Source organism: Simochromis diagramma, unplaced genomic scaffold (genome assembly GCF_900408965.1).
Source record: "Simochromis diagramma unplaced genomic scaffold, fSimDia1.1 OVJJ01000566.1, whole genome shotgun sequence".
Taxonomy (NCBI): Eukaryota; Metazoa; Chordata; class Actinopteri; order Cichliformes; family Cichlidae; genus Simochromis; species Simochromis diagramma.
Window position 1 is genome coordinate 135,942 of NW_024387387.1, and position 59,820 is coordinate 195,761.

A 59,820-nucleotide genomic window follows, 5' to 3' on the forward strand; every position below is an offset into this window, starting at 1 on the left:
CACCGACAGAAGCACAGCATGTTATAGATACAATAAAGGGGAATGAGAGTAAGGATATAGGCATAAATATACCATATATACACATACAGGAAGTGCAGAATTATTAGGCAAATGAGTATTTTGTCCACATCATCCTCTTCATGCATGTTGTCTTACTCCAAGCTGTATAGGCTCGAAAGCCTACTACCAATTAAGCATATTAGGTGATGTGCATCTCTGTAATGAGAAGGGGTGTGGTCTAATGACATCAACACCGTATATCAGGTGTGCGTAATTATTAGGCAACGTCCTTTCCTTTGGCAAAATGGGTCAAAAGAAGGACTTGACATGCTCAGAAAAGTCAAAAATAGTGAGATATCTTGCAGAGGGATGCAGCAGTCTCAAAATTGCAAAGCTTCTGAAGCGTGATCATCGAACAATCAAGCGTTTCATTCAAAATAGTCAACAGGGTCGCAAGAAGCGTGTGGAAAAACCAAGGCGCAAAATAACTGCCCATGAACTGAGAAAAGTCAAGCGTGCAGCTGCCAAGATGCCACTTGCCACCAGTTTGGCCATATTTCAGAGCTGCAACATCACTGGAGTGCCCAAAAGCACAAGGTGTGCAATACTCAGAGACATGGCCAAGGTAAGAAAGGCTGAAAGACAACCACCACTGAACAAGACACACAAGCTGAAACGTCAAGACTGGGCCAAGAAATATCTCAAGACTGGTTTTTCTAAGGTTTTATGGACTGATGAAATGAGAGTGAGTCTTGATGGGCCAGATGGATGGGCCCGTGGCTGGATTGGTAAAGGGCAGAGAGCTCCAGTCCGACTCAGACGCCAGCAAGGTGGAGGTGGAGTACTGGTTTGGGCTGGTATCATCAAAGATGAGCTTGTGGGGCCTTTTCGGGTTGAGGATGGAGTCAAGCTCAACTCCCAGTCCTACTGCCAGTTTCTGGAAGACACCTTCTTCAAGCAGTGGTACAGGAAGAAGTCTGCATCCTTCAAGTAAAACATGATTTCCATGCAGGACAATGCTCCATCACACGCGTCCAAGTACTCCACAGCGTGGCTGGCAAGAAAGGGTATAAAAGAAGAAAAACTAATGACATGGCCACCTTGTTCACCTGATCTGAACCCCATTGAGAACCTGTGGTCCATCATCAAATGTGAGATTTACAAGGAGGGAAAACAGTACACCTCTCTGAACAGTGTCTGGGAGGCTGTGGTTGCTACTGCACGCAATGTTGATGGTGAACAGATCAAAACACTGACAGAATCCATGGATGGCAGGCTTTTGAGTGTCCTTGCAAAGAAAGGTGGCTATATTGGTCGCTGATTTGTTTTTGTTTTGTTTTTGAATGTCAGAAATGTATATTTGTGAATGTGGAGATGTTATATTGGTTTCACTGGTAAAAATAAATAATTGAAATGGGTATATATTTGTTTTTTGTTAAGTTGCCTAATAATTATGCACAGTAATAGTCACCTGCACACACAGATATCCCCCTAAAATAGCTAAAACTAAAAACTACTTCCAAAAACATTCAGCTTTGATATTAATGAGTTTTTTGGGTTCATTGAGAACATGGTTGTTGTTCAATAATAAAATTTTTCCTCAAAAATACAACTTTCCTAATAATTCTGCACTCCCTGTACAAGAAACTTCTATTTAATTAGAAATTATAGAGAGGAATTAAGAGTAAACAGGGAGGTCATTTTATTACATAAAATCTCTGAAAACTGTCTAACAGATTTTTCTTTCTGGACTTCTTCAGCTAAAATTGATAGACTCAGTGAAGAAAGGACAGTAAAGTAGGGGAAAGCATGCGGCAAGGGGCTGCGGGTCAGACTCAAACCCGGGCGGGCCGCTCTCAGCTGTATGGCATGTGGTCACCCGCTCAACGCACTGATGTAAATTTGGCTTCTTATGAAGTTACTTTTCACCCTAACCCCCTAACACAATCTTTTGATAGATTCTGCACAGGTTGGATTACTGCAGTAAACTCAAACACTGTCACAATATTGATCCAACTAGAATATTTTCCAATAAAATGTTTAATAGAAGAAAACACAATTGTGCACACAGGGTAAAATAATGAAGTGGAAAAATAACAACTTTAATCCAAATTTCAACAACAAACCAACAAGACATTACACATCGAACAAAAGTCAAGACAATCCAAGCAGGACGACATTCACAATGACTAACCCCGAAGAGTTTTAAAATGACTGTGTGCTGATAAAAGTCCCACAGATTGCGGGAGCGGTGCAAGGGTGTTCACAGACTCTGGAAACAATTTGACGTTCCCTGTAGAATATCTGTAGCGAGTATGTCAAACGCACCGCCTGTGGACCAGAACCGGCCTTCTGAAGTGTCCGATCCGGCCCACCGGATGGCTTTGCAGTTAGTAAAAATGTCAAACAACTTTTCACGGCATGTTGCAGCAGCAAGCAGCTTTTGAGTTCTTAAGAGTGAATCACACCATGAGAGTCTGAACTGTTAATCTAATGTGGAGTCAGAGGAATCATCAGTTATATGCCTCCTTACTGTCAAATAATCTGCCATACTTACAAAGTAGTGTTCTCAACCCCCACCTATTCACAGTTTAGTATTATCAGGTTATCTTCATTAGGATGACAGTTTAAGTTATATTTGGTGTTTGAACTATTAAAATAGGCAGTTATAGGTGTTTTTAGAGGGATCTCAGGTATTTGTGGATTTAAACTATTCACATGTGGTTATTGGGGGTCAACTGTAGTTGATGAACTTTTAAATAACACAAATGAAACAATGTTGTTTTTTCATTATTGAATTTTTTTTCACTTCTTTCTTTGCATTTGGGCACTTTGTTCTTGTTCATTGTTAGTACAGCGAACTTTGTGATACAGGCCTCTGAATTAATTCAAAACAACTATAACTAAGACCTCAGTCACACAGGCATACAGACTGGTTGCCAACCAATATATGTAATCCCAAGTCAATTGCTGAGTGGTTCGTGGAGGACGCTGAGAGTTGTCTGCCTAAAACTCATTGGAAAGACTGCACAGTGATGCACCAAAAACCTGCTTGTGATTGCTTTGGTCACTAGCAGATTTCTGCTGTTTCCTTCAGGTTGCATGGAAGATACAGACGGGTCTGCAAACACTTGCTAACTAAGTCCCAAGCTGTACTGAGACAGAGACCATTCATCTTCAAAATAAAAGTTGCACCTTACAGGAGCAGTTAGCTTTTTCTTTCGAGGCAAACTTTTCAGTTTTAAAACAACTCTGCAAGTAGTTTACAACCGTTGTCTCTCATATTAATTGGTGAGACTGTGGCAACCTGAGTGTCACCAAAAGAAATCTCACAAGGAGGTTTTCGGTGCAGCGCTCTCTTTACAAACAATTTCACCCATCAACAGCCAGAAACCTCCAGCAAACTCGGGTTGCACTACTTACCGCTGATTGCCAAAGAGGTGCAGGCCGATCTGTAGGCCTGCTTTACCGAGGTCCAACATAGGAAACAACATTTACTGTAAAATGATCAAATATAAAACTAACCTTCATACAACCGGCGTCAATTAGAGCTGGTCAAAACTTATCAAACATCTCCTGTAAACATAAAAATAGTTTTTGTTCTTGAGACTAGTACGTAAACAGCAAAGAACTCATCCAGCAAAATTATTTTTAACCCCATAAACAAATTACTCTGAAATACTAAAGATAAACAAAGGTTCAGATCTGAAACGGGTAACAACAAACTCACATTTTCTTATAAAAATAAGATGAAATAACATAAACAGGACTTTTAACTTTGAGGGACCTCAAATGAACAGAATCACATTTACTTTGTTAAACTTCCCATAGAAAAGTCTTCTGATGGCATCTGGTGATCATCTGTATTTCTCTTATTGTCAACAACTCTCCCAAATATGAACTAAATGTTTATTTTCAATGAAAACTATGGCCTCAAATTGTGCTCATACATATTTTGCATAGTTGTGAACTGAGTTTTGTAACCTTGTAAACCAAAATATCTGAACATTTTAGGTTGGTGCATCTATAAAATTTCACCGAACTCTGACACGCACAGAATGTTTTCCTTCGTGGTGATGAAGGACATCGTGAAAGGACCATCACCCTTCCAGGACCTGAGGCTCAGTAAGGTACCCCTCCGACAACCACATCCATCTGTTCTCTGATTGGATTGTTAAATTTGTGATTGACATGACATTGACCAATCAGCTGAAAGGAAGAACAATTGGGTGAAAATTCATATTTGTAAGTTGAAACTTACACACAGCAAGGCAACTTGAGCACAAAGTTTTACACTTTGTTTATTGCTGTGTATCTGTAACTAGACCTTAATAACAAGTGTAACTTGTGTCATTTTTTTTTTTTTTTTATACAAACACATATTCTAATCTACAGGGTGGGACATTTATATGGATACACCGTAATAACATGGGAATGGTTGGTGATATTACAGTCCTGTTTGTGACACAGTAGTATATGTGAGGGGGCAAACTCCTCCAGATGGGTGGTGACCATGGTGGCCATTTAGAAGTCGGCCATCTTGGATACAACTTTTGTTTTTTTCAATAGGAAGAGGGCCATGTGACACATCAACTTATTGGTAATGTCGCAAGAAAAACAATGGTGTGCTTTGTTTCAACGTAACTTTATTCTTTCATGAGTTATTTACAAGTTTCTCTTTGTTCACAGCCATTGACATGTCAAAGAGGTTAATACGTGAGGAGCGGATCGAAATTGTGTTGATATCTGGTGAACGCAGTAACCGGGTCATTGCAGCAGATTTCAATGCAAGACATCCTACGAGACCACCCATCTCCCATGCTACAGTCAGCAAATTGCTTGCTAAGTTTCATGAAACTGGTTCAGTGTTGGATTTGCCAAAATGTGGACGCAAGAAAACTGTGACTAATGAAGAAACATCAGTGGCTGTCCTAGCTTCATTCAGCAAGAGCCCACAGCGTAGCACTCGCCACATGTCACTGGAGAGTGGCATTAGTCGAACATCCCTTCGGCGGATATTAGCTACTCACAAATGGCACCCTTACAAACTCCAGCTACTGCAGCATCTCAACGAGGATGACCCAGATCGGCACAGAATTTGCAGAATGGGCAAAACAAAAATTGGAACAGGACCCTCAAGTTCACGCAGACGATTTTGTTCAGTGATGAGGCAAACTTTTATGTGAATGGTGAAGTTAACAAACAAAACCACCGCTATTGGTCTGACACTAACCCACATTGGACAGATCCCTCCAAGACTGTTGGACCAACAAAAGTTATGGTTTGGTGTGGTATATGGGGTACAATGATAGTGGGTCCATTCTTCATCAATGGAAACCTCAAGGCCACTGGCTATTTGAAATTGCTACATGATGATGTGTTTCCCTCTTTATGCACTGAAGCTGGCACGTTCCCTGAGTTTTTCCAGAAAGATGGTGCACCACCACATTATGGGTGCCGGGTCCGAGCATTCCTAGATGAACAGTTTCCTGGAAAGCGGATTGGTCGTCGTGGGCCAGTTGAATGGCCCCCAAGGTCTCCCGATCTGACCCCCTTAGACTTTTATCTTTGGGGTCATCTGAAGGCAATTGTCTATGGTGTGAAGATACAAGATGCGCAGCACCTGAAACTACGGATACTGGATGCCTGTGCTGGCATTTCTCCTGCGGTGTTGCTATCAGTGTGTGAAGAGTGGGAGAAGAGGGTTGCATTGACAATCCAACACAATGGGCAGCACATTGAACACATTTTATAAGTGGTCAGAAACTTGTAAATAACTCATGAAAGAATAAAGTTACGTTGAAACCAAGCACACCATTGTTTTTCTTGTGACATTACCAATAAGTTTGATGTGTCACATGGCCCTCTTCCTATTGAAAAAACAAAAGTTGTATCCAAGATGGCCGACTTCTAAATGGCCACCATGGTCACCACCCATCTTGAGGAGTTTGCCCCCTCACATATACTAATGTGCCACAAACAGGACTTTAATATCACCAACCATTCCCATGTTATTACGGTGTATCCATATAAATGGCCCACCCTGTATAGACGCACAACCATAACATTTTCAGAAATTTTGGTTTACAAGGTTACAAAACTCAGTTCACAACTACGCATTTGATTTACAAGCACAAAATATTTTTGAAAACAACTTGAGTCCATAGAAAATGAGCAGTGGTATAAGGAAATTAAACTTTTGGATTTGGAAAGTATTCAATGCAGCAATGTTTTCTTTACTGGTATCAACAACATGTGTGACATTTAAAAAATGTAATTTTTTATTTTTTTTTAACAAAGCACTCAGAGAGCGCAACTCCTCCCAAAAAGTGAGGACTATATACTACAATGTTTATGTTTGATGTTTTTGTTAAAACACGCTGGTGTCAGTCTGCTATGGCGTCATAATGGAAAAAAGAAAACAAAACATAAATCATACAATCATACTTGGTATGGTTTCTTGAAGAAATTTTTTAAGAAGACTTTGACCTTGAGCGCTAACCATGAAGGTCAAGGTAAAAGGGTTTGCTAACCTTCAAGACCTAGTATATTGTTGCAAGGCTTGAAGACTATCTTAAAAAAAAACAAAAAAAAAACAAAACGTGGGTAACAAAGCGCTTTATTTCTTTTTTTTATTAACTGATTTTCAAGTTTGGTGTGACCTTGATCTGATGTTGAGCTGTTATTGGTATCTACCATCACACAATATTTGAAAACTGTAGACACTAGACTGGCTGAGATGGCTGTAGCTCAAATGGTGTAGGTGACCACAAACCATTACCTGGAAGGTTAATGGAACAAACCATTACCTGGAAGGTTAATGGTTTGATCCCAGTCTTCTCCCATCTGCATGCCAAATATCCTTGGAAATATACTAACCCCACGTTCATATTCCGATGCATCCATCGGAGTATGAATGTTAGATAGAAAGCACTTCGTATACAGCGTTTGAAAGAAAAAAAAAAGTGCTTGGGTGAATGTACAAGTTGTGTAAAGCGCTTTGAGTGCTCAGAATAGAAAAGCGCTACATAAGAACCAGTCCATTTACCAATTAGACTGCTAAGGAACACTATATGGATAGTGCTTTTTGTAAAGTATCATTCCCTAAACTTGTAATCTATTGTGATACTATAGTTATCATTAATCCTGGGGTCTACATGTAGTAAAAACAGGACAGCTAGAGTTACAACTATGATTTTTTTTCAGGGGGGTTGTTGACAATGAGATAATGTAATCTTTAGGGCACAGAGGTACTTTTTTTAAAAGAATATGTAAATCTAAAAAAAAGTGCAAACAGAGAACAAGATCATCTGAATGTGTATGAAAAATATTTAACATTTCCTGCAGATTAGCATCAATCCATTACTTCCCTCCAAAAGTCACAGAAACACTAATTTCCCTGTACCATTACGCTTTGTTTGTAGTACTGAGTTAAATCTGCACCATGTTCATTCTCAAGAAATGTAACTAATAACATTTGGTGGACTACTGATTAGCATGACTTCCGTAAATGCTAGTTATGCTGACACAATAGGTGGAAATGTACCCTTTTTCTCCCATTTTCACAGCTCTGGCAGTTCATGTGTAGATTCAGTCAGTTTTGAAGTCTTTTTGTCCTTCCCCAGTTTCAAAGTAACTGCTGGTCAAGATGTAACAGCTCCAGGTTTATCACAATCAACTCAGTTTCACAAGTGCAGGTAAACGCCAGCGCAGGTTCAGCGCAGTACTGCTAATTAAGCTTCAATGTCCAGGATCTTTCCAAGGACTAAAGGTTCCTCCAGCTCAAATTATATCCCAAAAAAGGGAAGCTAGGCTTTGTTTACCATAGTAACCTTACATTTTAGTTCTTCTAACCTTTGAGTCGCTAACCATTATTTTGTTTTCTTTGATATTCCTTTGCCACATTGCTGCTAGCATATAGCAGCATAAACACGCCTTAATATGCTGAATCTTTGTCAAAATCAAAAAACCATAGTGAAGGAACTTGGAAAATTCGTGGACACTACATGCAAAAAGTTACTTTTAGAACCTGACCAATACTGGAGTTTTAAGAATGATACCGGTAACTGATATTCTAATATCTCAGGTGATATTTTTTACTTTTCCACTTGAAACACGAAACATAACATTTGTTATGTGTACTTACTAATGTACTTATTTCTTTATTTTAAATTTTCATTTACTGGCAAATATCTAATACTGGCCAAAAAAGATAATGCCCTACCTGCTTTAAGAACACTAGTTTTATTGGTAAACACAACAAATACTCAATATTTACTTTGTTTGTAAACTGAATAACCTTTGGGTCTCAGAGTTTTGGTCTGAACAAATCAAGGCATTCGAAGGCCTCAGCTGATCCTGAGAAGTTGCCTTTCTGACATTGTAAAGAACACTGAACGTAACCATTAGTTTAAGTAAGAATAAAAAAAGCAGCCCACTGTTAAAAAGTGAAAGAAAACATTGAATAAATGGATGGTACCCTCTTACATTGGTGACGTTATCAGGAACCACTGTCATCCCTTGAACTTCAGCCGCTACCGTCTGGGCCGTCTTGAACACTCACCTTCTAACTATCTAGAAACCTATAAGCTAACTTTCCCCAGAGATCGGTTGGTATTGAGGGTGAGGCACATCTTTCCCCCTCTGGGTCACTACTGTACACACCCACCACATTTTAGTTTCATTTTTGGGGAGAGGGCATGCTGTCCACCTTAGCATAACTGTCTTCAGTTTCAACCCTACTAAGCTGCTCTGTTTGTTGGTGGTACTTCTTCTGGTGGATCAGGAGGTGTCTTCTCACACAGTGGCCCTGGCTGAAACCTTTCCCACAGTGTGTGCACTTGTAAGGCTTCTCTCCAGTATGGATTCTCATGTGAGTCACCACGTTTGACTTGTGAAAGAACTTCTTGTTGCATTTATCGCAAGCGAACAACCTCTCCCTGCTGTGGTTCTTTGTATGGATCCGTCTGTCTGTGGCTGCCGTGCTACCCGAGTGAAGTGCCACATGTTGAGACAAAGTATCCAGGTGGCGGAAGCGCTTCCCACACACATTGCAGCTGTGTGGCTTCCCCCCCGCATGATTGGTCGGCCGGTGAAGTTTGAGCTTCAACTTGGAAAAGTTTTTTCTGTGTGGCTTATCCACTGCATGGACCCGGGACTCATGGTTCTTCAGCACCCACTTCTCAGGGAACGCTTTGTGGCAGGTTCTACATTTGTACGGCGTGTTTCCCTTGTGTCGAGCTAGGTGACCCCTATAGCCGACGACGGTGAGGAAGGACTTCCCGCAGATGTTGCAGGTGTGCGTTTTCTGGTGAGTCTGAAGATGACTCCTGAGCTGCTCTGCAGACACTGACTGCTCTCCACACACTCCACAGAGCCTTTCTCGCTCGTCCACATGACTCCAGGCGTGTTTGATCAGCATGTTTGTCGACCCACGTAAAATCTGGCAGACTTTACAGGACAGAAGAGCCTCGCTGTTATGAATCAACATTTTCTGCTTTGCCTTCTTTATTCGGATGACTGAATGTTTGACTCGTCGATTCCCTTTCGTCTTCTCGGGTTCACCGTTCACCAGATGATCATTGGTTATGTTTGGTTTCTCATTGGGAAGCCCATCACTCAACTCGTTGTGTTCATAAAGTATTAAAGATTGCAAGGTCGAGAGACCAGTGTACTCCAAACCACCCTCAGATTCCTTCAGCTCCACATCTTTGTGACGTGATGTTGAGCTGTTGGAGAAAATATTCACTGGATTTTCTTCCGGTTGATGAGGGCTTCTGTGGGAACAGAAATTTAAAGTTTAGGGCTTATTGTTGTTATTAATGACAAACAGTTGACTGGTGAGTTGAGATATTCAAAGTAGTGTCTGTGTAGCATCTTCTAACACCACAGAGCATGAATTGATTGGGAGTGAATGTTTCATAAAAAGCCATCTGTCCAGTTAGACTCTTTCAGCAAACCTCAGACTTTTTAACAATTGGATCTAACAGGTGGTGCTTACCCCATGTGCAGCCCAGTTTGCTCGGTAAAGGACGGAGACTCTTCAGTGCCGTCAACTTTTCTCTGTAGGTCAAGCTTTTTCGCACTAGTCTGGACTCCCTCAGGTGCCTGCATGAATATCCAAAACATAAAGTCGAATTAGAAAACATTAACCTCTGGTACGTGAGTATACATCAAAATAACTTTTAACCCTCTGGGGTCACCGGATGCGCCGGCGCGTCAAAATCACATGACCAATTTAAGACGACACAGCTACAAGATGCAGCACGTCGGAGTCTCCATTTCAACTTGGCTCAAAAGTGCAGACTTCAAACTACATACCAGTCTTTGAATTGTGTCGATGGGCCACGTAAAACCAGAGTTATGATAAAAAAATACACGCGATGTTTTTTTTTTTAATAAAACAGTGGCGTTTACAGCGGGAAGAACGGTAAAAACTGCATTTTCTACAGATATCGCTAGTATATCTCCCTTTGCGAGTGAAAAAAGAAAAAGAAAAAACACCCCTTCCCTATTGGTGTTAGAGTTTACCATGTCAGCCAATCAAAAAAATGACAAGGCAACCTGTGACACTTGGTTGTTTAGGGAGTAGGGGAAGTTTTTAGGAGTGACACCCGCGACGGAAAGTGGGCGAGCGAAAGACAGAGTGAGAGAGTTTTCATATGTGAGACATTAGTGACGTTTAGCGTGTTTGGAGGCTGTAGTTAGTGTGTTGTGCAGTTATTGTTTTGTATTGTGTGTCAGTTAGACTGCTGAATTTCATATTTGCTCTAAAAAAGCCGTCAAAGGCAGATTCCAGTGTAAACACTGTTCCCACATGGAAAACTAGACTGATGCACCTCCTGCTGTCAGACCTGCAGGGTTTAGGCCTGTGCTGTTCTCCTCTGTCTTATACTGAACACAAATTACATTTTTTGGACTGGCACAAATAATTTGTGTGCCTTCTTATTTGATGCAGCACACCTGATTGTTCTGTAAATAGATTTAAATGGTTATATAAAAAACGCCTGAGGCCTTGGCTGCATTTTTGGTAAATAGTACCATATAACTTTGTTGTTTGCAAAACTTGCGCATAATTTTTAGAAATGTACAATTTCTATTTGCATTTCAAGTTATGAAAATGATTCGTTAAACATGTTTGTGGGTTTTACAGTAAAAAATATAACTTTTTTCTACTCAGATTTAGAATTTTTTTCTCTGAATTTAGATCAACTGTGCTAATATAGTATACCAAAATGAAAAAATAACTCAAATTTCAGATATTTGAGGTTGTGCTGAAAATAATGATACCAAACAAGGTAAGAAAAACATATTTTAAAGGTGAAATATAGAGGTAAAATCAAAAGTAGTCAAAAACGGCCAATTATACCCTGGACGCCAGAGGGTTAAGGCCCCGTGATTATTTCCATTTGAACCTAGAAGTAAGAATTTTAGAGCTCCCAGTCGGAATTTTCAACTGGAATGTACATCTCAAGTTGAACTAGCCCTGACTTCACAGTCCAAGACATCCGACTTCTGAGGCAAATATAAAACGCATCAGTCACAGAGGCGTAGAGACTAGTAATCACTGGTTGCTAGGGAAAAGTGTACTTTACCTCAGTTGGTTGGTTAGTGGTTGCTAGAGGGTACTTGCTGTTGAGCGGGCGACATTTGCGAAATGAATACTGGAACAAAAATGTCCTACGATTGATTTGGTTGCCAGTAGACCTCACAGAAGGAGCCAACTTGTCTGCAAACACTTGCCAAATATTTGCTAAGTGGTAGTAAAATAGTGAAAGATGTGATGCAAAGAACTGGAGAACATGTGCCTTCAAAGTTGCACCTTATGAAATTTTTTGCCGACTGCAGCATTAAGATGGAAACTTTCCTTTGAAGGTGAATGTTATTAATTTACAGTTTGCATCTTGATTTGCACTACCTTTGTAGAATGAAGGACACACATTTAAAGCAGAGAGCAGTGTTACTTCACAGTTTTTGTTGGACTTATTAGACTTTTGGTCAATTAATCTATCTAGATCTTTCACAGACATTCTGAAGGACAACACAAATATCTACCCAGTCAGATGCAGTACCTTGAGTCGAACGAAGAGGACAATGCTCCCACTCGCCTTGATGGCTCTGTACAGCTCCTCTGGAGTCAATAGCTCTACTTTTAGAGGCTGCAGTCTTCTGTTCCTGTCAGCTGTGAGGACGTCAAAAGGTTTATCAGCAGCCAGCTGAGGGAAAGTGGACTTCAGCAGTTCCACAAAGTCGGCCTCCTGCAGGCCTCGAGGACACTTCAGGTAATGAAGCGGGTACTTATTATACACTGAGAAAAAACAGAGAAGCTCCAATAGTCAGGCAGGTAGTTATCCATGAGACAAACACAACAAACAGTATGCTGACTGTACTAACATTAACAAGAAAAAAAGAGACAGCTCACCTTACAAGCTACTGCTGCATTAGGCCTACAGATCTTTCTTTTTTTTAAATAAATTTGATATAAAACCCTAGTGACAGCAATCCTAAAGGCAACTTTGTCCAACTTTGCCTAATTTTCCAAATCCTGACACTGAAAGTTGAAAACCTAAACAAACACATATCTAAATAATCTAATTTTTAGGTATGGCCCTAAAAATACATACCAGTGCACATTTGTTACCAATCTGAACACAGAATGAGCAGTTTTAAATTTACCTTTAGGTGAAATCACATTGACATCCCAGTCCTGCACAAAGCGGATCCTGAGATCTACATGGGAGCTTGATTGGCTAATCCGAGGCCTACCAGGCTTCCTCCTGTCGGACTGATCCCTGGGAAACAATAACATTAGAGACAGACACCACAGCGTTACACTGGCCCCTTTGCAGGTATTACCTTTATTTATTTTAATAAGTTGAACAAATGTGAAAAATATTTCCGGAAGCAGTAAAGATTAGCTTCAAATTTAAGTCCTGTCACTGCAGCAGAGTAAGACAATGTTCAGTACGTTTTTTTAATCTGCAAAATAATACTTTTTTCTTAGACCGGAAAAGTTGGAAAAGCGAGTGTCTCTGAAGGTTCTCAGTCATCCAGGTCATCGATCCCCAGCAGCAGGTCCTTGAGCTCCTGAACTGGGCCCATTGTTGAACCACCTTGGAACAGTCTTCGTATCTACCAACCACTCCACACCAAGAACAACCCACAAAAAAGCTGGATAGAGCACGTTTTAATTTTCATCCACACCACCTTCAGCAACTGACTGGCTCAATGAACCCCCCACATTATTTAGTCCATTTTGGCCGGTGTGGTGGAGGACACCAAGGAACAAGGTCGTGTTGACTGGAGCATTAAAGTACCCCAACAAAGTTGATGCACAGGAATACTGACAATATTTTTCCAACTCACTGTCAGTGATTGTACATCAGTGAACACCACAACTTTTCTAAACTTGACAGAACTGGAGACTATAAAGTGCACCCTTCCACAGGTATGTTTTCTATGGCCTGCTGGGTAACACCAAGGTCCAGGGAACCTCCATGTGAAGATACCACCTCAACTTTGAAATCTAGGGGCCTTTTTATACCTGCTGTGTGGTAGACCGGAATCAGGATATGTTATTAATCCCTAAGGAATTTATGTAAAATTATGACAAAGCTGACATCAAATTGATATACCAGCTGCTGTCACTAGGTCTAGCTGTACTGCTGCCGCTCCAGGGTTGAAATGTTGGTTTTTACTTTTGTTTTAATGATAAATCAATAGTGAAGCTCAAAGTCACAGATTATACAGAGCGAGATCCTGCAACACAGTGCTGACATTATCTGAGTGAGGACACCAAAACAAAACAGCCGCCTCCTGTGCCGTAACAGTGAGCATAAATGGATTCGGCTGGGTGACGACATCACTGGCGGCACTTGCAGCGACCAACCTGGCAGTATGCTGGTGCCATGAAGTGCAGCAGCTTTCAGTGACAGTCTTGTTTCTTCAGTTACTACCTAACACTCACGACCACATGCGAGTTTGAAGGTTCAAGCATCATCACACGTATGTTCCTGTCTCTTTATAGATTTCTATTGAACGGCTAAGACTGATAGTTTGACCGACTCACCTCCCATGCATCACAGTTTGTTCAGGTAAAAATGACGACTCTGTAGCTGTGTCCACTTTTTTCTGCAGGTGTTCAAGCTTCCTCGCACCAACCTGGACTTTCTCTGGTGCCTGAAAGAGTTTCGTATTAAAAAAATAAAAAGAAAAGAAAAGAAATTTTTAAAAAAAGAGAAAAAAAAAAATCACAAAATGTCTTTGCTTCAGCAGAAAACAGTCTTCGATGCATGATAAGGGCATCCACATTTAGTTTCACTTTTGTACCAGAGAGCAATGTTGTACTTGCTGTACATGTTGTTTGTGTAGTTTCTTTAAAGGTTTCCGGATAATGTCGAGTAGGAGTATTTTAAAATGTAGTGAGTCACAGTACCTTCAGTCGAATGAAGAGGGTATTGATCCTTGATGAATCAATGGCCTTGTAGACCTGCTCTGGAGTCAGTGACTCCACATTCAGAGGTTGCAGTTTCCTGTTTTTGTCAACCGTGAGGATGTCAAAAGGTACGTTAGCAGCCAGCTGAGGGAAGGTGGACCTCAGCAGTTCCAGAAAGTCGTCCTCCTGCAGGCTGCGGTGACACCGCAGTTTGTGAAGTGGGTAGTTCTGAAATACTAAGAGGAAAGAGAAAAATGAATCCACTCAGTCACAGCTTGTTCAGTTATCCATGACGTATACAACACATAACTAAAAACAGTAAAGATGCTGGGAAGCTTTTTGGCTGATTTATTGTTAGTTAACTGAAGCAAACAACCATAGTCAGGGCTCTTATGAGAATGTAAAATCAGACTTTTTTATTTCTCATTCATGTTTTACAGGTTCAACCCACTCTGCTGGTCTCTAAAGACTGTTTCATTTCCAAAGACTAGACAAGTCAAGACCACGGTAATTCCTGCCCCGCAGGGAAGGAGTATGTAATCGGCTCAGTTCGTCTGCCTGTCTGTTAGCAGTCTAGCATCCACAGTAGACCCATGAGTACCTAGGGTGGCTAACCATTAGACCTTCATGGTTACTGCCCAAAGTCAGAGTTGACATTGAAAGAAAATTTCACAAAACCATTTCGAATAATATACAATATGCAGTACTTGTCATAGACCACACCATGCCGTGTCACCACAGCACAAGGAATAAAGTTAATTATTTACATTTACATTTTTAAGGACGGGCAGAGGACAATAGCTCTGTTGTCTGCTAGCATCCACAAGCTTGCTGTGTATGGATGGCAGCTGAAGCCGTTTCTGGACACACAAGTAGCAGCTGTGCATTTACCTTGGGGTGCGACCACCTCCACCTGAGAGTCCTCCAGGATGCGGATCTTCAGATCTACGTGGGAGTCTGATCGACTGAGCTGAGGCTTGCCCAGGTTCTTCTTGTCAGACTGAACTCTGGGACACAATAAGGTTAGTGATGGAGATCAGGCGATAAAACGAGAGATTAAATTGCTTAATGAGCAGCTGAGGCTTAACATTAACTCACCTGGTGTCCAGTCTGGTTGGATTTGGGGTGGACGGACCGTCTCCCTGTTCCCCCAGAAGGTAAAAGCAAAAAAGGTTTGTATCTTAAGTGTTTCCACCAAAAACAGCAACACTGTCCTTATTTTTATGACCGACAGATCAAATACTTGGTCTCAAGTTTACACGGTACCTTCAGTCGGACGAAGAGAGTAGTGTTTCTCCTTAAGGTGATGGCTCTGTGGATCTCCGCCGGCGTCAGCGTGTCCACACTCAGCGGCTGCAGTACCCGGCTTTTGTCAGCAGTGAGGATGTCAAAAGGTTTACCTGCAGCAAGCTGAGGGATGGAAGACCTCAGCTGGTCCAGGAAATCAGCCTCCTGTAGATCATAAGGACACCGCAGCTCCTGAATGCGGCTTTTCAGAAACACTGGGAACACAAAAGCCAAGTAGGTAAGAGTCTGAACTAATAACACGAGTTACAGAGGATATACTGCTGCTGTAGCTTGTGCTGGTCACAGTCACAGCCGGCGATTACCGAGAACAATCTAAAAGGTTCACAGTTATATATCAGTTACAGTCATTTGGTTTAAAATGACCCAATGTTATTTGAGGCGAAATTTCTTTAAATATGATTAATACGTTAACATGACTCAGACCCGTGTGTTGATTTTGTACAAGCCTGCAGGCACTCACAGAGCCTCTTTATAGACAGACTGTTAACATTTCAGAGTCTCAGCAGAAAAGCTTCCACAGAGACACAAACTATCTCACCTCATACAGGAACTGGAGATGTGACCTCAGAGCTAAAAGCTTTAAATTTACCTTGGGGTGTGAGCACTTCCATCAGAGGGTCCTCCAGGATCCGGACCCTGAAATCCACATGTGTGAATGGTTCACTGAGCTCAGATTTGGTAGGTTTCCTCCTAGCAGACTGTACTCTGAGACACAACACAAAAAAGGAATATAAATTAAAGGTGAAAATCAGGAGATGAAAGAGAAGCTTAAACTGAAAAGTTTTCACATGTGGCAGCTGATGATTACTGGATACTTGTGTCTAATTATGAAGAGGAAATGACGAGGTCGTTATGGTTTAACAACCTGAGATGAACTACTAGACATGACATATCACACTGTCTCGTAGGGCTGTTCGATATAACGATATATATCGGATGACGATATAAAAACGTCTATCGTTTCATTTTACGCTATCGTTTGTTTCGAGGTGTCGCAAAATAAACTGTTTACGGCAATATTTTTTCACCGTTTTGATGGTCACTGTAGTAGCTATATTAATTTCTTAAAGTTCTCTCTTTCTCTTATATTTAATATAACCACACTACGGACGGACAAGCGCCTGTTTTTATGCGTTGTCATTAGCAACAACGACAATAAAACCATCGCATGTCCGCATGTTTATTTTTCCCCATAAACCTTTCACAATAAAGCTCAAGATCCTGTTGAGACTTTTCAAAATAAACTGAATCACGTGAAAGATGCAGAGTGTTTACGGATGAGAAGCAAAAAAGAGCCGCCAGGTGCTAAAAAATAAACCTTAGACTCAAATGTCAGAACAGGCTTTTCCCCGCAGCACGCCGTGTAATAAAAACGGCGCCCGTTACAACTTATGACTAAAAATGTATCGTTTCATGCATCAGTTAAAACACTCGACTCCAGCTACACGACGCCCAGCTGGAAACCCTTCACTCAAGTCGAGCTGCCCGAGATTCACAGAATTTACAGAAAATGTAAAATTTTTGTGATTTATATCGTTATCGGGACGATGGATGTCTTATATGAGATTTTGGTCATATCGCACAGCCCTACTGTCTCGTTATGCATTTTACTTAAAGGAAAGCAGAGGTTTTGGCAGTTTGATGGTTCGCAGCATTCAGGTGTGTGTTAACAGAATGCTGAGGAGGAAAAACATCAGCAACGATCTTAAAGAAGAAACTGTATCTGCGAGAAAAAAATAGTTACCAAAGAATCTAACATCCATCATTCTGCTTCATTTTCTACAGTGGAAACATTCAAAGCAGCTGCCGATCTTCTCAGGAGTAAATGCCCCAGCACATTCACCACAAGGTCAGACTGTGCAATGCTCGGAGAAACTACAGGAAACCAAAAAGCTCCATCTCAGACTCCAAGGGCCTCAGTCAGCATGTTAAAGTTCACACACACCTCATACCAAGAGTCGGCACAGTGGGGTGATGATTTGGCCACTTTGCAGTCACCAGAGTCAAGTGCAGACCACAGCCTGACTGAGTTTGTTTTTCATCCTGTCTTGATATGCAAAACCTTAAAATTAGGCTTTTACAGATCTGTTTGCTGACTAGCCAATATTTATTATAGTCAGGTTTTGACTTACCCGGGTTTCTTTCTGGTTGGTTTTAGGGTCAGTGGAAGAGTTTCAGCTAAAACATCTCCTACACTCAGGAACTGTTTCGCTGAGGCTTGAAGCTCCTCCGACGGCTACAGAAGAAAGAAAAGATTTAGTGGTGTACTGTTGGTCTGTGTAGTTAAATGCATATGTACGGTGCCCCTGAGAGGACAAACGGACTTCAAGTTAAGAAAACACCAGCAATAAGAAAAACGCTGCAAAAGCACACAAAACACACAGAAATAGAAAAAACTAAAACAGAAATAGGAAAAATCAAATTTCCAAAAGCACAAGGGAAGTGTTTCTGGGGAGACAATAACCCGACGGACCAGTTGCAGGAACCCAAAACACGCTAGGTGTGTTTTATCATGATTCATTTAATACTGATGATGGATTTTTAGGCTAATAGTTAGGCTAACACACTTAACTCTGATCTTTTCTTTCCGATAGATCCTCCACTTCTTTTAAGTGTCTCCCAGTGCAGTTCTTAGCATATTTTGGTTCCTGCAACTGGTCCGTCAGGTTATTGTCTCCCCAGAAACACTTCCCTTGTGCTTTTGGAAATTTGATTTTTCCTATTTCTGTTTTAGTTTTTTCTATTTCTGTGTGTTTTGTGTGCTTTTGCAGCGTTTTTCTTATTGCTGGTGTTTTCTTAAGTTGCAGTCCGTTTGGCCTCTCAGGGGCACCGTACAAATGGCACTCCTGACTGGTCACACGTGGAGTTTTACAACCTATTTAAATGCTCAAGATTCTCAGAAAACACAAAGACAGACAATAAACCAGATTATTTCTTTGTCTGCTAAGATTTTTTAGTAGCAGACAAAGGTCTTTGTGAATCAGCACCTTCAGTCGGATGTAGAGCGTAGAAGTCCTCGTAGCCCTCTCCACCTCCTCTGTCGTCAGTGACCGTACTTTCAGAGGCTTCAGTTTTCTGCTTTTGTCACTCACAAAGAGGTCAAAAGGTTCATCGGCAGTCAGCTGAGGGAAGGTGGACCTCAGCAGGTCCACAAAGTCATCCTCCTGTAGACCCCGAGGGCACATTAGCTCATGAAGCGGGCACATCTGATACACTGAAAAACAATGAACACACATGGACAGGCTTTTATTATTTAACTTCACAGTCACAAAGAGACACAGTTTGTCCAAAGAGACACCAAACTGGAGGTTTTATTGGGCGCACCTCTGGCTGAGAGCACGTCAGACTTCATTTTACCCAGGATGCGGATTCTGATCATTATATGCGTCTGTGTTTTCCTGAACCCAGGTCTGCCCACCCTCTTCCTGAAAGAGTAAAGAAGTCAAAAACAACATTATAACAAATAATTTAGCCTTTTATATACGATGTATCTGTTTGTTTTTGTCCTCTATATTTACTGGTTATTTACAGCAGCGTTTGAATACTTGAGGTACCTCATGTGCTCAGCAGCAGCTTTATTTCCGTGCAATGGCTGAAGCTCCTCTTCAGCTTCTAAACTCTGCTGATTCTGAAATAAAGATGTTTTGACAATTTTTTTTTAGAAAAATGGCACAAAAACAAGTCAGACTGCAGGACTGTTCACGATTCTTTCCTTATGAGAAGATCCCAACTAGACTGGCTGGACTGCAGCCCCACATCATGACAGAGCCTCCACTGTGTTCTACAGATGGCTGTGGATGCTCACTGTTGTATCTCACTGCACACCATGCTGAGATATGACACTTTTCTACCATAATAGCTCTTCAGGAATCACCTTGTTGGCGCAAAAATGCTTTACTTTTGGCATTTTTCATAGATTCATTTAATAAAACTAAAGAAATGAAAACAAACTGCCTACAGATCCATTTTAAAACTGATTCTACGCCAAGTCCTCTGTTCTGTGTAGACACAACACTGGTTCATCCCTTGAGTTTGAGCCTTTTTAGGCTTGAATGATTCATTCTCCAAAAGACACCATCAGAGCAATGAGCAAAGTCAAGAACATAGTTTACAGGAAGTTAACTCCAGCGAGGCAGTCAACATTAGGCACCTTACCTTCAGGCGGATGTAGAGGGCAGAATTCCCATTTGCCCTGATGGTCCTCTCGATCGCCTCCGGAGTCCACAAGTCTATTTTCAGAGGCTGCAGCTTTCTGGTGTTGTCAGTTATAAAAACGTCAAAAGGTTCATCAGCAGCCAGCTGGGGGAAGGTTGACCTAAGCAGATGCAGGAAGTCGGCCTCCTGAAGGCCACGACGACACTGCAGCTCATGAAGTGGGTACTTCTGAAACACTGTGATGCAGAGGGATAGACAAGTTTTTATCTAGACTGCAGGAAAAGCTTCACCCACAGACTACAGGCTTTGATTAAAAACACAAAAAGTGACTTTTTATTCATTCCTGTGCTTTAGCTGTATTTTACAAATGCTCCAAATAAGCTGAAATACATTATGAGGTATCTGCAGCAGTCACATTGCCCATAAAACTCCATGTCCTCAGTTTAAAATCATATGGGAAAAAAACATCCAGAGTAAAATCCAAACCCTTAAAGATGCAACAGTAATGGTTTATTTATTTACATTTTTCTCACACTCACCCCTCTTTGAAAGCACGTCGATCATCGAGTCCAGGATGCGGATCCTGAGGTCCACGAAACTCTGCGTTTCACTGATCCAAGGTCTGTCTGCTCTCCGTCTGTCAGTCTGAACCGTGGAAGGCACGAGCCTAAAAAAGGAAAAGAACAAAATAACCTCAAGATCAGCAGATGAGTCACAAATGTTACAACAGCACACGCACACATAGAGCGGTGTCTGTACACTTACAATGTGTCTGTATCTTGTAACCGTGGTGCTGCTTCATAACACTGCTGTGCCATCTCCTCCTCCTCCTCCTCATCCTCATCTTCATGTTCGTCTTCCTCTATTTGTTCCTCACTGTAGCCTGAGAATCCCAGGCTTTGGCTGTCCTCCACCCCTGGAAACAAATTCAAAGTTTATTTATTTAGTTTTCCCACATGACAGCATTAATCATACAAATGTGCAACCACGAATAAACAACAGTTAACATGCCGCGTCAGGAAGAGGAAGAAACGCTATTACTTAAATTCTCGTCTTCAAATTTTGTTTGCTGTTAAAAAAACAATAATTATATGAGGCTCCAACGAACACTTCTATCACTACTTAGTCTGCCAATCTTTCTGATATTTAACGTTTTCAAGCTGTACTTAAGATAATGTCCACATTTGTCTGAGTTTATCAGCAACACTTCGTTTTGGGATTTTGGTGGAGAGCTTCAGTTTTTTTCTCGTGTGTTTTTTTTTTTTTTTTTATTTTCATACGTTGCACGCCGGTTGCCTAGGCCGGGGTGTAACATATGGGGGCTCGTCCGGGATTCGCTGGAGGGTCCGAGGGACCGCTCCAGCCTTCCGTCTGTCTCCGCTGGAGGGTCCGAGGACCGCTTCAGCCGTTCGCCTGTCTTCGCTGGAGGGTCCGAGGACCGCTTCAGTTTTCGTCCGTCTTCGCTGGACGGTCCGAGGACCGCTCCAGCCTTCGTCCGTCTTCGCTGGAGGGTCCGAGGGACCGCTCCAGCCTTCCGTTTCCACTGGAGGATCCAAGGGGCCCGTCCAGCCATCAGCGTCGCCTGCAGAACAGCAGCCGGTGCCGTATGCGCTGGGCATGAATCAAACATTTTCTTTGGGGTTACATGTTTTAAATGTTTGATTTTTGGGTGGGGGGAACTGTTATGATTCGGTGTTGTCAGTGTTTTGTTTTACAGCAACACTTCTCAAAAAAAAAGAAAAACCTACAAGGGTCACAGAACAGCAGTTTTAAGAGCTTTGAACCAACCATTATCTGAACATTAAAGCAGTTCTGTAGGACGGTTAATTACACTCTCCCCTTCAGTGCGTGAACATGTGATTACAACTGAAACTGTCCGTTGACTGGGGTCAAATTGCAGTCAAATATTTTTCACCTGAACGCTAAAAAAAACTCCAAATGTTTGACTCTATCAGTCTTTTATGTCTCAAATTTGGGAAGTTTTGTTGTTTCTGAAATTCAGCTTCAAATTCAGCTTAGTTAATTCAACTTATTACTAAGAGAAAAATACTGGGAGGTTATAATGCCCAACAAACTGTTCATTACAGCAATGCATTTGACAAAGTCAAATAAAAAGTACCAAATGACATAAACAGAAACAACAGGGGTCCCAGAGAGGATCCCTGCAGTACACCACATCTAATTTGAACTGCATTTATACAAACGAACATCAGTGTTTTTAAAGAATGAAAGAAAGAAAGAAAATAACATCTCTTATGTTTCTGTGCATCTTGATCCATTACAAATATAAATATGACGACTTTGTTTACATATATCAAAGTAGGTTAAAAGTCATACTCTGCTCATATTTGTGCTGCTCCTGATCTTCTGGTAGTCGACCTCCTCCAGCCTCACAAAGGGAAAACTGCTGCTGGTCATCTGCACCATATAAGCATTTTAGTGTTATTAAGTAATAAAACAAAACAATCAAAAAAAAGATTTCACGTCAGAATTATTCTTATTCTTATGAGCGCAGATGATACTGCTGATTAACGAGCAACCTGTTTCATTCTCTTGAGTCACAGCAGTAGATGAGTTAAGCTTTAGATTCACCTGATTTACATGTAAACAAACTGCAGACTCCAGGATTCCCACATTCAAATAGCTCTCACATATGGCAGCTATTTGGTGTCCATACAGGCTTTTGCGTGCCTGCAGGTGTTTCCAGGGGAAAGTCCTTTGTGTAGTGGTGTCTACATCGGCCTAATACGCCAAAGATTCCCAGTATGATCCCAGGAGGAGACAAAAGTCTCTTTATATTTGTGTCAAATCTGCTAAATCAAAGCACATGGAGCTACCTGTTGCTTCAACCCCAGAATGGTCAGGTCCAACTTACATACATTTTATTGTCAGAGGGTAAGTGGAACTGTTTTTAGCAAATGCGTGGACAAAACTTATTACACTATTACACAAACTACATACACGGAACAACCCATGGACACAGGCCAGCTGACAACCACTTAGCAACAACTGGTTCCTAGGGAAACATGACTGTTCCTCGGCAGGTTGCTAGAGGTTCTTGAGTGACAAGAGTCCTTTTTAACCAAGTTGTTTCTTATTGGCTGCCCCTCGCAGAGACTTGAAGGCTAGAGAGCACATATAAGGATATCCCGTTTCATGACATAGGCCAGATCCAACCATAGACAGCTGTAAAAAAAAAATTAAATATATAAGGGATATGTTGTAAAAAAAATGGGTGTCTACAAAAAAAATAAAGGACGGTGATTATTAGCAAGAGAAGTCAATGCTTATTTGAAGGTTTGCAAAGACATTAATGTGAAGATGAACGACGAAGTCAAAAGAAACACCCCCGCCCCCCCCAAAGAAGGTTACGGGTAATATCTAAACATTATATACGTTGGGAGCTTAAAACCGCTGGTTTCACAGCACAGCTGTGTGTTAACTATAGCACAGTATTTTTTATAGTTGATTTAAATAAATTTCAATAGAAACAGTCATGGCAAGCGCTGTAAAATCGCACCACAGCGCTTGAACAAACACCGTTGTGTCCATGTAGCCGGCAGGCCGCCATCTTTGTTTTGATTCGGGAACAGCGGCGCAACTTGGGAAACGATTTAAAATGTTTATTTAAATCAGTCACTAGGATGGGTTTTTTAAGTCCAGATGACTCTGTCATGATTCTAGAGAGGGTTTTATAGCAGCTGTAGCTGACTTTAAACGACATTTCAAGGTTTTAAAAGCCCATCGGGTTTCACTTAAAGAGAAAGCAAAGGCTAGCTTTGTGACATTACCACGAGCCAATAAAAACTTAAAATTCTGAAATATGACATGGCTCAGGGGTGTTACATGTATACCAAATTAAGGAGTGTTATAATCAGGTTTTGAGATGAATACTCGAATGTCAATGGGCTTCACGTCAAGCAAAGAAATATTAAATTAGTGTTTTGTAAACGGGGTTCGTCATTACGCGAGCTCTCGCTCTCTCCGCAGGAAACAACACACTGTTCTGTTATCCACACACACAGACCTAAAGCCTCTAACTTGACTTCAGGCTGCAGGAGCTCCAGCAGTCTCCTCTGCCGGTCAATCTCCTGCCTGAAACCCACAGCCTCCTCCTCGTAGTCGGCTACAGTCTTCTCCACCACCGCTAAGATCTCCCGGGCGGCCAAGGTGAGCTTCTCGGCGATGACTCCTCTCAGCATGTCGGTTTTGGACGTATTGGGGTCGGATGAGTCCGGCTCCATGGTGGGGCTCCGTGGGTCCCGCTCACTTCTTTACCGGAGATGAAACAATTAACGCGCGTGGGGGAACGTGCGGTACGGATGTTACACTACAGGCGACGTACAACAGCAAATGCTGCCCGGCTGGAAACATAAACCACAAACGAGAAAAAGACCATACTAAATTTTTTTAATTTTTAAAAAAATATTTTATAAATAATATTCCTGCATACTCTACAGAAAGTGGAGCAATATAATTACAATAAAGTTACAATTAGGCTACAGGAAAACACAGGGGCGACACATTTTAAGTAACCCTCGGAGCTCAATCTACATGTATCATGATTTCTCCCTATTATATGTATTAAAACCTGCTGTTATTGTGATGGAAATGCAGTTAGTGCCAAATAAACCTAAATGTTTTTTTTGGGCGGCGGCGGCGGCGCGGGGGTTCTTCTTTTTTAATAAATACTGATATAATTATAAGTGTGATAGTCTATTACTGTGCTATGTCTGTGCTATGTGTCATTTTCTCCTAGGATGGTGTTTCCTTTTATGTTTCCAGCCGGACAACATTTGCGCGTTCACTAGCTCGGTAAAAAACTTCTAGGGTTAAACATCCGACAGAAACATTTTCCCACGCGGGAAAAAAGAAATTATTTCATGAGCGACTCGATGATGATGACGATGGTGCAGAGCTGGGACAGCGAGCCAGACATCGCTAACATGTCCAAGAGCGACATACTGAGAGGAATCATCACCGACAAACTGAGCACAGCCGCTCGGGAGATCTTATCGGTGGTGGAGCGGACTGTAGCCGACTATGAGGAGGAGGCTGCGGGCTTCAGGCAGGAGCTCGACCGGCAGAGGAGACTGCTGGAGCTCCTGCAGCCCGAGATCAAGCAGGAGGCAGGTCGGTGTTTTAGCCCCTGAAACATTTATTGAAGTGCTTTGAAACACTCAGCGTCCACTATATTAGGTACACTCTTTCATCTTCTCGTTAATGCAAACAACAAATGAGCCAATCACATAGCAGCAACTTGATGTCTTCAAATGGCCAAGACAACCTACAGTAGCTCAAAATGAGAATCCGAGTGAGAAAGAAAGGTCTTTGGTGCTAGACGGGCCTGTCTGCTGGGATTTTCCCACGCAACCATATCTAGGGTTTACAGAGATTGGCCTGAAACTGACGATACGTCGTTTTTTTTTTTTGTACCTATCGTTTGTTTCGTAGGGTCGCAAAATAAACTGTGTACGCCAATATTTTTTCATGGTTTTGATGGTTACTGTAGTGGCTATATTAATTCCTTAGAGTTCTCTCTTTCTCTTATGATTAATATGATCACACACCGGACCGACAACCGACTGTTTGTGCGTACTTTCGTTAGCAACAACGACGGTAAAACCATTGTGTGGCTCCGCCGTCCGCTTGTTTATATTCCACATAAAACTTTCACAATAAAGCTCAATATTCTGTCGAGACTCAAAAATAAACTCAAATGATATACATTATTGTCAAACATCAAATTTCAGATAATACATTAAACAAATTGGCTCAAATAAAAACATGAACTACTTATAAATGGCACTTACAGTCAAAGGAATAGAGGATCCAGACAAAGAGAATGCCAGGATGGCCAGTGAAGATGAGCCAAAACCAGGTAGCTCCAAACACAAGGACCAGTCAAAACACATTGAGCACCTTATTCCTAAACGAGGGACTACATCTGTAGCATTAACATGGTTGGTTATGAACAGTCTGACACGGACCAGAAAATTGTACTATGCAAATTATAATGCAAACCGGTCCCCACCACGGACTCAAACATGGAAAACCACTTTTACCACCTATGCAACAACTTATGTCTAAAAATGTATAGCTTCATGCATCGGTGACTCCGCAACTAGTGTAGTCTGGCTCCAGCAGATCCCAGGAAAAACGTTGGAGATCTCTGTCCAGAAGACTGCAGTCCTAGAAACAGCTAAGATACTGCTTAGGACCCTCAATGCTCCAAAGCGTCTGGTATAGGACCCAAGCTCAAAGGATATGTGCCACAAAGAATTAAAGCAATTAGGTACTAGCAAGGTGTACCTAATAAAGTGTCTGGTCAGTGTATAAAACGTACAGGATACTCATCAACTTGATGCAGATCTTAACATTGCTAGAAACTTTTTTTTCATTTATCTTCTATCATGTCACATTTGTTTTTTCTAAAATTGAACATTAAACATACTTTTGCAGACGACCAGCAGCTGTTTTCCGTCTGTGAAGATGGAGGTGGTCCATTACTGGATGATCAGGAGCAGCACAAATATGAGCTGAGTAAGAAGCTACTTTGACATACATGAATAAAGTTCAGTTCTAGACTGCTGCTGTTTCATGTCTCTGATGTATTATCAGTGGACAAGTCTAATAAAAACATTTCATTGATAATTATGTGATAAACCAGGGGTGGGCAACTGCAGTCCTCAATGTGTGTGTGTGTGTGTGTGTGTGTGTGTGTGTGTGTGTGTGTGTGTATATACGAAATATATATGAAAAACAATTTAACTGAGTTTCGTCGAGCCGAGAAGGTTGTAATGGAAAAGATACATTAGCTCATGTCCTCTTAAAGCACAAACAGTAGATAGTAGCAGCATGCTCCCTTTCGGTTATGTAAATGGTCAAGTTCTTGTTGAGCTGGACAACACATAATTGTGACTAACATGAGAATTTATTTGTTCCTAGGGGTGGACGACAGTATGAGCCTGGGATTTCAGGCACCGATAGAGGATGAAGAGTATGAATATTTAGAGCAGGAGGAAGGATACACGACAGAGCTGGATTATGTAACAACATCAAGGTTAAAAGACAAGTGCATAAATGTCTACTATGTACAAAAGTATATGTGTTATCTTTTGTATCCCAGCTCCCGTTTTTCCGTGTTTTCCTTAGATTCTTGACTCAAACAGTTCCGTCTAAGAGGAGAAAAAAACATGGCAAACGTCGAATCAGTAAATCACAAAATTGCATAGATCTCAAAATCCGCATATTGGAAAACCCAAACATTGAAGTGCTTTCAAATACTGGTAAGTCTAAAGCAAACGTGATGTGAAATTTAAATGTTAAAAACAGAATGAAAACACCTCAGTACACATGAAACTCTGGAGCAGATGTGGAAGATTTCACTGTGATTGATTCAGTGTTCCTCTGTGTTCTAGTGTTTCGGATGTACCGGCTTCACAAGCTGAAGGTTCGTCGTGGTTTGAAGGAAGCTGACTTCCTGAAACTACTCAGGTCTACCTTTCCTCAGCTGGCTGGAGATGAACCTTTTGACCTTTTCTTATATTGCAACCTCAAGAAACTGAAACCTCTGCAAGTAGACTCTGTGACACCAGAGGAAATCATCAGAGTTTCTCGGGGATCTACCCTCTACATACGACTGCAGGTACTGTGCTGAGAAGATTTAACTGATCTCAACAGCGTTACCAAAGATTACAACACATTGACAACTTGATTTGAGAAAAAAATTCCGACCTTCTGTAAAACAGAAAGAAGATGCTGATGAAGATCATGAAGATCTTCCATCCACTGAGACAGACACCCATATAAACCTCAGAATCCGCATCCTGGAAAAGCGAAAGATTAATGTTTTGTCAAACCAAGGTAAGTCTAAAGCAAACATGATGTGAAATTTAGATGTTTCTGCTATAAAAATGCAGCACATGTAAGCCGTATATCACCTTGTTACCTACTAGGTAAGTTCTGAAGTGCTTTTCACCCTTTTACCTGCTCGGAGATCGGTCTATTAAACACAGGTGAAGCTGATGGTCTCCACCACACCTCTATACCAAAAAACAGTCATTTGCACCTTGTAAATCACAATTGTTGATGCCGGTAATGCTCGAGAGCAGCTGAAACCCTGGTCAGGACCAATGTTCCCTCTAAGCTGCGTACTGCGCACAGAAAATCTATGTTGCGCGCAAAAAAAAAAAAAAAAATCTAACCTGAATTTAAATTAAAGTAAATATTTTAACAATTCTGTTTTTTGCAGTGTTAGTAAGTGACTGGCTGCTCCCGTATGGGGTTAGAACGATGCCACCTTATCCCATAGTCCAGCCAATAATGCGATTCACATTCGTATATAAGCAGCTAATCAACGTCGCTGACAGGCTATGACAGCGTCCTTATGTGCCGACACCGGTGTTTTAGCTAGCAAAGCGGCGTGACTGATGTGGCGTGAAGCCACGTTAGTGTATAACCATTGGAGATGTGAGCAGGACAGACAGAACAATTGACGGAACAAGTGTGGACTTTATACCAGTTTTTAAATTGTGTTGATAGGCCACGTAAAACCAGAGTTATGACAAAAATATATGCAATGTTTGGTTTTCTTCCTGAATATTATCATTGTTTATATTTACTGCGGGAAGAAATGGTAAAAACTGCGTTTTATAAGGAAAACGCTCGAAAGCACTCTCCACCTGTGAGCAAAGACAAAACCAAAAAGCCCCCACCCTTTCCTATTCGTCGAAAAATGTACCATGTCGACCAATCAAAACATAATATGGCATTTAGTGGTTTAGGAATGGGGGGGGCATCAAATTTGATGCAGAACAGCTGACTGTTCCGTAAATAGTTTGAAATGTTTTTTAAAAAAAAAAATGCCTTAGTTGCATTTTTAGGTAAACAGCTGCAAAAAACTTTGTTTGCAAAACTCAGTAACTTTTTTGAAGAAGTAACTATATAATTAACTGCCCGACATCAACTGTATTTTGCAGACAGAGAGTTACAGGACTATCTCCCAGACCAGACTCATACCCATAATACAAGTCAGAACTTGTATGTTAATGTAAATGCTGTAATTTGATTATTTTAATAAACCATGTAACTTGGATGGATTCGATGCTGGCATGACCACAGTGCACACGTCTGATGTCGCTCACAGTGGTCCAAGGGATCGCTCAGGGAGTTTGTGTGTTCGCTCAGACACATGAAAAATTAGAGGGAACATTGGTCAGGACACATATACCGTTTGTGCTGCCTCCCTGCACTCTACATGGACATCTTCATCTTTCTGCACTCCTCCCTGGTCTAAGAATTGTAACATATTAATAAAGAAATATGTACTATAATACCAAGAATATTTTCATTATAAAACACAATGAAAACACCTCAGTGCACATGAAACTCTGGAGCAGATGTGGAAGATTTCACTGTGATGATTGGAACATTAGGAGCCCATGTCACCACTGGTACCTCCAAACTGTGAAAGCAGATTCCAGATTCAATTGGAAAGTAGTATCAGACGAACATTTAGTGAAAGCACAACAGGAAAGTGATGATTTCTTTCTCCTAATACTGGAAAAATTGAACTGATCTCTCAGCGTTCCTCTGTGTTCTAGTGTTTCAGACGTGCCCGCTTCACAAGCTGAAGGTTCATCGTGGTTTGCAGGAAGCTGACTTCCTGAAACTACTCAGGTCTACCTTCCCTCAGCTGGCTGGAGATGAACCTTTTGACCTTTTTTTAAGGGCCAAGCACAACAAACTTAAACCTCTGAAAGGAGACTCTGTGACACCAGAGGAAATCATCAGACTTTCTCGGGGATCTACCCTCTACATACAACAGTCACTGTGTCAAGAAGATTTAAGACTTAAGATCCGCATCCTTGAGGACCCTAAGATTGATAAGATCACAAATATAAGTAAGTTTAAAGCTTTTAACCTTCAAAGATCTTTGGAAGGATTTGATGCCGTTAACGTTTTCTACCTCTTATTAGCTCCTTAACTTGATTTAGAGGCTTTGCATGTCTCAAGAGTCCAACGTACTAGTCATCCAGCTCTCTGTGCAGGTTTGCTGAGTTACGTGTTTATTAGTTGATTCAGGAAAACATGTCTTCTAACTTGTCGATGACTGAAACTGCTCTGACTGTAGTCACACTACCTGCTGTCTTAAAAAAAACCTCATAACATTATAAAAGATACCTCACACACTGGCCACTCAAACACAGCTTTTACCAAATCACTAAAATATGTCTTAATGCTGCTACTAAAAAATGTCCATCACGCTACTCCTGAAGTGATCTGACTGAGGCATGTGTGTGGGGATTGATTTTATTTTACAAATTTTATTTAAATTTTACATTTGTATGGATGATGCATTGATCAGAGATCAATTCTAATTTCGTTCTACCTGTGACAATGACAATAAAGACATTCTGATTCTGACTTTGTGAGCTTCTGTTTTCTCTCAGTGTGTCAGAATCACCCGTCTCATGAGCTGAATGTTCCTCGTGGTCTTCAGGAGGCTGACTTCCTGGCTCTGCTGAGGTCCACTTTCCCTCAGCTGGCTGCTGGTGAACCTTTTACCATCTTAATTGGTCGCAACCACAATCTAATTCCTCCAAGAGTGGAGAGTATGACTGCAGAAGAGATCTGCAAGAATGGGACTGGGAATCCTGGTATTTACATCCGACTGAAGGTACTGCAAGAACCAATTTAACATCAGGGTGAAAACATTGTTAATAAATGTGGAGCATGTTGTTCTGAATGAAAAATCAGATAAAATAAACTATTCTTTTACTTTTTGGTGGAAATTTAGGGTCCAGAGAAAAGGTCTCTACAGAGAGAAGATGCTACTGCTGCTGAACTTCCTCCACCCAGCCTGGATCCAACCACACTGACCACTGAGTGAGTCAAAGAAAAGAGTAAGCTGCTGCTGTTAGAGTTTGTTATTTATGTCAACAGTTCAATCCAATTTTGTTCTTTTCCCCCCAGAGTTGAGTCTGAGAAACCTCAGATCAGTCAATCAGACACCCACGTGCATCTCAAGGTCCACATTGTGGAGGACCCTCAGATGGATACCATCTCGCCCAATCGTAAGTTCAAAGCCTTTTAATTTATCTGTCCAGTACAATATTCAGTTATCACCACTGTGATCACATGCTGAGCTGAAATAATAAAGAGTAGCCGAGCATAGCTCCTAGGGTGGTCAGGACACATTTGTGACTATGAGGTCCTTTGTAGAGCTCTTTAGGCATGCTGCTGGATGGTTTGGGAAGCTTGTGATGACCTGAGTTTGGACCAGTTTGTCAAAGCACTTCATGATTACTGGAGCACGAGCCACTACACAGCAGTCATTCAGAATGCTGATGGTGGTCATTTTTTTGGTAGTGGTACCGTGATAGAGGACTTCAAGCAAGGCTGTCAGTGGTAAGGCTTAATGTTGGGGACATGGTCTCTTTGACTGACAGGTGGCTGTAGCTGCTTCCTGAACCTCAGCTGGACCTCTGGATTGTGTTTGTGCTCTTGGAGCAGTCAAAACACATTGAGCACCTTATTCCTAAACGAGGGACTACATCTGTAGCATTAACATGGTTGGTTATGAACAGTCTGACACGGACCAGAAAATTGTACTATGCAAATTATAATGCAAACCGGTCCCCACCATGGACTCAAACATGGAAAACCACTTTTACCACCTATGCAACAACTTATGTCTAAAAATGTATAGCTTCATGTATCGGTGACTCCGCACCTAGCGTAGTCTGGCTCCAGCAGATCCTAGGAAAAACGTTGGAGATCTCTGTCCAGAAGACTGCAGTCCTAGAAACAGCTAAGATACTGCTTAGGACCCTCAATGCTCCAAAGCGTCTGGTATAGGACCCAAGCTCAAAGGATATGTGCCACAAAGAATTTATAAAGTGTCTGGTCAGTAGGGATGGGTATCGTTTAGGTTTTATCCGATACCGGTGCCAAATCGGTACTTTTGAAACGGTGCCGGTGCTCAAACGGTGCTCAAACCGGTGCTTAAAGAATGGAGAACACAAAATTGGTCCAAAAACCTCTTATGTTCAGCTGTTTTTTGTAAAAAGATATCAATGTTAGCCTTTTCTACAGCTATGGGGCATATATGGTATCACTCTTGGCTGGAAGCAGTGCTTAAACAATGGAAAAAACACAAACTTTGTCCAAAAACCTCTCATATTTAGCTGTTTCCCTCTTTTTCTTTGGTCATTTTAGCCATTTTGGCCAGGGTGAAGGGAGTATCTGCCATCAAACAAGAAGACAGCCGCATGTAGCTATGATGATGTTTGCTAGTTCACCTTACATACATTAATGTAATAACGTGGTTAGCCTACTCAATGTAAATTACACACGAACAACATTAAACTACTCACGCAGAGAAGAACGGCTGCTGCTGCCATCATCATCCTCATCATTTCTGCTACACTGGCAGGGCTAGGGGCCAGGACTCTCCTCTTCGGGTTTTTGGGGATGTTGCTAAATCCGGGTCCGATAACAGGCACCACACCTGCAGTAGATGTGCTCGGTGTGAGGTCTCGCAGCAAGCTATCAAATACGGCGCATTTCTCGGCTTTTAAAAAAACCGCTATGCGTCGCCAGGTGTTTCATCGGATTCGAGGTGTTACCTCCTTTGACAGTATCACAGTATCAGCTTAAAGCACTTGTTGCAGGCTGCTGAGTTTGCATCTTTTGCTGTGAAGTACAGCCAGACTTTTGACTGCTTCGCCTTGGGCATTTTTAATCTGTAACTCCACTCTAAAAGAATGTACGTACCTGGACCCGCCTACTATCCTCGGAAACGTAAAATGATTGGCTAGAAGTGTATCACAGCTCAGGAAAAAAAAGCACCGAAATAAAGCACCGAAATGTGCGCTGCTTTAGTACAGGATACTCATCAACTTGATGCAGATCTTAACATTGCTAGAAACTTTTTCTTCATTTATTTTCTATCATGGCACATTTGTTTTTTCTAAAATTGAACATTAAACATACTTTTGCAGACGACCAGCAGCTGTTTTCCTTCTGTGAAGATGGAGGTGGTCCATTACTGGATGATCAGGAGCAGGACAAATATGAGCTGAGTAAGAAGCTACTTTGACATACATTGTCAGGGCTCTGTGTGTGGGCAGGCGGAGAGGAGGATCCAAACGCAGGACTCGAACACTGAATTGTAACTCAACAACCTCAGCTTTATTTGCTTGCAGAAAACAAAACAAACTGAGCAATGGAACTGAACACGAAAATACTGAACACGAAAACACACAGGCATAATCCGAATGTACGACGCAACAACGAGCACAGGAAAACACAGGGCTTATATACACAGGGTAGTAATGGGGAATGGGCAACAGGAGGGAGACACAGCTGGGAGAGATCAGGGCTAACGAGACAGGGGGACAAAGCTGCACACAAACATAAGACAAAGACTTTCACAATAAAACTTTCACAATAAAACAGGAAACATGAAACACTACTCAAAGACACGGACTCAACACAGAGGGGCGGACAGAAAATGATACATGAAACTCAAACAATACATGAGACCACAATTCCTAAAACATGGATAAACAGAAACATGAAACTCTAATAATAAACATCATCATAATCATCATCATCAACACCAGCACAACAAGAGAACAAGAAAACAATCCATGATGAAAAATTAAACCAAAACATAATAAACTCAAAATACTGGGTCCAACGGACCCAGAACCGTGACATACATGAATAAAGTTCAGTTCTAGACAGGGCTGCTGTTTCATGTCTCTGATGTATGATCAGTAGACAAGTCTAATAAAAACATTTCATTCATAATTATGTGATAATTAGGCAACTGCAGTCCTCAAGTTCCGGTGTCCTGCAGGTTTTAGATATCACCCTGGGTCAACACACCCGAATCAGATAATTAGTTTATTACCAGGCCTCTGGAGAACTTGGAGACATGTTGAGGAAGTAATTTAGGAGGTATTGTTTTTTTTTAATGAGCTGTGGTGGATCAAGAACACATCTAAAACCTGCAGGACACTGGCACTTGAGGCTCCTGATATACTGTCTCCTGATAGCATCTCCATGACACCGGACACTAAGCCGACAGACACAGCAAACCTTATCCCCACAGCTTGTATTGACAACACATTCTCACTTCCAGAGCGTAACATTTTACGCTAGGTGACAAATCGTCAACATATTACGTTTTTGGGCACCCAACTCGTTCCTAAATTATGACATTGGAAAAAATGAGGAAATATGAAAACCGTTTGGACTCAATCTACACGTTTGCTCCTTTTCTTATAATCGCTTGGGAAAACACTATTTAACGTCATTAAAGTGCTGGTTAAGGTTGGGAATAAGTTGAGCTGGGCGATAGAACGATAACGATATGTATTGCGAAATAACTTTTTCTTGTTAGAAAAATGAAACTGTTGCGATAGTCCTCGTCTCTCTCTTCCTCTCTTAAAAAAAAGAAAAAAACAACAGCCAATCCAAATTAAGTAGCGCAGAGCTAAACCAATCACAGCCGCAGCGTCAAGTCACGTGACTTGTTACGTACAGCACAAGTGCCAAGCTGCACATGTATTTGTTTGGGAAGCAGCCAGCCACCGTGCCGGCCGGGTAATGGAGAAAATGAGTGTGCCGACTAGAGAAAAATCAACCGAGAGCTTGGGTGACCAGGTTAGAGAAGAGAACACAGATGACGGTTCCAATGCCGGAGAGATTGTCGAAAGGAAGGGCTGGAGAAATTCTGTAGTGAGGAGGTATTTCGGTTATTTGAAGTGTGACAAAAAAGTAGCGCGCAATGTAAATTGTGCCAAAAGCATGTTCCCACAAAGTCTGGTTATACAACATACCTTTTTTTGTCCCCTGAAGCAGTGCCACCCACTAGAGCATGCTCAATCTCTGACTGAAATCGCTAATTCGTCATCGAAAACAACCAGGGGAATCCCTGTGAAGCAGCAACAGTCAATTGAGTCGGCATTCTCCAGCGTCTTACCATATGACAAAAAAGCTGAGAGACATAGCGACATAACGAATGCCATAGCCTACTGCCTTGCTAAAGACATGCTACCAATAAACACGGTTGAAAATGAAGGATTCAAGCAGCCAATTAAGGTAATGGATCCTCGTTACCAACTTAAGTACATCTGCCCTGTTGAACTTATTATGGGAAATAAATATTTAAATCAAAACAAGCTGCTGATTATTTCACATTTTACTTGTGAGCAACAGCACATTTAAATCTTACAAATATAGTTATTTGGCTTTGGCTAACGTGATAGTCTGAAGTGCACGGGCCATCATTGGGGCCAGGTGGTGATGTCCCTGCCCTGTTTCAAAAAATTACCCATCTTGGGTGTATAAGCAATTTACATCATTGGGCCCTCGTGACGTTTCGGCATTTCTTTCTATTTATTTCTGTGCCTCTCTTGGCTTTTATACTCTTTCTTTGCTCCTCCCACTCTTGTGTTTCAAACTTGTTTTTCTTAAAAATTCTTTCTTGCTTTTGTTTCTGTTTTTCTCTTTGCATGACTTTCTTGTCTTACTTTACTTGTTTTCCCCTTACTTGTGACCTATTTGTCTTTATTTGTTTACTACTTTTCTTTCTGTTTGTTTTTCTTGACTTTCTCTTGTCTTTTGTAACTTGTTTTCTCTTATGACCTCTTTAGGGATAAGGTTAGATTTAGGACTGGAATACAGGGCTGGAACGTCTTGTGTGGGTTGTAGACTTCGTCTCATGTTACCACTAGAGTGAAATCACTACCAGGATTGAAAAGTGACCAAAACATCAGCCAGAAAGCATACAGTCTAGCCCATTATTATTTATACCCCTGGCAAATTTTGACTTAAAGTGAGTTTTATTCAACTAGCAAGTTATTTTTTTTGATGGGAAATGGCACAGGTGTTTCCCAAAAGATAATAAGACGATATACAAGAGGCATTTTTGTGGAAAAAAAAATTCTCAGCTTTTTTTTTACATTTGAGCAAAAAGTGTTATGTCCAGAATTATGCATACTCTTCACAAACTGTCAGTCTCTGGGAAAATCCAAAGTTCCATACCATTCCAAAGAATCCAAGCGGTTCTAAAGCATCCTAAATACCCTGATTAATTGGGAACTGTTCATCTGGACAAAGAACAAGACTTCTGGTCTTCTGTGGTTTTGTGTCGCTTAATGCGACTTATAATTCAGTGTGCCTCATGATCTGAAAAATACGGTAACTTCTACCTTTTCACCTTCCTTTCAAAGTCCAAGTTTTTGTGCTATGGTTTAGAGCAGGGCGATATGGCCAAAAATATTTATCACGATATATATTTGAAAATTTGCGATAACGATATAACTGACGATATAATTGATGTGAGACAAAATACAACTCCACAACATTACTAGCGCAAAAAGACAACCTTCCATTTATTTTCTCTTAAACAAGAAGCTGGTTTTTATGTACATTAAAGCTTTATAAAAATGTAACAGTGCAAATGCAAATTCCTTGCTGAAAGTTTAACCAAAAGGCATTTCCAGTAGAAATGGGCTGACATATCCTGAGCATAACCATGTATAATATCCACTGAAGTTAAAACGAGGTGCTTTGCAACATTAAACTGCAGTGTACAGTACGTATTTTTCGGACCATAAGGTGCACGGGATTATAAGGCACATTAAGCGAAACAAAGCAGTCAGATAAATCAAACTTTATTAAACTCATTCTTGTTGCTTCCTCCACTTCTGTACCATTGATTCATTAATGTTGAATTCTCTGCAGCTGCTCTATTCCCATGTTGTTGCAGTATATTAATGACTAACCTTGTATTGTGGATGGATTATCTCAGTTGTTCTCCTGACTTAAGTTTGGTCCGTTTACAGCATCCTGCCATGCAATTGCATTTGTGTCTAACTATCAGGAACTTTAACGTTAACTTTTATAAGTGGAAAAGTGTTAGTGTTCGTCCTCCAGCTTCACTGTTTATGTTATGCTAACATAGCTGTGTCGCTAGCGATCAGGTAGCACATCATTATATAACAGCTAGCCCAACTTCAGTAACCCTACAAACGTCACTGCTGTTTAGTTTCCTGTCTTCATTTATGTTGGAAGTGATAGCAGAGCTGTACCTTTTAATTCTTTCAGAAATCTCTCAGTCAGAACATGCAATATCATGCTTAGGTAACTAGCGAAACTAGCGAGCTAACTCCCGCTAGCTTCCTGCTAACTTCTAACTCCGTTAAATGTAATAAATTTGGTTTTCATGGATGCCTGGAAGTTAAACTTCATAGTTTCACCTGGTTAAGCAGCAATGCTGATCGTTTTATTAAAGATGAAAGAATTTAGACAGTTTTTAACTCTCAGTGATGCTGCAGTGTTCATTTGACCTGAAGCATACGGAGTTTCGGACCCAGATTACTCCCAGATTTAAGAGCATCTTAGTCCGACAAATACAACAATAACGACGGCCGCTTGCATGTTCTGCAAAAAAATGTGCTTTGTCATGTATTTGACGGAGAAACACCAAACCAGTTCCACATCACTGAAGTTGCACCATTTTTACAAACCAATTCTGGTTCATCTGTTTCACTCAACAATCGGCCATGTGCGTATGAAAACAAAGGCACTGCGCATGCGCGTTTTACTCCCATCCTATCGCGATATTTCATTTTCCTATCGTTTCCTAACATTATACCGGTATTACCGTGAACGGTATAATATGGCCCAGCCCCTACTATGGTTAGTATCTTCCTCTGCCTTTTGGGTGCTACTGCAGGTGCCTTTGGTGGTGCAAAACATTTTGTTGACATACACAATGCGCTGTTGAACATTGAACCCCCCGTGCTCCCTCCGCAGGAGGGAGGAGAGTTGGGTACCCGGAGGCGCGCGGGCAGCGGCCAGGGCGAGACCGCCAGTCCGCGCTTTCGGTCGAGGTTCTCGTGGCGGGCCGGTACCGGTAGTTGCCGGACGGGGACCCCGGCGCCCGCCTCCAACGAGCCACAGTCCCGACTCTCCTCCGTCGGCCCTCGGAGGAGGCCGTCGGGGCAGCGGGGCTCGCTTTGGCGCAGAGGCGGGGCGGGGCCGTCGGTTCGTCCGGCCGGCGACCAGGCCCAGACTAAGGCTCGAGCTCCCGGTGGGGGAGGCGCGAGCCGAAGACCTCGGGAGACCCGCACCGGCGACGGTGGCGGGAGACCCTCGGCGGCAAAAGGGAGACAGCGGGCGGGGCCGCTCGCTGTAAGCCAGTAATGATCCTTCCGCAGGTTCACCTACGGAAACCTTGTTACGACTTTTACTTCCTCTAGATAGTCAAGTTTGATCGTCTTCTCGGCGCTCCGCCAGGGCCGTGACCGACCCCGGCGGGGCCGATCCGAGGACCTCACTAAACCATCCAATCGGTAGTAGCGACGGGCGGTGTGTACAAAGGGCAGGGACTTAATCAACGCGAGCTTATGACCCGCGCTTACTGGGAATTCCTCGTTCATGGGAAATAATTGCAATCCCCAATCCCTATCACGAGTGGGGTTCAACGGGTTACCCACGCCTCTCGGCGAAGGGTAGACACACGCTGATCCACTCAGTGTGGCGCGCGTGCAGCCACACTGATGGTCGGAACTACGACGGTATCTGATCGTCTTCAAACCTCCGACTTTCGTTCAGGGGTGGCTGTAGCTCAGGCGGTAGAGCAGGTCATCTACTGATCGGAAGGTTGGTGGTTCGATTCCTGGCTTCCCCCAGTCTGCATGCCAAATATCCTTGGGCAAGATATTAACCCCAAATTGCTCTCCGATGCATCCATCGGAGTATGAATGTGTGTGAATGTTACTTAGAAAGCACCTAGAACAATGTGCTTGTGCAAATGGGTGTGAATGGGTGAATGCACAAGTTGTGTAACGCGCTTTGAGTGCTCAGAAGAGTAGAAAAGCGCTATATAAGAACCAGTCCATTAAAAAAAAAAAAAAAGCATGCAAAATTGGATTAAAAAAATTATCTGTGAAACAGTGAAGCTGTGAAAGGTGAACCACGTTATAGTGAGGGACCACTGTACTGGAAGAGCATATGGGAGAAGGACGCAACCCATAACAGCAAAGCTCAGCGGCTAGTGGGTCAGAGAGGAGATCACAGCACCCTCTCTGAACAAGGTCCAGTAATCATCACAGTGGCAGACATCCAAGAAAGAGTCTCCAATATGAAGAGTTGGATAGCACCAGGCCCAGACATGGTTCATGCCTACTGGCTGACAAAGCTGACCTTCACTCCAAAGGTGTCTGGCAATACAAATTAACCAACTGCTAGTTGACGAGAGACACCCGGAATGGCTAACTTAGGGCCGGGCGGTCCTGATCCTCAAGGACCTCCAGAAGGGACCAGTCCCATCTAACTACTGGCCAATAACCTGCTTCAGAACCATGTGGAAGCTCTTGTTAGGCATCATAGCGGCTAAGATGAACAGGCACATTGGTCAATACATAAGTGGGGCACAGAAAGGGATGGGCAAGAATACGTGAGGGGCAAAACACCAGCTACTGGTAGACCGAACAATCAGCTGAGACTGCAAGGCCAGACTGGATAACGTGTGCACTGCCTGGATCAACAGGACCCTAAGAGCCTTCATCAGGAACTCAATGGAGATGTGGTGTGCAACACTAGAGGCCTAGTTCAAGTACATAACACAAGTCACCATCAAGAACATCTACCAAGGAGATGCTCTGTCCCCACTACTGTTCTGCATAGGCCTTAACCTCCTCAGTGAGATCATTGACAAGACTGGCTACAGATACTGAATACGGAACGGAGCAGTTGTCAGCCACCTCCTGTAGATGGATGACATCAAGCTGTATGCCAATAGTGAACGAGACATCGATTCACTGATCCACACCACCAGGATATACAGCAATGACATCGCAATGTCGTTCGGACTGGAGAAGTGTAGTCTGATGATAACAAAGAGAGGGAAGGTAGTCAGAACTGAGGGGATCAAACTACCAGAAGGCAACATTGCAGACATAGAGAACAGCTACAATTAACTGGGGTACACACAGGCAAATGGGTACCATGAAGAGGCCAGTAGGAAAGTTGCAACCACCAAGTACCTGCAGAGGGTCAGGCAAGTCCTGAGGAGTCAGCTGAATGGTAAGAACAAGATCAGCAGAACAGCAGTGGGGACAGAGCATCTCCTTGGTAGATCCCGCACTTGATGGTGACTTGTGCTATGGGCTTGGAGTTGGCCTCTAATGTTGTACGCCATATATATATATATATATATATATATATATATATATATATATATATATATATATATATATATATATATAGAGAGAGAGAGAGAGAGATAGATATGGTGTAACAAATGCGTGTTACACCACTAGTATGTACTTTGCTCTCCTGGCTCGACTCAGTTTATATGGTTTTCCATTGGGTCCTTTCTCGGGCCAGGTACTTTTTTTAGTACCTACTCAGCCAAAGCAATTCAGCAATTCAGTCAATCTGAAAATGTAACGTCAACAGATTGCATTCCACCGATTGGCTAGTCAGTTTTGTCACTCGATGACTCATAAGAGCATGTCATTCACAAAAATCAAATCCTCAAAGCCTGTCTCCAAATCTGACAAAAAGCTATAGACCACACAGCAGGTCTACCATCGCCTCAAGTTTCTCCAGTGTGATGTTGTGCTTTTTTTGTATGCAAAATGGGACTTTTAGTAGTATTGCTGTAATGACCTTGCACACATAGGCAGTACTTGATTGTAATGAAAAACAATTTAACTGAGTTGGGTCGAGCCGAGAAGGTTGTAATGGAAAAGATACATTAGCTCATGTCCTCTTAAAGCACAAACAGTAGATAGTAGCAGCATGCTCCCTTTCGGTTATGTAAATGGTCAAGTTCTTGTTGAGCTGGACAACACATAATTGTGACTAACATGAGAATTTATTTGTTCCTAGGGGTGGACGACAGTATGAGCCTGGGATTTCAGGCACCGATAGAGGATGAAGAGTATGAATATTTAGAGCAGGAGGAAGGATACACGACAGAGCTGGATTATGTAACAACATCAAGGTTAAAAGACAAGTGCATAAATGTCTACTATGTACAAAAGTATATGTGTTATCTTTTGTATCCCAGCTCCCGTTTTTCCGTGTTTTCCTTAGGTTCTTGACTCAAACAGTTCCGTCTAAGAGGAGAAAAAAACATGGCAAACGTCGAATCAGCAAATCACAAAATTGCATAGATCTCAAAATCCGCATATTGGAAAACCCAAACATTGAAGTGCTTTCAAATACTGGTAAGTCTAAAGCAAACGTGATGTGAAATTTAAATGTTAAAAACAGAATGAAAACACCTCAGTACACATGAAACTCTGGAGCAGATATGGAAGATTTCACTGTGATTGATTCAGTGTTCCTCTGTGTTCTAGTGTTTCGGATGTACCGGCTTCACAAGCTGAAGGTTCGTCGTGGTTTGAAGGAAGCTGACTTCCTGAAACTACTCAGGTCTACCTTCCCTCAGCTGGCTGGAGATGAACCTTTTGACCTTTTCTTACATTGCAACCTCAAGAAACTGAAACCTCTGCAAGTAGACTCTGTGACACCAGAGGAAATCATCAGAGTTTCTCGGGGATCTACCCTCTACATACGACTGCAGGTACTGTGCTGAGAAGATTTAACTGATCTCAACAGCGTTACCAAAGATTACAACACATTGACAACTTGATTTGAGAAAAAAATTCCGACCTTCTGTAAAACAGAAAGAAGATGCTGATGAAGATCATGAAGATCTTCCATCCACTGAGACAGACACCCATATAAATCTCAGAATCCGCATCCTGGAAAAGCGAAAGATTAATGTTTTGTCAAACCAAGGTAAGTCTAAAGCAAACATGATGTGAAATTTAGATGTTTCTGCTATAAAAATGCAGCACATGTAAGCCGTATATCACCTTGTTACCTACTAGGTAAGTTCTGAAGTGCTTTTCACCCTTTTACCTGCTCGGAGATCGGTCTATTAAACACAGGTGAAGCTGATGGTCTCCACCACACCTCTATACCAAAAACAGTCATTTGCACCTTGTAAATCACAATTGTTGATGCCAGTAATGCTCGAGAGCAGCTGAAACCCTGGTCAGGACCAATGTTCCCTCTAAGCTGCATACTGCGCACAGAAAATCTATGTTGCGCGCAAAAAAAAAAAAATCTAACCTGAATTGAAATTAAAGTAAACAACTGAAAATAAAATAAATTCATAATTATAATAAAGGTCAATCAAATGGACCAATATGGCAAGGCCATGACGATCCACTTGGTAAAATAAATCCGCTTGGCATCTTTCTTGGCCTTAAGACAACAATTCTGATGGCTATAGATCCAAACGGGACACAAGTGTTAGTAAGTGACTGGCTGCTCCCGTATGGGGTTAGAACGATGCCACCTTATCCCATAGTCCAGCCAATAATGCGATTCACATTCGTATATACGCAGCTAATCAACATCGCTAACAGGCTATGACAGCGTCCTTATGTGTCGACACCGGTGTTTTAGCTAGCAAAGTGGCGTGACTGATGTGGCGTGAAGCCACGTTAGTGTATAACCATTGGAGATGTGAGCAGGACAGACAGAACAATTGACGGAATAAGTGTGGACTTTATACCAGTTTTTAAATTGTGTTGATAGGCCACGTAAAACCAGAGTTATGACAAAAATATATGCAATGTTTGGTTTTCTTCCTGAATATTATCATTGTTTATATTTACTGCGGGAAGAAATGGTAAAAACTGCGTTTTATAAGGAAAACGCTCGAAAGCACTCTCCACCTGTGAGCAAAGACAAAACCAAAAAGCCCCCACCCTTTCCTATTCGTCGAAAAATGTACCATGTCGACCAATCAAAACATGATATGGCAATATGGCATTTAGTGGTTTAGGAATGGGGGGGCATCAAATTTGATGCAGAACAGCTGACTGTTCCGTAAATAGTTTGAAATGTTTTTTTTAAAAAATGCCTTAGTTGCATTTTTAGGTAAACAGCTGCAAAAAACTTTGTTTGCAAAACTCAGTAACTTTTTTGAAGAAGTAACTATATAATTAACTGCCCGACATCAACTGTATTTTGCAGACAGAGAGTTACAGGACTATCTCCCAGACCAGACTCATACCCATAATACAAGTCAGAACTTGTATGTAAATGTAAATGCTATAATTTGATTATTTTAATAAACCATGTAACTTGGATGGATTCGATGCTGGCATGACCACAGTGCACACATCTATGTCGCTCACAATGGTCCAAGGGATCGCTCAGGGAGTTTGTGTGTTCACTCAGACACATGAAAAATTAGAGGGAACATTGGTCAGGACACATATACCGTTTGTGCTGCCTCCCTGCACTCTACATGGACATCTTCATCTTTCTGCACTCCTCCCTGGTCTAAGAATTGTAACATATTAATAAAGAAATATGTACTATAATACCAAGAATATTTTCATTATAAAACACAATGAAAACACCTCAGTACACATGAAACTCTGGAGCAGATGTGGAAGATTTCACTGTGATAATTGGAACATTAGGAGCCCATGTCACCACTGGTACCTCCAAACTGTGAAAGCAGATTCCAGATTCAATTGGAAAGTAGTATCAGACGAACATTTAGTGAAAGTACAACAGGAAAGTGATGATTTCTTTCTCCTAATACTGGAAAAATTGAACTGATCTCTCAGCGTTCCTCTGTGTTCTAGTGTTTCAGACGTGCCCGCTTCACAAGCTGAAGGTTCATCGTGGTTTGCAGGAAGCTGATTTCCTGAAACTACTCAGGTCTACCTTCCCTCAGCTGGCTGGAGATGAACCTTTTGACCTTTTTTTAAGGGCCAAGCACAACAAACTTAAACCTCTGAAAGGAGACTCTGTGACACCAGAGGAAATCATCAGACTTTCTCGGGGATCTACCCTCTACATACGACAGTCACTGTGTCAAGAAGATTTAAGACTTAAGATCCGCATCCTTGAGGACCCTAAGATTGATAAGATCACAAATATAAGTAAGTTTAAAGCTTTTAACCTTCAAAGATCTTTGGAAGGATTTGATGCCGTTAACGTTTTCTACCTCTTATTAGCTCCTTAACTTGATTTAGAGGCTTTGCATGTCTCAAGAGTCCAACGTACTAGTCATCCAGCTCTCTGTGCAGGTTTGCTGAGTTACGTGTTTATTAGTTGATTCAGGAAAACATGTCTTCTAACTTGTCGATGACTGAAACTGCTCTGACTGTAGTCACACTACCCGCTGTCTTAAAAAACCTCATAACATTATAAAAGATACCTCACACTCTGGCCACTCCCTGTTTGAACTGTTGCCCTCGGGCCGACGGTACAAAGCAATCAGCGTAAGGACAAACAGACTCAAACACAGCTTTTACCAAATCAGAAAAATATGTCTTGATGCTGCTACTAAAAAATGTCCATCACGCTACTCCTGAAGTGATCTATGCACTGACTGAGGCATGTGTGTGGGGATGGATTTTATTTTACAAATTTTACCTAAATTTTACATTTGTATGGATGATGCATTGATCAGAGATCAATTCTAATTTCGTTCTACCTGTGACAATGACAATAAAGACATTCTGATTCTGACTTTGTGAGCTTCTCTGTTTTCTCTCAGTGTGTCAGAATCACCCGTCTCATGAGCTGAATGTTCCTCGTGGTCTTCAGGAGGCTGACTTCCTGGCTCTGCTGAGGTCCACTTTCCCTCAGCTGGCTGCTGGTGAACCTTTTACCATCTTAATTGGTCAAAACCACAATCTAATTCCTCCAAGAGTGGAGAGTATGACTGCAGAAGAGATCTGCAAGAACAGGACTAGGAATCCTGGTATTTACATCCGACTGAAGGTACTGCAAGAACCAATTTAACATCAGGGTGAAAACATTGTTTAAATGTGGAGCATGTTGTTCTGAATGAAAAATCAGAAAAAAACTTTTCTTTTACTTTTTGGTGGAAATTTAGGGTCCAGAGAAAAGGTCTCTACAGAGAGAAGATGCTACTGCTGCTGAACTTCCTCCACCCAGCCTGGATCCAACCACACTGACCACTGAGTGAGTCAAAGAAAAGAGTAAGCTGCTGCTGTTAGAGTTTGTTATTTATGTCAACAGTTCAATCCAATTTTGTTCTTTTCCCCCAGAGTTGAGTCTGAGAAACCTCAGATCAGTCAATCAGACACCCACGTGCATCTCAAGGTCCACATTGTGGAGGACCCTCAGATGGATACCATCTCACCCAATCGTAAGTTCAAAGCCTTTTAATTTATCTGTCCAGTACAATATTCAGTTATCACCACTGTGATCACATGCTGAGCTGAAATAATAAAGAGTAGCCGAGCATAGCTCCTAGGGTGGTCAGGACACATTTGTGACTATGAGGTCCTTTGTAGAGCTCTGTAGGCATGCTGCTGTGTGTGTATCATGGTTTGGGAAGCTTGTGATGACCTGAGTTTGGACCAGTTTGTCAAAGCACTTCATGATTACTGGAGCACAAGCCACTACACAGCAGTCATTCAGAATGCTGATGGTGGTCATTTTTTGGTAGTGGTACCGTGATAGAGGATTTCAAGCAAGGCTGTCAGTGGTAAGGCTTAATGTTGAGGACATGGTCTCTTTGACTGACAGGTGGCTGTAGCTGCTTCCTGAACCTCAGCTGGACCTCTGGATTGTGTTTGTGCTCTTGGAGCCTTTTGGACCATTTTAATGCAAATATCTGATAAATATTGTAGTTGCTTTGCAGCTGATAACAGACTGTCTAAGACGTCTGAGCTCTTGTTTTTTGAATGAAATTGTCAGGTTTTGGTGTGATGCTCCCTGTTAGCTGGCAACTTAGCACTCTTTCCTGTTTTATCTCAGTGTTTCAGAATTACCTGCCTCATGAGCTGCAGGTTCCTCGAGGTCTTCAGGAGGCTGACTTCCTAGCTCAGCTGAGGTCAACCTTCCCTCAGCTGGCTGCTGCTGAACCTCTGGAGCTCCTGATATCTAATGACGACAAGATACTAGAGCTTCTAAATGTGGAGTCACTGACAACTGAGGAGATCAAAGAGGCTGTCCAGTCAACTGGGAGTGCTACCCTCTTTGTTCGATTGAAGGTACTGTGTCAGATTCAGCATTTCTGCCTTTGTAGATTTTTCTTTTGTCCTTCTTAATCCCTCCACATGGCATTGTCAGAAACCATTAATTACAAAACCCATACTAAATAAAAACTATAAAACTTTCCAGGCCTCAGAGGATGTTCAGGATGATGTGAATAAGCTTGATGGTGCTGAAGACTCTTCATCCTTTTCTGAACAAACCACACTGCACAGGAGGTAAGTGATTAATAAAAAACAGTAAAATTGGAGAATGAAAACACAGTTTCATAGCATTTATTATGTTGCATTTTGGAAATGGACAGTGACAAATGGACTGATTCCTATATAGCGCTTTTCTTCTCTCCTGGAGTACTCAAAGCGCTGTTTACAACATTCCTCATTCACCCACTCACACAAGGACTTCTAACCTCAAGTACAATCTAACCAACATTCACACTCCAGTTGACGCATCGGAGGGCAACTTGGGGTTAGTATCTTTCCCAAGGATATTTGGCATACAGACTGGGGAAGCAAAGGTTCGAACCACCAACCTTCCAATCAGTAGCTGATCTGCTCTACCACCACAGCCCCACCTTTCCCCACCCTGCCCTGCCCCGAAGATGGTAGTTTGACCCATCTTCAATCTTATGGGTTAGAAACCGTTTTGAAGATGAAGATGAAAGAAGTTACATCTTGGAGAAAGAATGAAGAGGGCTGCATTGGTGTGGCCAAAAAACATATTCTGCAATGTTCTCCCTTGAGACATTGCTGTAGAAAACCGGCTTACCTCTGGTCTCAAAGGTGTTCAGAAACAGTAAAGATCAAAAAACACAATAAGCTTTCTCCTGGTTGCACTCCTACCTGGTGTGCTGTCTTCTGGCTTTAATATTTTGAGCTGTTTGATATTTCCTGTTGTAGGGGTAGACTAGGGCTGCCAAAACTATTATTTTGATAGTCGACTAGCAACCGATTATTTTTGCAATTAGTCGACCAATCAAATCGTGCATCTATTGGATGTATACCGTACAGCTTATTGCATCAGCATGTGTCTGCTCTTATATAACTATCATTAGCTTACAGTAGAGCTGGGCGATATAAGATTTTTTCATATCACGATATGTTTTTTTCATTTCAGGCGATAACGATATCTATCACGATATAAGCCAAATAACTATATTTGTAAGATTTAAATGTGCCGTTGCTCACAAGTAAAATGTGAAATAATCAGCAGCTTGTTTTTATTTAAATATTTATTTCCCATAATAAGTTCATCCATTAAGCGGACGCGAATGGATGGATGAAGTTCAACAGGGTAGATGTCTGACAAAAGCCGAATGACGAATTAGCGCTTCCAGTCAGAGACTGAGGCTACGTCCACACGTACACGGGTATTTTTGAAAACGGAGATTTTCCGTTTTCGTTTTAAAAAATAATCCCGTCCACACATAAAGGCAGAAATGAAGGAAACATGCCAATGCTATGAACATGCCAAAGCAGCAGGTGGAGCTAGATTCCTAACCGTGCAGAAATGTTGGCCAATCAGAAGTCTAGAAGCCTCGGTGGGAAAAAGTAAACATGCTGGGGCATAGAAGCAGAACCGAGTCGTATGTGTGGAGGGACAGTAACTGTGTGTATATGTAAGCATTTAAACACTGCAGAGAGTAGAATTAACAGTAACAGTATTGTAGAAATTCATTTCACCGAAACAATAACGTGGCGCACAGTGTGACGCATGCACCAGTTTATTGTATTTCCAGACTTGCTTTCGGCACAATTTACAGTGCACGCTACTCTGTTTTTTGTCAGACTTGAAATAGCCGAAATACCTTCACACTACGGAACTTCTATGGCTCTTCCGTTCGACAATCTCTCCGGCATTGGAACCATCATCTGTTTTCTCTTCGGTAACCTTCGGTCACGCTCGGTTGATTTTTCTAGTCGGCGCACACATTTCCTCCATTACCCGGGCGGTACGGTCGCTGGCTGCTTCCCAAACAAATACACATGTGTGGCTTGGCACTTGTGCTGTACGTAACAAGTCACGCGACGTGACGCTGCGGCTGTGATTGGTTCGGCTCTGCGCTACTTAATTTGGATTGGCTGACCTTTTTTTTTTTTTTTTTTTTTTTTTTAAGAGGACAAGAGTGGCGAGGTCTATCGCGATAGTTTAATTTCTCTATCGAGTAAAAGTTATATCGCGATACATATCGTTATCGTTCTATCGCCCAGCTCTAGCTTACAGCTTGAAGTGTTTACGGTATGTGCTAACTTAAAATAAAGACAAGATGATAGTTTATTAAACCTTTAATGAAATTTGCAGATTGTCTCAGTGGAGTTTAATAAACTCAGCCGTCTGCTTCTCGCTCCCTAAAATTTAACAGGACATTGGAGTAAATTCTCGACCATCTCACACTTCTGTTTAATCAGTTTTCTGTTTGACGTTTATTCAGCTGTGTGAAGACTATAACTTTAATCTCAACCAAACTGATTTACTCAGGAACAAATAAAAAACACTGAAAAAATCCAAACAATGACATTTTTAAGTTATCTAAGTGACTTATATATGTTTAACCTGAGTAGCAAAAGACCGCGGGGGAGTCGAAAATGATGTGCCGGGGGTTGACTGTTCTCGCCGGCTCTAGTGAGTCTTGACCTCCTGGTCAGCTATCGAGCTGGTGCGTAACAGGCGTCTCCGAAAACGTCGGAGCACTTTTGCAAATATGTGATGTCTTGGTAAATTGAGCAGATATTTGAAGCTTACACAGCTACATTCTCGCCTGAAAATATCTTAAAAGTTTGTTACTCTTACACTCTTTCTGGGTTGTCTGTGAAGGTTCTCAGTCATCCAGGTCATCGTAGTCAAAGGAACTTGCTAAGAAAAGCGTCTGGACTTCTTTAAGTTGCTTGAAGACGTTTCACCTCTCATCCGAGAAGCTTCTTCAGTTCTAAGATCAAATGGTGGCGAGTCCCAGATTTTCAGGGTTGCAAAATAAACCTTTAAGATATTTTTAGGCGAGAATGTAGTTTTGCGACCCAGAAAGAGTAATATTAAAACTAAGTAGCTGCTGCCGTTGTTGGAAACTGGGCCGCGCTATGAATTCTGGGATAGGTTGGGCCACGAAGGATACACCCGACCCATCAATCAAATCTAGGGAAAAAGAGGGTGGATTTTTTTGGCCATATTTCGAGGAGTCTTCGAATTTGGACACCCTTCGTCGCGTTAAACTACTTACCTACTACTTACTTCTGCGTCTTTCAGAATCTTACAAAACTTCCAACGACGTGTCGACCTTTAAATTACTTGTCGATGATTTTTATAGTCAACATAAGCGTGACTGCTCAGCAGTGGTGATCTGCAACTTAAAGTGATGTACAGAATTAAAAATGAACTATCTGGAAGTTGTTGTTCACTCATATCATATCAAACCTTGAAATACAGGCTTCCTTAAAAAGATTGATTAAATGATTGATTGAAAACTTTGAGCAGCTCCAGTGCTGGATGGCAGATGTTATGTTAGCAGAGTTTTGCTGCTATTGTTTCTTTTCATTGCTATTGAACGCAACCTGATCTTTGCCCAGAGAGTAATGAAACATTATGATTACCGCTCCATTTATCAGGTATGGCATCACTGGCAAGATGTGGCGTCATCACTTCTTTTCCTCTTATACTAGACTATGAGTATATGGATGATAGGTAGCTGTTTAAGATACAAAGGTGTATTATAAGACATGATGGTCTGAACACTGCTGATTAGCATGCCAGCTAGCATGCTAATCAGCAGTGGATGTAAAATGTAGACATGTTTAATATTTCTATTTTTAACATTCTGTTGATATTATTGATTATATTATAAGTTAATTTTTGCGTGTTTTGATCTTAAAGTATGTATTGACAATTGTCAATTGTTTTCAAGCTAATTTGCGAATCTGATTTGAGAAAGGCAGTCAGGTTTGGTTAGTTAACAAAAAATACCAAACTGCACAGCTGCTAATGATAACCTTTATGCAGGAAGCATTAGTTATTCCATTTATTCTTAAATGGAAACAGAGATGCTGGATTGCTAACCCACTATTAAAACTCCTGTTTCTAAACGAGATGCTGAATGTGAACCAAGATTGTTCCAGATTACATTGACTTTTATTCAACACTGACTACCAATTTAGCTACTGAAGAATCATTTCATGGAAATGTGTGTTTAAATGTTCAGTCTATTCTGTCTTGGAGGAAAACATTTTCATGAGTGTCGTGGATCTTTTTTCTCACAGTAATGAAATGAAACCCTTGGATGAAGACCTGAAGGATATCATCCTCAGAGCTTTGCCATTAATTTCTGAAGACACTCAACAGTCATTGATTCATAAGCTGTTAAGTGATGGAGTGGAGTCTACCCAGGACCTAAAATTTGTCATTGAAGATGATATTGCTGACTTGCTGCCTCCCCTTCAATTACAGACACTCCTGGAAGCATTTAAAAATGGTAATGTTGACGTAAATACACTATTTTTTCTATACAATGTTATAGTAGTATATCTGATCATTTCTAACAGCCTTTTTCTTAAAATATATATTCCCTGAACACTAAATCCGTCAGTACAGCGAAATGGTAAAATTGTACTGAAAGTTTTTAAAACTGTTTTTTACTTCTGTTAACTTATTTTGTCATTCTAACACTCTGCTGGTTTCCCCACTGAGTGCTACAGCCAAGTGTCTGTGTTTTTTACCAAAACCTTTTAATATGATGCAGCTCTTGATCCATCCATTATGTGATGTTTATCTGGGTTCACATCAGGGGCAGCAGTCTGAACCGGACCTGCATGAATGGGTCTTTAGTAGTGCTTAGACATTTATCTAACAAGCAAACGATCCTTGATTCAATCCCAGAAAGAGACACAAATCCCTTGGGAGCTCCAGGAATAGGATCAGGATGAAAAATCTGCCAAATAAAACATCAACTACCTGTGTGGTGACCCTCTGTGGCTGAGGGAGCTTTTCACAGCGACTGCCAGCGACTTCCAGAGACTACTGGCAACCACCCTGTTGACTGTTAGATAGATGTCTAGGTCTTTCTGACCAAGGCCTTAGAGATATAATGAGTAACTTGGCTATTCAGAGGGGTATCTATCTGGATGGAGGTGCTACTCCGTTAAAAAAAAAACAGTTAAGGGGGATTCATTATGTCTATGGAGCCTCAGATCCTGGGGAAAATCAGAACCTTCTGGTGAGATTTTTGCTAGTATTTGTATTCTCATGTTCCTGGTTTGGTTGTTGATAAAAGGCTGGTGGGGTATTGTCTTCATTCTGGACAAGTTTGTGAATATGATAACTTGGAAACAGGGTGACATAGGCGCATCTACTAAAAATCCTGGATTAGTTCAATTTCCAGTTAAATTGAACTCACCGTTAGAGGTCAAGTTTTCTGTAAACCTTAAGAATCCATAACTCAAGAACAAGGAGATGTAGGGTTTAGAAAATTATACCATAGGAGGAGGATACTGGGAGGCTCAGGGGTCGCACTGACGGTCGGCAGTATTTAAAAATATATATATATTATTAACTTATTTTAAGCTCACCCTTGTATAAGAGACAATTGAGCTCACTGTGTGTTTTTTTCCCTTTCCTTTTCAGAGACAGACCTGGTTACTTTGGACCTGCCAGTGATTCCTTCCTCTAGCTCACTGCTCAGCAGTCCTGCAGCGTCACCTTGCTCCACTTCATCTGGTGTACTCCCACTCTCGAATCAAGAACATGACAACTCAGAAAGCTGCGGGCAAACCACCCTTTTCAGAAAACAGTGGGCAGAGACGTTCCAGGTGCCCTGGGACCTCATGCCAATGGAAATTCAAGCAGCGGTTGCTGAGGGCAAGAGACCATCCCCTGCAGCAAGGAGACAGATGGTTAGAATTTTAGCAGATGAGATGAGGAAACACGAGCTAAACCCAACACGTGCTCAGTGTGTAACCATCTGCCGAAACATTGTCCGTAAGTACCCTCAGAGCTTTGCTGATCTGTGTGACAACGGTCAGCTGCTGGAAGAGGATTACATCTCGCTTGTGATTCAAATCAAGAACCGAATTGATAACCTGAAACGGACCAGCAACTTTCGCCACAGCCGTTTGTCTGGAATGAAAAGAGGATCCACCAACAATTATGGCTGCGCCAGATTTGAGCCTGGCCTGCTGCCGGAGGAGACAAATGAAACAGTGGAGCGAAAACGCCAGCGACTGGAAGAAATTTACCATCAGGATGGCTCAAGCATGGTAGAAAAAGACGAAGTAAAAGAACTCATGAAAGTAACCTTCTACCTGCAGCGCCGCCAAATAAATGCACTCCCAGTACCGGCTATTAGAGATTTAAGGGGCCGATGGCCTTATCTTTTCACACACAATGGACTTTATACTCATTTTGAGCTGCTCACTGATATCAAAGTGCTTCGCACTCTCGAGGTTGCAATGGAGGAGTGTGGACCAACCATCCTGGAGGTCTTCAGCAAGTCCACTAATCCAGATATCCAATCCATCCTCTCAGTGGGTCCAAAACTTGAACTATCCTTCTGCATCCTGCAACTTCTGATGGCTCACTTCTCTGAACCCCTCGGAGGACTGATTCTTTTTGCAAATGTGAGTTATTTTAGGGTTTTTGATTTCTTCAAAGGTGACACCTGTATCTGTTGTTTCTGTTATTGTGGAAGACAGCAGTTTTATTTGTTTCATGTTTTTGTTAATTAATTTAGTCATAACTCTGTGTCCTAGGCAAATGCCACAGCAGCTGAATTACAGACGACACTCCAACTACCTGCAACTCCTCGACTGATACTCCTCGGTATGACATACATATTTATTTTTTGTTGTTATGATTGCAAAAGCCAACAGCGTTAAGCATTAAGTGCTTCTTGAGAAGAAAAATAGCCTCACTATAATTTCATAACTCAGGACTTATAATGTCATAACAAAGATTTATCTTATTACCCAAGAATCCTGTTACAACAGTGAACTTTCACCCGTTGCCAAATGCTAAAAGTCACAAGAAATTTAGTTCAACTTGAACCGAGATGAGTTAATGAGTCTTCGGTAGACAACATCTCCCTAGAGGAGGTCAAATTTTAATTACCGGTTGCCTTTCCCCCCCATATTTTTCACCCGGCTTCACTGTTGGCTTCTTTCACTTGCCTTGTCTCTTTTGCACATTTTCCATGCAAACTGCAGTAATCGTCATCCAGTTAGGAAGTCACCAACAGGTCTCCAGAGACTGAAGCTTAAAACAAAAGGCAGAGTCATGCTGACGTTTTTTGGCACCTTCACAGATTGCAGGTTGTTCCTGATCTTGAATTAGAAAATGTTACCCTCACCTGTTTGTCTGCTGTAAAGCATAAATGTGGCACAACTCACATTCAATATGATGATCACTGGAAGACACCAGCTCATAATTTTCTCCATAGCTCCTCTGATATTGGAGGACTCTGTCTGGGCAGTAGAAGTTTTAGCACCTTCAAGTGGTGAAGATTCTCCATTTCCATTTTCTATTTTATTATGATGAAAAAAACACAGGAGACTTTGTATAACTTGCATATCAAAAAATTGTCAAAGTCAATAAATTAGAAGAAAATCATGTCTTAAAAAACAGCTTCTGCAACAAGCTACTCTTCAGCACCCCAAAGAAAACAAACACAACACAAAAACAAAGCTTATCTAGCTTGCTTTTGCAAGTTGTATGCCCAAAGTTCCCTGTAAATATATGTTCAGTCAACATGAACAATGTTTTATATATTGCCGAGTCGTATACACTACACAATCATCGGCATATTAAAATTTTATTTTATGGGCGCGACTCCGGAAGCTGAAGTCACGCTGTGTGACTGGAAAATCTACAGCTTTATTTTCATGCCTAACTGCGAAATTCTGGTCAGATACAGATGTTAAATGGTCTTGACAGGGTATGAGTGATGTACTTGATGGTTCTGTGTGTCTATTAACACATTTGCACTGCAGAAGTATATTGAATAAATAAGCTCATTACCATTTCAGTACTAATGGTGGGATTTTATTTGAATTTTAAGCCGAATCACCGGAAAGCTCCATTCGCCGCTGGATGATCAGTCTTGAGGGGCACATCATTTGCGAGGGCATCCAGCCGACTTTTCTGTCCGGCCTCGCTGCTGTCTTTTCTACTTACTACATCTTCAATCTTCAGTATCAAGACGATGCTGCATGCACACTGGAATTCATTCAAAGGTTAGATGAGTACATTTTCCAGCTGTTAATTTGTGATGTGAGGTCTTTGTGCTAAAAGGCTTGCAAGAACCCGTTCCTGTGTCACTTTGGATCTGACCACACATTTGTTTTTTCCAGGCGATTGATTGGGATAAATCCCGACAGAGGCACCAAAGTTCCACAAGGCAAATTCCCGTCAAAGGAGACTGGGAAGTTCACACAGGAAAAGACTTCGCCAGTCAACCCCCAAGTTTTAAAACTGTTAAAGAAACTAATGAATGTGAACCCAGCTGTTTACACCCACACAACCATGTTTCCATCACTTCAGGGGACATCAAACTGACACTCATGTTTGTTTTCGTGGAGAAATCCGAATTTCTGGGGTCTGAAGAACCTCTTGGAGCAACGGCCGACACTTTGGAGCTTGCAGTGTAGTGGCTGGATATCCAGACCAGAACTTTGGGTCCCATGCACTGGTCATAGTCTACATTGTCGGTTTTAAAGAGGTATGATGTCATCAGATTGTTTTGAGAGTGCACTTTGACTAGTGCATTTGTCTTTCATTCTTCATTCGGACTTGCTGCATGCACCAAGTACCAGAAAAGTTTCTGGTGCCACAGATTCTGCAGACTGTTTATACAGATCACCCTTTGCCTTGCTTAAGACTTTGAAATGTGCAAATTCAAAGTGTGAAAGAAACAAGGAACAAATGCAACTTTATGCTGTTTTCTTTGTTCGGGTTGACTTATGTTCCCCAATGCAAGTTGCTGTTTTCTAGCAGAAACTCTGAAGTACTATATTTTGTTTACTGTACACCTTTTTTTAAATTACTGTAATTAAAGTTACATTTCTGGGGTAAGATTTGGGCATTGTTTTACATTTCCTGTTTATCTTAGTTCATTGTTTACACACTGACTGCATAAAGGGCCATCTGCAGTACTATGTTTATTTACTATGCAGTACTATGTTTAGTACTATGTTTATTCAGTATGTCACAAAGTTCAAATCCTCTCAGAAGGGTTTGTACAACACGACAGTGATGCAAGCATGCCAAGTCAGCCAGTGGATTCAAACTGAGGATCTTAGTGGAATGAAAAAAAAAGTATATATATACAGGGAGTGCAGAATTATTAGGCAAATGAGTATTTTGTCCACATCATCCTCTTCATGCATGTTGTCTTACTCCAAGCTGTATAGGCTCTAGAGATGGACCGATCCGATATTACGTATCGGTCCGATACTGACCTAAATTACTGGATTGGATATCGGAGAAAAATAAAAAATGTAATCCGATCCATTAAATATCACGAAAGCACCTCACAAAACTTGCAACACGCCGTAACTCACCTCAGAACGTTAGCACGTCGGAGCAGTATGCATCACGTGATAGAGCGGCTGTGGCATGCGGGACCTGTCGGTGGTCTGGATAGCATGTGGAGCTTCGCTAGCAACCCGGCATTTCATCTCCGACAAAGTTATCCCGAGAGAAGTAAAGCAAGTGTGTAAGTCCATCTCTGAATGTTTGTAAAGCATTCCTGCGTTAAGCTTAACGAGCGACTGCCTCTCGCTCTCCGGCTGCTACTTCAATCATGAAACTGCTTAACGATCAGCTGATCGGCTTTTCTGTCGCGAGTCCGTCTCTCTTGTTTGCTTTTGGCCCACTTTGCACCAGAAAGAGGAAACCAGCGGCTGAACAACAGCAGCACGTTTAAGCTTGATCAGCTGTTGTTAGAATTTATTTAATATTACTTTCTACTCCAGGATCTTTTTCTACGTAGCTGACGCTGGTAACTGTGCAGGGGCGCATCTAGCAAAGTTTAGCCAGGGGGGGCCGATAGGGCATTAACAGGGAAAAGGGGGCACAAAGACATACTTTTCTTTCTTATTCTCATTTAAAATGTCTCGCTTTTAATTATTTAATATTTATCTGGATCTTACACCCAAAGTTTTAATCTGATGTAAAATGTATAGAAGTCCATTACTGCATATAGTAACTGTTAAGTCTAATATACCTAGTAAGCTATAGTACTTTTTCCTTTGGGAAGGTACCATCTGTGCAGTCTGCAATTTTGTTGAAGAAAGATGTTGAATCTATTTAATATTTCTTGAAAAAGAATTGATTTCTGTGCATTTTTTTTCACACTGCATCAAATTAAGGTTGATTACGTCGATTAAGCATCATGAGGTGGAGCGTGAGGGGTGGTTCCCTATTTTTTATTTATTTATTTTTATTGTTGCTGGGAGTTGGAACCCTATTAGTTAGGTTGCTTAATATTTATGCTAAGTACTCTTTAAAATACCAGAATAGGGAGGATGGTGTAGGTTTAAGTTTATCAGATTGATCAGTATTGCTGAACTATGAAATATTTTTTTTGCATACAGGTATAACAGAATAGCTTTAGTGTAGTTGTTGTTTTAAACTTGAGTATGAACTTATACAAAATGCAGCAAGATATTTAAAAACAGTTTTGTTGATTAAAAAATACTATATCGGATTCATATCGGTATCGGCAGATATCCAAATTTATGATATCGGTATCGGTATCGGACATAAAAAAGTGGTATCGTGCCATCTCTAATAGGCTCAAAAGCCTACTACCAATTAAGCATATTAGGTGATGTGCATCTCTGTAATGAGAAGGGGTGTGGTCTAATGACATCAACACCCTATATCAGGTGTGCATAATTATTAGGCAACGTCCTTTCCTTTGGCAAAATGGGTCAAAAGAAGAACTTGACAGGCTCAGAAAAGTCAAAAGTAGTGAGATATCTTGCAGAGGGATGCAGCAGTCTCAAAATTAGTGAAGCTTTTCATCAATTGCTTCACCCCAGCGCAAAGCTTCTTGAAGCTTCATTTGCTCTAGTAGGACATCTACTGGACGTAAAAATATTAGTTTGCATGAATTTGAAGAGTGTTGCATTTTGCACACAGCCTGTAAATGTCAACAACAAAAGGAGTGTGTAAAACATGTATATTGTAGTGATGCAGTATACTGTGTATATTTATACTGGCTGTATGGAAAATGATCATTTGGAAATGCTTAAAATGGAAATGATCATTTACTGTGAGGTGAGGTGTGGTTGGGGTGTGGACAGTGGTTGTGCTTTTGTAACGTTGAGGTATGGACAGCTACACACTGAGGCCTCAGTCCTGCCTGTTCACATTTTGGCGCCAGTGTCCGGCAGCCTCGCCTCTGTCAGTGCGCCCCAGGGTGGCTGTGGCTACAATGTAGCTTGCCATCACCAGTGTGTGAATGTGTGAGTGAATGGGTGGATGACTGGATATGTAAAGCGCTTTGAGGTCCTTAGGGACTAGTAAAGCGCTATATAAATACAGGCTATTTATATATTTATTCTGTAAAAACTAAATTTTCACTGCTTTTATAACCTTTAGTGGGGAGAACATAGCTAGGATTTAATGATTTAACAAATCTTTTGAATCCTTTGTCCTCCACAATGCTAAATGGCTGGGAGTCCTCAATCACCATGCTAACCAGGTCTTCATCTATTTGAGATTGTTCTCCTGAGGAAAGACAATAAAGACAAAGCACAAATATAAATATCACACACGTAACTTATTACAGCTGTATAATATTGTTATATCATTTAGTAACATTACTGCATGCTATATTATCATGACATTTGATGGCTCACCTGGTCTTGCTCCACAATCGGTGTTCCCCTTATTCTCATGCAAAGCTCTGTAGTGCCTAAGCATGGATGAGGTGTTGTTGTTATATCCCAGCTCCCTGGCACATAGCAAACACTTCACCTTGTACAAAAGTAAAGACAGCTTAACATAAATTGTATTGCACCATCAGTATTATGAAAATACATCTTCTGTAGAAATTTACATACCTTCTTGGGAGGAATAAAATCAAAATGTTCCCACACAGGGGAGGACATCCTCCTCTTCTTAGCTGGCTCCATTCTCTCCTGACTTTCTCTCCTCACTCTCATAAACCTCCAAACTCTCTCCAAACTCTCACTAACCGCAACTCTCCATCAAACACCCACATTTTGAATGAAGTCTGAGGGGTTTATATCGCTGTCATAGCTCGCGGCAAAGTTCGAACCACTTCATGAACCAGTCACGTGGTACAGCCGGGCAGCGAGGCTTCGGACGTCATCGTTTTCAGCTCCTCCCATAAATGAAGCAAGCCTCAATACGTGCATCGCGGAAACGCCCCCTCAATTACTCGACACAAGCTTCGAAACCTCGATACAGAACGTCACATCACTACTCAAAATTGCAAAGCTTCTGAAGCGTGATCATCGAACAATCAAGCGTTTCATTCAAAATAGTCAACAGGGTCGCAAGAAGCGTGTGGAAAAACCAAGGCGCAAAATAACTGCCCATGAACTGAGAAAAGTCAAGCGTGCAGCTGCCAAGATGCCACTTGCCACCAGTTTGGCCATATTTCAGAGCTGCAACATCACTGGAGTGCCCAAAAGCACAAGGTGTGCAATACTCAGAGACATGGCCAAGGTAAGAAAGGCTGAAAGACGACCACCACTGAACAAGACACACAAGCTGAAACTTCAAGACTGGGCCAAGAAACATCTCAAGACTGTTTTTTCTAAGGTTTTATGGACTGATGAAATGAGAGTGAGTCTTGATGGGCCAGATGGATGGGCCCGTGGCTGGATTGGTAAAGGGCAGAGAGCTCCAGTCCGACTCAGACGCCAGCAAGGTGGAGGTAGAGTACTGGTTTGGGCTGGTATCATCAAAGATGAGCTTGTGGGGCCTTTTCGGGTTGAGGATGGAGTCAAGCTCAACTCCCAGTCCTACTGCCAGTTTCTGGAAGACACCTTCTTCAAGCAGTGGTACAGGAAGAAGTCTGCATCCTTCAAGAAAAACATGATTTTCATGCAGGACAATGCTCCATCACACGCGTCCAAGTACTCCACAGCGTGGCTGGCAAGAAAGGGTATAAAAGAAGAAAAACTAATGACATGGCCTCCTTGTTCACCTGATCTGAACCCCATTGAGAACCTGTGGTCCATCATCAAATGTGAGATTTACAAGGAGGGAAAACAGTACACCTCTCTGAACAGTGTCTGGGAGGTTGTGGTTGCTGCTGCATGCAATGTTGATGGTGAACAGATCAAAACACTGACAGAATCCATGGATGGCAGGCTTTTGAGTGTCCTTGCAAAGAAAGGTGGCTATATTGGTCGCTGATTTGTTTTTGTTTTGTTTTTGAATGTCAGAAATGTATTTTTGTGAATGTGGAGATGTTATATTGGTTTCACTGGTAAAAATAAATAATTGAAATGGGTATATATTTGTTTTTTGTTAAGTTGCCTAATAATTATGCACAGTAATAGTCACCTGCACACACAGATATCCCCCTAAAATAGCTAAAACTAAAAACAAACTAAAAACTACTTCCAAAAACATTCAGCTTTGATATTAATGAGATTTTGGGTTCATTGAGAACATGGTTGTTGTTCAATAATAAAATTATTCCTCAAAAATACAACTTGCCTAATAATTCTGCACTCCCTGTCAGTGTTGGTCAAGTTACTTGAAAAAAGTAATCAGTAACTAATTACTGATTACTTCCCCAAAAAAGTAATCCCGTTACTTTACTGATTACTTATTTTCAAAAGTAATTAATTACTTAGTTA

The 59,820-nt window shown here is 41.5% G+C and overlaps 3 protein-coding genes and 1 long non-coding RNA gene across 6 annotated transcripts in view; 1 reads left to right on the top strand and 3 right to left on the bottom strand.

The window, feature by feature from the left end:
* The window catches only part of LOC120720231 (zinc finger protein 345-like), an 11,464-nt gene extending 11,458 nt beyond the window's left edge, over positions 1–6 (bottom strand). The window contains exon 1 of one of the 2 annotated variants that reach the window (XM_040009874.1): positions 1–6. This exon is cut by the window's left edge and continues 123 nt beyond it. The gene's annotated coding sequence lies outside the window, so the exon portion shown is untranslated. The other variant, XM_040009873.1, reaches the window with a different exon arrangement.
* A 6,364-nt stretch (positions 7–6,370) lies between these two features.
* Positions 6,371–24,249, bottom strand: LOC120720225. Of its 2 annotated transcripts, none has more exons than XM_040009858.1 (19): positions 23,925–24,249; positions 22,235–22,315; positions 20,663–20,813; positions 20,437–20,564; positions 19,898–20,133; positions 19,297–19,370; positions 19,067–19,167; positions 18,730–18,956; positions 17,875–17,978; positions 16,332–16,447; positions 15,701–15,936; positions 15,533–15,576; positions 15,326–15,441; positions 14,435–14,670; positions 14,069–14,178; positions 12,676–12,791; positions 12,072–12,307; positions 10,001–10,107; positions 6,371–9,776 (listed from the first exon to the last, which is right to left on the bottom strand). In XM_040009858.1, exons 1-19 carry the CDS (start codon positions 24,139–24,141, stop codon positions 8,681–8,683), a joined length of 3,732 nt encoding a protein of 1,243 aa, XP_039865792.1. In that variant the 5' UTR covers positions 24,142–24,249; the 3' UTR covers positions 6,371–8,680. The 2 variants fall into 2 exon arrangements, with proteins under 2 accessions (XP_039865792.1, XP_039865793.1); XM_040009859.1 differs by having other exon boundaries at positions 22,490–24,040.
* Positions 24,250–24,679: 430 nt separating this feature from the next.
* On the top strand, positions 24,680–55,047 carry LOC120720222. The gene is made up of 26 exons (XM_040009854.1): positions 24,680–25,030; positions 26,360–26,440; positions 26,846–26,960; positions 27,053–27,186; positions 27,319–27,545; positions 27,649–27,763; positions 29,503–29,802; positions 30,352–30,578; positions 30,699–30,787; positions 30,875–30,975; positions 32,905–32,985; positions 40,820–40,934; positions 41,027–41,160; positions 41,293–41,519; positions 41,623–41,737; positions 43,609–43,908; positions 44,529–44,755; positions 44,871–44,959; positions 45,046–45,146; positions 45,761–45,996; positions 46,127–46,215; positions 50,245–50,456; positions 51,605–52,596; positions 52,729–52,798; positions 54,033–54,207; positions 54,325–55,047. Exons 1-26 carry the CDS (start codon positions 24,781–24,783, stop codon positions 54,527–54,529), a joined length of 5,007 nt encoding a protein of 1,668 aa, XP_039865788.1. The 5' UTR covers positions 24,680–24,780; the 3' UTR covers positions 54,530–55,047.
* LOC120720250 lies at positions 30,470–33,175 on the bottom strand. The gene is made up of 3 exons (XR_005692842.1): positions 32,897–33,175; positions 30,681–30,783; positions 30,470–30,581 (listed from the first exon to the last, which is right to left on the bottom strand). It is a non-coding gene; the product is annotated as an uncharacterized LOC120720250 (long non-coding RNA).
* Positions 55,048–59,820: the final 4,773 nt, after the last annotated feature.

Excerpts from the sequence above, each read along its gene's own strand:
- LOC120720225 (XM_040009858.1), bottom strand. The coding sequence starts at position 24,141 with ATGGAGCCGGACTCATCCGACCCCAATACGTCCAAAACCGACATGCTG. Across the intron at positions 18,957-19,066 it reads TGACGTGCTCTCAGCCAGAG|TGTATCAGATGTGCCCGCTT; the intron begins GTGCGCCCAATA and ends ATTGTTTTTCAG. Across the intron at positions 14,179-14,434 it reads CCCTCTTCATTCGACTGAAG|GCACCAGAGAAAGTCCAGGT; the intron begins GTACTGTGACTC and ends AAACTCTTTCAG.
- LOC120720222 (XM_040009854.1), top strand. The coding sequence starts at position 24,781 with ATGAGCGACTCGATGATGATGACGATGGTGCAGAGCTGGGACAGCGAG. Across the intron at positions 30,788-30,874 it reads CCAACCACACTGACCACTGA|AGTTGAGTCTGAGAAACCTC; the intron begins GTGAGTCAAAGA and ends TTTTCCCCCCAG. Across the intron at positions 41,738-43,608 it reads TAATGTTTTGTCAAACCAAG|TGTTTCAGACGTGCCCGCTT; the intron begins GTAAGTCTAAAG and ends TCTGTGTTCTAG.